The 63,970-nt window shown below is 40.1% G+C and overlaps 1 protein-coding gene across 1 annotated transcript; it reads right to left on the reverse strand.

The window, feature by feature from the left end:
* Positions 21,322–23,088, reverse strand: LOC107646867. The gene is made up of 3 exons (XM_016351011.1): positions 22,284–23,088; positions 21,820–22,142; positions 21,322–21,720 (listed from the first exon to the last, which is right to left on the reverse strand). The coding sequence occupies exons 1-3, from the start codon at positions 23,086–23,088 to the stop codon at positions 21,322–21,324; spliced, it is 1,527 nt and encodes a 508-aa protein (XP_016206497.1).

The following is a 63,970-nucleotide window of genomic DNA, read 5'->3' on the forward strand; positions in this document are numbered from 1 at the left end:
TAGTATATTCTCTTCTTTTTATCCTATTTGATTTTCAGTTGCTTGGGGACAAGCAACAATTTAAGTTTGGTGTTGTGATGAGCGGATAATTTATACGCTTTTTGGCATTGTTTTTAGTATGTTTTCAGTATGATTTAGTTAGTTTTTTGTATATTTTTATTAGTTTTTAATTAAAAATCACATTTCTAGACTTTACTATGAGTTTGTGTGTTTTTCTGTGATTTCAGGTATTTTCTGGCTGAAATTTAGGGACCTGAGCAAAAATCAGATTCAGAGGTTGAAGAAGGACTGCAGATGCTGTTGGATTCTGACCTCCCTGCACTCAAAGTGGATTTTCTGGAGCTACAGAACTCCAAATGGCGCGCTTCCAATTTCGTTGGAAAGTAGACATCCAGGGCTTTCTAGAAATAGATAATATTTTATACTTTGAATAAGGATTGACGACATAAACTGGCGTTCAACGCCAGTTCCATGCTGCATTCTGGAGTCAAACGCCAGAAACAAGTTGCAAAGTGGAGTTCAATGCCAGAAACACGTTACAAACTGGCGTTCAACTCCAAGAATGACCTCTCCACGTGTAAACTTCAAGCTCAGCCCAAGCACACACTAAGTGGGCCCCGGAAGTGGATTTCTACATCATTTACTCAATTCTGTAAACCCTAGTAACTAGTTTAGTATAAATAGGACTTTTTACTAATGTATTAGACATCTTGGGACGTTTAGTTCTTAGATCATGGGGGCTGGCCATTCGGCCATGTCTGAACCTTTCACTTAAGGTGTGGAGCTCTGCTGTTCCTCAAAGATTAATGCAAAGTACTACTGCTTTTCTATTCAATTCAACTTATTCCGCTTCTAAGATATTCATTCGCCCTTCAATATGATGGATGTGATGATCGTGACAGTCATCATCATTCTCAACTTATAAACGCGTGCCTGACAACCACTTCCGTTCTACCTTAGATTGAATGGATATCTCTTGGATATCTAATACAGGGGACCGAGTCCGAGATATTAGTGTCTTTGTGGTATAAGTTAGAACCCATGGATGGCCATTCCTGAGATCCAAAAAGTCTAAACCTTGTCTATGGTATTCCGAGTAGGATCTGGGAAGGGATGGCTGTGACGAGCTTCAAACTCGCGAGTGCTGGGTGTAGTGACAGACGCAAAAGGAAGGTGAATCCTATTCCAGTATGATCGAGAACCTCCAGATTAGCCGTGCCGTGACAGAGCATTTGGACCTTTTTCACAGAGAGGATGGGATGTAGCCATTGACAACGATGATGTGATGCACGGAAAACTTGTCTCATAACAAATTTCCTTCGACAAGTATACCGAATTTGTCGTCAAGTAAAAACTCACAATAGAGTGAGGTCAAATCCCACAAGGATTGATTGATCAAGCAACTTTAATTAGAGGAATGTTCTAGCTGAGCGAATCAGAAATTGAGTTGTGAATTGCAGAAAGTTAAATGCGGGAAAGTAAATGACAGAAAGTAAATTGCAGAATCTTAAATGGGAATGGGGGAATTGCTCATAAATGTAAATGACAGAAATTAAAGAGAATGGGTAAGATCAGAAATGGGGAGTTCATTAGGCTTGGGAGATGTTGCATTCTCCGGATCAATCTCATTTACATCTCTTCCTCACTCAATGCACTCATTGATCTCCTTGGCAATCTTAAGTGATTGAATTACAATTTCTTGTAATTCAATCTCTCAAATCTTGATCAATAGCCAATTCCTTGGTCAATTGCTCATGAGAAGAGATGAAGTATGGTCACTGATTATACCACATGCATTTCCCAAATCAAGCATTGAGAGGATTATAGTCACATATCCATCCAAACCCATTTTGGTCCAGCATGAGAAAGCATTTCTAGCTTGATCTCTTCATTCCTCTTCCAAGGTTCAGAAGAGATCCAAGTATGAATAGTTTCTTTTCCAAGATAACTACCCAATTGGATGAAGATCGAAAGCTTTCAAGTTAAATCAAGAGAAAAGATAGAAGAAGAATAATGAAAACTAGTATTGATCCATCAAATTACAACAGAGCTCTCTAACCCAATGAAAGGCGTTTAGTTGTTCATAGCTCTGGAAAATGAAAACAAAGATGGGGAATACATAATGAAAACTAGAAGAGCAAAGAAAGTAAAATACAGGAAGTAGTTCTATGCTATTTTCCAACTCCCAGCAACCCCCCAAAATAATTCAAAGCTACTCCTATATATACTACTCTTCTCATCTTCTAGTTGGCTCTTCAAGTCTTGGGCCTTTGGATCTTGAGTTTGAAGCAGTTCTCTTCTTCATTTGGGCTTGGCTGTACTTGCAGAGAGAAAGTGTGAAGTGGGCAGAGATTTTAGCTCAGGACGTTAGGGTTGTGAACGTTTAGTGAAAATATGAGTTCGAGAACGTTAGTGACAATCAACTTTCTCACTAACGTTCCAAAGTAAAAGCCATGTTAACCTCAACGTTAGTGGCACAAACGTTGCCACCAACGTTGCCTCTAGGTCCTTCGCACACGTTATTGGGACTTAACTTTCCCAATAATGTTGAAAAGCCCCCATTGCTCCTACGTTAGAGCCCACGTTAACTTAGTTAACGTGGCTCTTTAACGTGGGCTTGCCATCCTTCGAGAACGTTAGTGACATTCAATATTGTCACTAACGTTCCAATGTGCCCCCATGTCTCACGTTAGAATCCACGTTAACTAGGTTAACGTGGCTTATAACGTGGCCATGCTTAGCCATCCCCAACGTTAGTGACAATGTTGAGTGTCACTAACGTTGGCTCATCATTCCTCATCCACGTTAGCTTCCACGTTAACTAAGTTAACGTGGGAATTAACGTGACTCATAGTGGCTTGTGTGGCTCCTTCTAACATTAGTGACAATGTTGAGTGTCACTAACGTTGGCCATCACCTTCTTTTCTCACGTTAACCTCCACGTTAACTAAGTTAACATGGAAGTTAACGTGGCTCCTTGGCGTTGTGTGGTTGCTTCCAACGTTAGTGACAATGTTTGGTGTCACTAACGTTGTCGACCACTCTTGCCTCTTCACGTTAGCTTCCACGTTAACCAAGTTAACGTGGCATTGTGCACTTAGGCCAACGTTAGTGACAATGTTGAATGTCACTAACGTTTGCTTCTTTTTCCCCTTTTAACGTTAGAGTCCACGTTAACTAACGTTTGCTTCTTTTTCCCCTTTTAACGTTAGAGGCCACGTTAACTAAGTTAACGTGGACTCTAACGTGGCCACTTGTGAGCATTGGCCAACGTTAGTGATAATGTTAAGTGTCACTAACGTTGGCTTTATGGTGGTTTCATGCATAGCAACTTAGGTTCATTCCTGGCTTTCAGACCTTTATCATATCCTAGAATACTCACTATGATTGCATCCATGAAACTTTTATTTATTGATCCTTTTGTTGTTATTTCAGGGCTTATTTGTGTTCTTAGACTAAGTGTTCTGTAAGGGGGCAACTCTTTAAGATAAGCTTTCAGCCAACACTCCCGAACCAGTTGGTTCAAGGTGCCAGGTGTTGAGACACCCCTAAGGACTTACTCCCTCAAGTCTCTCCCCCATACATACACACCACAGGCATATAGTTTATTCATTTTCTTTTCTTGAGGCCTTGGTGTCCAGCACCTCTTTGGGTTACTAAATGTTCTGTGGTGAGGGTTACTCTTGATAGTGGACTTTCAGCTGATAATCCCGAGTTAGTTAACCCAAGTTACCAAGTGATAAGGCACCCCTAAGAGCTTATTAGTCCAAGTAGATCCCTCACACAGGAACACCACAGACACATGCCTCAAGATTTAAAACCATTGGTGCCTAGCCTTATTGCTTAGTCTTTTTCTTTTATTCCTCAACTTTGATTGTTCTTTCCCTTTTTCTTATTATGATCTTCTTATTTATCTAGTCTTATGGGGTGTGTCTCAACTATATTATTCATGACAGATAGTTGTCTTCCCACCTTATGGTTGAACCAACTTAGCTAACTTATGATCACACCAAAAACTCATGAATGCACTTCCATATTATGAACTCCACTCTGGTCTTTTTTAAAAAACACACTCATTCTCTTTTTCATTTGATTTAAAGGGACAAACATACAATTAAGTAAGGAGATGGTGTAGTAACATAAAGACTAGCACAAAGAAACTTTCTTCAATACCAAAAACTTAAAAGACAGAATTGAAAAAGGTTTAAACATAACATGGAAGCAAGTTCTATTTCATACAAGATCTTCCTTATTTAAAACATATGGAACAAAGAAGGAACTCCACCACCTTTTACTCTTGTGGTCGTCCATGCTCTTTTCCTTGCTTGTCCTCCTTGTTTCCTCTTGCATTTCCTCGCATCCGTGCCAATCTTGCTTGCTTCCAAGCCTCAAGTGCCTTCCTCACTGACTCATGACTCTCTTCCACCCTTTGTCTTTCCTCTCATGCTAATTCATCCTTCATTTCTTCATACCGGGCTATTCCTGGATGCAATATTGGCAGCTGTCCTACTAAGTAGCCGAGCCTGGCTTGAGTGTTTATGTGATGTCCTGCCTCGCTCATGTAAACTCCTTCTGCGAATGCCCTTTGCTCGTCCAATAGTTCTGCCTGTTCTATTTGTCTTCGATGCATCTCATGTATGTGTCCCCCTTGATGTGCTTGGATGTTGATTAGCCTCTGGATGGATTCTTCTTGCTCATTTTGCCTTTGTTCCATCCTGTTGAATGTTTCTCCCCATTGTTGTCCTTGACTTAGTTGCTGTTCCATCATTTGCCTTTGCCACTCACCTTGCTGAGTCACCCATCTTAAGAGTGCTTCCTCTTGCTGCCCCATGATCTGTAGTTGAAGCTCTTTCTGTGCTCCTTGGCTTTCCAAATATTGTCTAGACAAGCCATCAATGCCTTCCTGCAATTGGTGCATGTCCAAGGTCTGTTGTGCTTGCCCCTCTAAGACTTGTCCTTCCACTACTTGAGGGGCTGTCCTCTTCCTTTGCTTTCGTTGAGGCAGGGGGGATGCTGTAGCATTCATCCTTCGTACAGTTATTGGGATGCCTTCCTTTATCCACATGGGGTCCTCATCTTCAAAAACTACCCCAGCTTTCTTGCATATTCGGTAAATAGTGCTGGGGTAACCTAACGTTCCTCTTGAGTCGCTTTTCTCTGCCATCTTTCTAATGCCTTCAGCTATGAGTTCATGAACCTTGATTTCTCCTCCCTTTCAGTATACAGTGCACCATCGTGGCTCTCTTGATATTCACCTCCGAGTTATTTCCAGCTGGGAGAATAGACCTTCTCACTAGCTCAAACCACCCCTTAGCTTCAGGAGTAAGATCTGTTCTCTTGATGAACTTTGGTTTCTTTCCCGCACCCCTTTCCCAGTCAGCTCCGGGTACACAAATGTCTCACAAAATGTGGTCATAATTGGGGTTGTCCAATCTTGAGTGATAACTTTCTTCTTCAAACTGTATAGACCGTAACTTCAGTGCCCTCATGACACTCATAGGACCAAAATCCACCATCTTTCCTCTCACAAAGCTTGTATATGACTCATCTTTCTTATCATATCGGACCGCATTTGCATAAAATTCTCTTATGAGATTTGCATTCACCTTAGTGACAAGGTCAGTGAGGAGCTCCCATCTTCTCTTTTCTACCTTCTCTGTGATTTCAGGGCACTCAGTTTTCTTCACTTGAAATCCCAGCTCGTAAATGATTTCTTTGTCAACCATCCACCCGTATTGCAATGCATGATGCAAGCTTCTAAATCTCTTTTCGTCATACGGGTGCTGCTCCATGGGTTCCTTTCCCTTCCTTCTTTTAGAACTCGAAGACGCCATGAATGATAGTTAATATGTGAAGGTGGTAAAGTTGTGGAGACTTTTGGTTGTTTAGGGTTTTATTGCAATGAAGAGAGTGAGGGGGGAAATGTTTGTAATGGAGTAGTTACTTGATGGACGGTTGGGGTTATGCATGGACAAAAGACAAGGATCATTACTTTATGATGGAGATTGCTCGGTCTTTTAGGGGTCCCATTTTTCCAATGTTGCATGGCAACATTTTCCAATGTATTCCCTTTTTAGAACAAGTGTGTAGCCCCTCCTTTTTTTGTGTCCGATCCTTCTTTGTTTAGTTGTCCAATCCATCCCTTTTAATGCTTCTTTTCTTTTCCTATAAAGATAAAATAAGAAAAGTAAGACATAATATCAAAAAGACAATTTAGCCTTTACAGCAATAATTAATAAAGAAAAGAAAAGATTAGATTGTTTATTCATGAACTCCAACTAAATAACTAACTGTGTATCCTTATATGCATTTTGGTGGCACCATGGGGTGACACCAAACTTAATTTGAAGCACTGTGATGAAAAGTTCTGTTCAAAGCTCCAAGACTAGCATGCTCTATGTTGCATTCATGCTTTCTTGGTACGCTTTGAACACCAAACTTGTTCTTCACTATATATACTGCAATATAAGAACGTCACCAAGTTTGGGTTGGAATTTATGAATATTGACTTATTTATTAGTAAAAGCTAATAAAACATGGGTTGTCTCCCATGAAGCACTTCTTTAGCGTCACTAGCTTGACGTTTCTCCTTCATCAGGGAGGTTGATAATGCTTCAAGTCCTCCCCTGTTGCCTTGGACTTATATCCATTGGTTGTATCAATGATCTCTACATGTTCCAAGGAGAGGACTCTGTTAATAGTGAAGACCTTAGGTAACTGAGATGGTACAGTGGGGAGATCAGGTGGGATATCTGGAAAGTAAGCTGAGATCACTTTATCTCCTGGAGAGAAATCTTCCGTAGGGATCTTCTTGTTCCTCCACCCCCTTGGTACCTTCTTCTTTGTCTCTTTTGATGCTTCCCTGCTCTTGGAAACTTCTTCTTCTAAGTGAATTTTGTTGTTGTCTTCACATGCCTCTGGTAGTTTAGGTTCCTCCAGCTTCTCCTTGAGCTGTGATGATTGCTGTTTGCCTTGTTCATCATTCAGTGGGGTTTTCGGATGCGTTGGTGGTGCCTCAGTGCTTGTTTCCTCTGCCAGCATCTCATTATGATCATTGCTTGGTTCTTTATTTTCTTGGTCAGCTTCTTGGGAGAGTTTGAAGACATTGAAGCTGAGTTGTTCATCATGGATCCTCAATATTAGCTCCCCTCGCTCCACATCTATGAGTGCTCTGGCTGTAGCTAGGAATGGTCTTCCCAATATGATTGGGTGAGTGTGACTCTCTTCCATGTCCAAGATGACAAAATCTGTTGGGAGGTAATATTTCCCAACCTTTAACAACACATTTTCCACCACCCCTATTGCTTGTTTTTGAGTTTTGTCAGCCAGCCTGATGACCACATCTGTGGGCAATATCTCATTGATCTGCAGTCTCTTCACCAGGGCTAAGGGTATTAAGTTGATGCTTGCTCCCAAATCGCAGAGTGCTCTATCAAACATTATTTCTCCTATGGCACAGGGGACATGAAAACTCCCTGGATCTTTTCTTTTCGTAGGCAACTATGGTTGAATAAGGGCACTGCACCCCTTGTTCATCACTATAGTCTGGCCTCCCTTGAGTGAGCTTTTCCTAGGAAGCAGCTCCTTCATATACTTGATATATGCAGGCATTTGTTGGATAGTTTTGATGAATGCTATGTTCACATGCAAAGATGCAAACAAGTCAAGAAATCTTGAGTATATTTTCTTCTCCACAGCACCATTGAGTAGTTGGGGAAAAGGTGCATAGAGTCTCAACAGCTCCTGTTTTGAGATTTCTGGTTCTTAGTAATCTTTTTCCACCTCCTCTACTAATGTATCTTCAGGTTGTTCTGACAGCTTACTTGGCTTGTCCTCAATCTCCTTATCACTTATAGTGACCATCTTGCAATCTTCCCATCTTACATTCTTTGTTTCACCTCTCGGATTCTTCTCTGTGTCACTTGGGAATCCATCTGTGGGTTTGGGAATTTGCTCAGAGAGATATCCTACTTGAGATTCCAACCTCTTGATTGTGTCTCCCTGGTTCTTGAAACTGGCTCGCACTTCCTCCTTGAACACCTTGTTGTCTTGGATATCCTTGCATATGCCTTCAAGTAGATTTTCAATCCTTGAGATTCTTTCATCAAGTGATGATAAGTCAGGCTGAGGAGGGTTGTTCTGGCCTTGATATGAATGTGGAGAGGTGTTGTTATTGGGATGTTGATATGGTCTAGATGTGAAATTGTTTGGATTTGGGCGTCTTTGATCCAGGCTTTGGTCTTGTTGATTTCTCCACCCAAAGTTTGGGTGATTCCTCCATCCTGGGTTGTAATTCTTGGAGTAAGGATCATGGTTCTGCCTAGGTGAATTCCCAATGTAGTTGGCTTGCTCCTGACTACCCTCTGCTTCTTCATTCACTCCTTCTTGGGTTGTTGATGAAGTGAAGATTGCTGCCACTTGGTTCCTCTCCATCTTCTTGGTGAGGTCAGCCAGCTGTTGGGTAATGAGCTTGTTTTGGGCCAACAGAGCATCTACATTATTTAGCTCCATTACTCCTCTTGTGTTTACTCTTTCGGAAGAGCCACTTGGCTGCCTTATCCCTGAGTGATAATGGAAATAAAAGCAGTCTATAGGTGTCAGGATGAACACCATTAGACTTCACTGTGTCACATATTCTCAGGAAGGTGGTTAAATGTTGATTTGGGTCCTCTTGGACACTTCCATCGAACGAACAGTTATTCTGCACAAGGGTGATGAGCTGTGGCTTCAGTTCAAAATTGTTGGCATGGATGGTTGGCTTTTGAATGCTAATTCCACAGTTTCCTGGGTTTGGATTGATATAAGAGCCTAAAACTCTTCTATCCTCCCCAGTATGATTTGCTCGACCTCTTCCGCCATGGTTGTGAGCCTCTTCTTCATGATGGTTTTTCATGTTTTCTTCCATGTTTGGTTCAAAGTATTCCTCAAAGTGTTCCTCCTCTTCTTCAGCACCAACTACACGTTTCTCTCTTGCCTCCCTCCTTAGTCTAAGGAAGGTTCTCTCAGGTTCAGAATCAAAGGAAGTTGAAGCCCCGCTTCATCTCCCTAACATACAACCAACAAGTACAAGCAAAGAGAATAGGTGCAGAAAGTATATCTTTCAAAATTTCTGTTAGTGTGAGTGATGCGATATATCAAACAGTTAGTAGGTTAGTGAGATGAAATGTAAATAACAGAAAAAAATATAGGGGGAAAGGAAGAAATTAACTAAAACAGGAAGTAAATAACTCAAACAAAAATTTAAATCAAACAAAAATAAAATGCTCAATCTAGTTATCCTCCAATCTAATCATTGTTGATGCACAATCAATCCCCGGCAACGGCGCCATAAACTTGATGCACGGAAAACTTGTCTCATAACAAATTTCCTTTGGCAAGTGTACCGAATTTGTCGTCAAGTAAAAACTCACAATAGAGTGAAGTCGAATCCCACAAGGATTGATTGATCAAGCAACTTTAATTAGAGGAATGTTCTAGTTGAGCGAATCAGAAATTGAGTTGTGAATTGCAGAAAGTTAAATGCGGGAAAGTAAATGACAGAAAGTAAATTACAGAATCTTAAATGGGAATGGGGGAATTGCTCATAAATGTAAATGACAGAAATTAAAGAGAATGGGTAAGATCAGAAATGGGGAGTTCATTGGGCTTAGGAGATGTTGCATTCTCCGGATCAATCTCATTTACATCTCTTCCTCACTCAATGCACTCATTGATCTCCTTGGCAATCTTAAGTGATTGAATTACAATTTCTTGTAATTCAATCTCCCAAATCTTGATCAATAGCCAATTCCTTGGTCAATTGCTCATGAGAAGAGATGAAGTATGGTCACTGATTATACCATATGCATTTCCCAAATCAAGCATTGAGAGGATTATAGTCACATATCCATTCAAACACAATTTGGTCCAGCATGAGAAAGCATTTCTAGCTTGATCTCTTCATTCCTCTTCCATGGTTCAGAAGAGATCCAAGTATGAATAGTTTCTTTTCCAAGATAACTACCCAATTGGATAAAGATCGAAAGCTTTCAAGTTAAATCAAGAGAAAAGATAGAAGAAGAATAATGAAAACTAGTATTGATCCATCAAATTACAACAGAGCTCCCTAACCCAATGAAAGGGGTTTAGTTGTTCATAGCTCTGGAAAATGAAAACAAAGATGGGGAATACATAATGAAAACTAGAAGAGCAAAGAAAGTAAAATACAGGAAGTAGTTCTATGCTATTTTCCAACTCTATTCAACATTGTCACTAACGTTCCAATTTGCCTCCATGTCTCACGTTAGAATCCACGTTAACTAGGTTAACGTGACTTATAACGTGGCCATGCTTAGTCATCCCCAACGTTAGTGACAATGTTAAGTGTCACTAACGTTGGCTCATCTTTTACTCATCCACGTTAGCTTCCACGTTAACTAAGTTAACGTGGGAGTTAACGTGACTCATAGTGGCTTGTGTGGCTCCTTCCAACATTAGTGACAATGTTGAGTGTCACTAACGTTGGCCATCACCTTTTTCTCTCACGTTACCCTCCACGTTAACTAAGTTAACGTGGAAGTTAACGTGGCTCCTTGGGGTTGTGTGGTTGCTTCCAACGTTAGTGACAATGTTTGGTGTCACTAACGTTGTCGACCACTCTTGCCTCTTCACGTTAGCTTCCACGTTAACCAAGTTAACGTGGGAGTTAACGTGGCATTGTGCACTTAGGCCAACGTTAGTGACAATGTTGAATGTCACTAACGTTTGCTTCTTTTCCCCCTTTTAACGTTAGAGGCCACGTTAACTAAGTTAACGTGGACTCTAACGTGGCCACTTGTGAGCATTGGCCAACGTTAGTGATAATGTTAAGTGTCACTAACATTGGCTCAAATTCCCTTCTTCACATTAGAGTTCACCTTAACTTAGTTAACATGACTCTTAACGTGGGTAATGATGGCTTCGAGAGCGTCATTGGCAGTCACTTTTCTCATTAACTTTGCAAGTTACCTCCCATTCCTTGCTTCCTTTGGTCTTGAAATCAGGCAATAGAGTGCATCAAAGTTCTAGTCCAAGTCATGGGTAATGCAGAATACAATTTGTCACTAAACTCATGCAAAATCCTCATGAAATCATGTAAAATGCACAATGTATGCTTGAATCAAGCTGTAAGTGAATATCTATCCAAAACTAGCTTATTTCCTAAGAAAATGCATGAAACTATCCTAAAAATAGTAAAGAAAAGGTCAGTGAAACTGGCCAAGATGCCCTGGCATCACGATGCTGATGCCAGGGCTTCTTGGCCAGTTTCACTGACCTTTTCTTTACTGTTTTTAGCTTTGAATTGTTAAAAGAGTTCTGGAAGTTGGAAAAAGGGAACTACTCTCTGTATTTTACCTTCTCTGCTATTTCTAGTTTTATGATGTATTCTCCATCTCTGTTTTCATTTTCTAGAGCTATGAACAACTAAACCCCTTTCATTGGGTTAGGGAGCTCTGTTGTAATTTGATGGTAATTCTGACACAAATACTTTCTGCACCTATCTTTTCTTGCTTGCACTTGATGGTTGTATGACAGGGAGAAGAAGCGGGAGTTCAACTTCCTTCGATTCTGAACCTGAGAGGACCTTCCTTAGATTAAGGAGAGAGGCAAGAGGAAAGAAAGTGGTTGGTGCTGAGGAAGAAGAGGAATTCTTTACAAGAGGAGTAATGGAGCTAAACAATGTAGATGCTCTGTTGGCCCAAAACAAGCTCATTACCCAGTAGCTGGCTGACCTCACCAAGAAGATGGAGATGAATCAAGTAGCAGCAATCTCCACTTCATCAACAACCCAAGAAGGAGTGAATGAAGAAGCAGAGGGTAGTCAGGAGGAAGCCAACTACATTGGGAATTCACTAAGGAAAAACTATGATCCATACTCCAAGACCTATAACCCTGGATGGAGAAACCACCCAAACTTTGGGTGGGGAAGTGAGCAAGATCAAAACCTAGACCAGAGACGTTACAACCCCCACAACAACACTTATCCACACGCCTATCAAAACCAAAATAGCACATCTTCTCTGAATCACCCATCAATTGATGACAAGCTCTCTAAAATCGAAACCTTAATTAAAGGAGTATGCAAAGACATTCGAAACAGTAAAGCATTCAGAGAGAAAGTTCAGTCAAACATGCAGAATCAAAATGCTGCCATCAAGAAACTGGAGACACAAATCAGCTATCTATTTAAGCAGCTTCCTAACCACAACCTTTGCTATGATGTTAATTCAAGCAAAAGGGAGGAGTGTCAAGCTATCACACTTAGGAGTGGGAAGGAACTGAAGGAACTGCCCCAAAAACCACAAGAAGAAGGCTCAAAGGAAAAGGGAGAAGAGCAAGATGGAGTTCAACCTCCCACGCCATGTCCGCAGAAAGAAAAAGGGATGCCACAACTGAACATCTCAAGAGCTCCATATCCCCAGCTATTGAAGAAAAAGGAAGATGACAACCAGTTCTTGAGATTTTTGGAAATCTTCAAGAAACTACAAATCAACATACCCTTTGCTGAAGCCATAGAACAAATGCCACTCTATGACAAGTTTTTGAAGGAGCTAATGACTAAGAAGAGAAGCTGGAAGAACAATGAGACTGTGATACTAACCGAAGAGTGTAGTGCTATCATTCAGCATAAACTACCCCAGAAACTGAAGGATCCTGGGAGTTTTCAGATCCCTTGTATTATAGGAGAAATCACAGTAGAGAAGGCTCTTTGTGACTTAGGGGCCAGCATTAATTTGATGTCAGTAGCTATGATGAGAAATATGAAAATTGAGGAGGCTAAACCAACAAAAATGGCCCTACAACTGGCAGATCGATCGTTCAAATTCCCTCACGGGATAGTAGAGGATTTGCTGGTAAAAGTGGGAGATTTCATATTTTCAGCAGATTTTGTGGTGCTGGACATGCAGGAAGACGCCAAGACCTCCATCATCTTGGGAAGGCCATTCTTGGCCACTGTTGGAGCTGTCATTGATGTTCAGAAGGGTGACCTCACCCTGAGATTACACAATGAAAAGATGACATTCAATGTGTTCAAGGCCATGAGTTACCCACCAGAACAATTGGGGGAATGCATGAGGTTAGATGCACTTGAGGATGAAGTGCAGGAGAATTTTGAAGAAGAAGAACCTGAAGAGGACGAGAGGTTGGTGGAGGAAGAATCTGAATCAAGTGAAGAGGTGGCCACAGCAGAAATACATATACCAGATGCACCAAAGGAAGGGAACGACAAGTCAGAAGCACCCAAACTTGAACTCAAAGCATTGCCACCCACTCTCAAATATGCATATCTAGGAGAAAATGAAAACTACCCAGTGATCATAAATTCATCCCTCAGTCAAGATCAAGAGGACGAGCTACTCAAGGTTCTGCGGGAGCATAAGGATGCCATTGGATGGACCCTTGCTGACTTGAAGGGAATCAGTTCAGCCATATGCATGCATAAAATACTGTTGGAAGATGATGCCAAGTCATCCATTCAATCCCAAAGAAGGCTGAACCCAATCATGAAGGAAGTGGTACAGAAAGAGGTTATGAAGCTTTGGCAAGGAGGGGTCATATACCCAATTTCGGATAGCCCTAGGGTTAGCCCCATACATGTTGTGCCCAAGAAGGAAGGAATCACTGTGGTTACCAATGAGAAGAACGAACTCATACCTACAAGGACCGTCACAGGATGGCGGATGTGCATAGACTACAGAAAACTCAATGAGGCTACACGAAAGGACCATTTTCCCCTTCCATTCATGGATCAGATGTTGGAAAGACTTGCAGGGCACGCATATTATTGTTTCCTCGACGGTTATTCAGGATATAACCAAATAGTGGTTGATCCCAGAGACCAAGAGAAAACCTCATTTACTTGTCCGTATGGAGTGTTTGCCTATAGGCGCATGCCATTTGGGCTATGTAATGCACCTACAACTTTCCAACGCTGCATGCTGTCTATCTTTTCGGATATGATAGAAAAATTCATTGAAGTTTTTATGGATGATTTCTCGGTATTCGGAGATTCCTTTCCTAGTTGCCTACATCACCTCGCCTTGGTATTGAAAAAATGCCAAGAGACCAATTTGGTCTTGAATTGGGAAAAATACCACTTCATGGTGACAGGAGGAATAGTTCTTGGTCACAAGGTCTCTCCTTGTATCTGATACACCATTCATCTTTGATGAAACATGCATGCTAGCATTTGCACATTTGAAAATGAGGTTATCCTCTACTCCTATCATTTCCCCATCTGATTGGAACCTACAATTTGAATTGATGTGTGATGCATCTGATTTTGCAGTTGGGGCAGTGTTAGGACAAAGGAAAGATAACTTAGTTTGTGTGATATACTATGCTAGCAAAGTCCTTAATGAAACTCAAAGAAATTATACCACTACTGAAAAGGAGTTGCTAGCAATAGTTTTTGCATTTGACAAATTTAGATCATACCTCATTGGTGCTAAAGTGATTGTCTTTACAGATCACACAGCACTTAAATATTTGTTTGCCAAGCAAGAATCAAAGCCAATACTAATAAGGTGGATCTTACTATTGCATGAATTTGATATTGAAATCAGAGACAAGAAAGGAGTGGAGAACAAGGTGGCAGATCACCTATCCAGAATCCCTCATGATCAAGGTGGAGGAAATGATACAAATGTAAACGAGCTCTTCCCTGATGAGCAGTTGATGACAGTTCACAAAGCACCATGGTTTGCAGATATTGCAAATTTCAAGGCAACTGGGGCATTACCCCCAGGGATCAATAAACATCAAAAAAGGAAGCTCATGAATGATACAAAATACTTTGTCTGGGATGAGCCATATCTCTTCAAGAAATGTTCAGATGGAATTCTTAGAAGATGTGTTTCGGAAGAAGAAGGAAGAGAAGTCCTGTGGAATTGCCACGGTTCATGTCTTCCTCAGGAAGAATATCTTTAGCCGGTTTGGAGTCCCAAGAGCCCTCATCAGTGATGGAGGGAGCCACTTTTGTAACAAACCATTAGAATCTCTCCTCCTACAATATGGGGTAAAACACAAAGTAGCCACACCTTACCATCCTCAAACAAGAGGGCAAACTGAGATATCCAACAGAGAGCTGAAGAGGATCCTGGAAAAGACTGTGGGTGCATCTAGAAAGGATTGGTTGAAGAAGCTGGATGATACTCTTTGGGCATACAGAACAGCATTCAAAACTCCACTTGGAATGTCTCCATATCAACTGGTCTATGGGAAGGCTTGTCATTTACCACTGGAGCTGGAACACAAAGCTCTCTGGGCTATCAAGATACTAAATTTTGACAGCATTGCTGCTGGTGCAAAAAGAATCTTACAGCTGCAAGAGATGGATGAATTCAGGTCACAAGCCTATGAAAACACTAAGATGTATAAAGAAAAGGCAAAGAGAAAACATGACATGCATCTTGCGCCCAGGAGTTTCGAAAAGGGGCAGCGAGTACTCCTTTACAATTCTAAATTAAGGATGTTCCCAGGAAAACTCAAGTCAAGGTGGTCCGGACCTTTCATGGTTATGAAAGTATCACCATATGGCCACATCGAAATCACGGATGAAGGTTCAGAGAGGACTTTTACAGTGAATGGACAAAGACTCAAGCATTATCTGGGCAACATGGGGGAAAACCCCAGAGTAAAGTACCATCTCAAGTAATTAAGGACTCGTCGAGCTAGCGACGATAAAAGAGCGCTCTGTTGGGAGGCAACCCAACCTCAGGTAATTTCACTTTCATCTTTATTTCAATAAAAGTCACAAGTCGTTTCCCCTCTATTGTAAGGAGCTAAGTTTGGTGTTCCACACTAGAACAATCCAAGAGTGATGGTGTAATTCTAAGTTTGGTGTTCCACCAAAGGACATTGGTTAGAATTACACTCCACTCTAAAAGAATATTGCTAGCTCCATCCAATCAAGAGAAACAACTTAGATGTAGTTAGACTATAGGTGATCATTGCTTTGTTGACAACAAGATATGGGGTTCTCTACATGAGTTTGTTGTATGATCATAAGTTAGCTAAGTTAGTTCAACCATAAGGTGGGATGACAACTATCTGGCCTGAATACTTTGCTTTGAATATACTCATGAGACTAAGCATATGACAAGATCCTAATAAGAGAAAGAGAAAAGAATAATGAAAGTGGAAAGAAACAAAAGAAAAAGAGTAAGCAATAAGGCTAGGCATCAACATTGTCACTAACGTTGGCCTAAGGAGAAACATACCACGTTAACTCCCACGTTAACTTGATTAACGTGGGAGCTAACGATAGAACATTCTTCTAATTAAAGTTGCTTGATCAATCAATCCCTGTGGGATTCGACCTCACTTTATTGTGAGTTTTTACTTGACGACAAATTCGGTACACTTGCCGAAGGGAGATTTGTTGCGAGACAAGTTTTTCGTGCATCAGATGCCTTACAGAAAGCTTGCCATGGAAAGGAGTAGGAATGATTGGATGATGACAGCAGGAAAGCAGAGGTTCAGAGGAACAAAAGCATCTCTATACGCTTATCTGAAATTCTCACCAATGATTTACATAAGTATTTCTATCTTTATTTTTTGTTTATTTATTATTATTATTCGAAAACTCCAAAACCATTTGATATCCGCCTGACTGAGATTTACAAGATGACCATAGCTTGCTTCATACCAATAATCTCCGTGCAATCGACCCTTACTCACGTAAGGTTTTATTACTTGGACGACCCAGTGCACTTGCTGGTTAGTTGTATCGAAGTTGTGAATGAAAAAATGATTTATTAAAGACGTGCGTACTGAGTTTTTGGCGCCGTTGCCTGAGATCACAATTTCGTGCACCAGTGCTCCGGTGTATTTATAGTAGTGTGGGCTGACCTTTCTGATAAGATAAGTTAGTTATCTTATCTTATCTTATCTAATTTTGAGTGAAGTCAGCTTATCTTTAAGGGAACCGCCTTTATCTCTATGGGCTTGGGTTGCCTTTGGATTTGGGTCGTGTTCCTCTATTTGGGCCCATTATTGGGCTCTCCTGTCGATTTGGTCGACCTCTTTGAAAAGAGGTCGGGTAGCCTAACCTGAAGAGGTCGGTCGCTTTATCGCCAATCATCCCAGGTCGGATAGCTCGACCCAGGGTATGAACACCTACCTTTACCCTAGCCCCATTACAACCTATGAATAAATCCTTATGATGAATGTATGCATGCATTGAATAATTGTTGATTGTTAGATGAAAAACAAATCTTGGAAAGCATGATTAGAGGGGAATTGAGTGAATTGACGCTATACACTTGAGCGACTAGAGCGGATACACTCCGGTGAGGGTTTGATGCTCAATTCCTTGTTCCCGGCTTTCATGAGCTTTTCTTCTTGCAAGTCTACTTGTACTTTATTTTGATATTTGAATTGGTAGGATTCATGAGTCATCATACTACTTAGCCCTACATGTGCATATGTGTTCTTGGAGATTGATTTGCTTTTGACCAAGTAGGTAGAAGCATTTTGCATTTAGTTGCATGCATGTAGATAGGTTTATATAGTTTCCTTGCATTGAATAAATGTTCATACCCCTTTTCTTGTCCTTCTTTATTCTTAGCATGAGGACATGCTTGGTTTAAGTATGGGGAGATTTGATAAACCCCGATTTTGTGGTTTATCTTGTGCTTAATTTAGGGGATTTTATCACATTTTCTCACATTTATTCAATAAAATAGCATGGTTTTGCAATTCTCCCTTGATTTGTGCTTAAATGTGAAAACATGCTTTTTAGGCCTTAAAATAGCTAAATTCAATTCACTTTAATTCCATTCGATGCCTTGATGTGTTTGTTGAGTGATTTCAGGTTCATAAGGCAAGCATTGGGTGGAAGAAGTGAGGAGAAAAGCATGCAAAGTGGGAGAACTCATGAAGAAATGAAGGAACCGTAAAGCTGTCAAGCCTGACCTCTTCGCACTCAATCGACCATAACTTGAGCTAAAGAGGTCCAAATGAGCCGGTTCTAGTTGCGTTGGAAAGCTAACATCTGGGGCTTCGAAATGATATAAATTTTTTTATAGTTGCCTGACGTATAGGGGCAGGCACGTGCACTGTATGTGTGCGCCCGATGGAGCTGCGTGGGTCCACTTTAAGCAACTCGTTGAGGGCAATTTCTAGCTCATTTTGGGCCCAATCCAACTCATTTCTGATGCTATTGAACCCAAGGATTGAGGAGGGAATGAACCTAGTCATAGTTTAGTTTTTATCATGTTTTAGGATAGAATTCTAGAGAGAGAGGCTCTCTCCTCTCACTAGATTTAGGATAGAAATTAAGGTAAACTTAGGTTAATCACTCTCAAATTTCTCTTTCAATTCTTGTTTTGGTTTTAGTTCTCATTATATTTTAGTGTTCTATTATCTCAATCTTCTTAGTTTTTCTTGTTAATTTCTTGTTTTACTCTCTTTTATGTTGATGAACCATTGTTGAATCTTAATTTTCTTTAATGCAATTTTATGTTTCTATGTCCTTTTTATGTTCATCTTAATTGCTATTGTTGATTTCTTGCTTGTGGTAGTTATGGGTTTCATTAATTCTAGCATTTTGTTATGTTTACTTTTATTGCACTCTAGGTATTTGATGAAATGTTTTCTCTAAATTTTGAGTAGTTTTCTTTATTCTTGGCCTAGGCTAAGGGAATTGAGTGACCTTGAGTCATTGGGTCTCATTGAATTGGTGATTTGAGAACCCTTGATGATCAATTTGATATCCATTGATACTAACCCACTACTAATTCAATTAGTAGATAGGTTGGGACTTATGGGTTGATGTGATCAAACCTATTTGACGTACTTCAAGCCTAGGAGTAGATATTACGTACTTAAGGCTTTTGGAAGTAGACTTAATAGGTTGGCCTCTCATAATTGTCAATATTTGGTATGTAGACAAGGATGGTGATCTCAATTACCTATGTCTAGCCAAGAGTTCTTTCATTTATTTTATTAGTTCTTGTTGTTTACTTTCTTGCTTGATTTATTCTTCTTGTCATTTAAATTCTTGCCCATTTATTTTCTTGCCAATTAAAAGTCAAACCCCCTTGCATTTTCATAGCCAATAATTGATCACTTCATTGCAATTCCTTGTGAGACGACCCAGAGTTTAAAATACTTCGGTTAATTTTTATTTGGGGTTTGTACTTGTGATAACTCAAACTTAATTTGATTTGAGGATTGACTATTGGTTTGGACTATACTAACAACGGAATTATTTTGTGGAATTCCGAACCGGTATAAATCCTTGTATCATTGCATGAAAGCTATTGTTGTACGCAAACCCCACCAATGGCATGTAACGGTCCCAACTTCCCTGTTGATCCAATACACATGCCCTCAGCATATCTTCCAATGTCTGAATAGTCTTTTCCGACTGTCCATCTGTTTGTGGATGATACGCAGTACTGAGACATAGCTTCGTACCAAAAGCTCTTTGGAAAGCTCCCCAAAACCTTGATGTGAATCGGGGATCACGATCTGACACTATGCTCGACGGTATACCGTGCAACCTAATATCACCTTGATGTACAACCTTGCTAACTTCTCCATAGAACAGTTCACTCGAATAGGCAGAAAATGAGTGGATTTGGTTAAGCGATCCACGATTACCCAAATTGCATCAAATCCCGACCTAGTCCTCGGTAAACCGATCACAAAGTCCATCGCAACTCCTTCCCACTTCCACTGAGGAATCTCAAGTGGCTGTAGCATTCCCGATGGTTTCTGATGCTCTATCTTCACCTTTTGACAAGTTAAGTACTTTGAGACATATTTCGCCACATCTTTCTTCATACCAGGCCACCAGAACATAACCTTCAGGTCGTGGTACATCTTAGTACTCCCAGGGTGAATAGAAAACCCGCTCTTGTGTGCTTCTCTCAATATATCTTGCCGCAAAGTCCCAACATCCAGCACAATGATTCTACCCTTGAATCTCCACAATCCATCTTGATCCCATGACACTCTCCACTGCTTCCATTGTTTGATAGCTGGTAATACCTTAGGTAACACATCATCATTTTGATGAGCCTTTAGGAGTTCAGATTTAAAGTCACTTGAGATATGTAACTTATTCAAGCAGGCATTTTCGACAACTTCACTAATATCCAACTTAAGATCCATAAACTTACCCACTAACTCCTCCTCCTTGATTCTCATCCAAGTGATCGTTAAAGACTTCCGACTCAATGCGTCTACTACCACATTCACCTTTCCAGGATGATAACTCAGTTCAAAATCATAATCAGTTAACACCTCCATCCACCTCCTCTGACGCATATTAAGCTCTTTCTGATCAAAGATGTATTTGAGACTCTTATGATAAGAAAAGACGCTAAACCTCACTCTGTACAAGTGGTGTCTCCAAATCTTTAGTGCAAACACAATCGCCGCTAATTCCAAGTCATGAGTTAGGTAGTTTACCTCGTGCGGTCTTAGCTGACGTGATGCGTAAGCCACCACATTCCAGTGTTGCATCAACACGCAACCTAAACCCTTCAGAGAAGAAACACAGTATACTTCAAACGGTTCATGCGGTTCTGGTAAAATCAAAACCGGCGCTAAAGTTAACTTCTGCTTCGAGGTTTGAAAACTCTCTTCACACTCTGACGTCCATACAAAAGGCACTTCCTTCCTTGTCAACTTAGTCATCGGTAGTGCAATCCGGGAAAATCCTTCAATAAATCTCTGGTAATATCCGGCTAAGCCCAAGAAGCTTCTGACTTCCATCACCATAGTTGGTCTTTCCCATTCCATCACTGCTTCTACCTTAGAAGGATCCACAGCTATCCCTCCTTTGTTTACCACATGGCCTAAGAACTTTACCTCCTCCTTCCAAAACTCACACTTCGACAGCTTAGCATACAATCTTCGCTCCTTTAAGATTTGCAACACAATCCTCAAGTGTTCTTCATGCTCCTTCACCGTCTTAGAGTAAACCATGATGTCATCTACGAAAACCACCACGAATTTTTCCAGAAAAGGACTAAAGACCCTATTCATATAATCCATGAAAACAGCAGGAGCATTCGTTAACCCAAAGGACAATACCGCAAACTCGTAATGTCCATAGCATATCCTAAATGCAGTCTTAGGGATATCATCCTCTTTCACCCTTATTTGATGGTAACCGGATCTCAAATTGATCTTGGAAAACACTCTGGCTTCTCGCAGTTGATCCATCAAGTCATCTATCCATGGCAGAGGATACTTGTTCTTCACAGTTACTTTGTTTAACTGTTGGTAATCCACACACAGTCGCATTCCTCCATCCTTCAACTTTACCAATAAAACTGGCACTCCCTACAGTGATACTCTTGGTTGAATGAACCATTTATTCAAAAGCTCTTCCAACTGAGTCTTTAATTCTGCCAGCTCTGTCGGAGCCATGCTGTACGGCGCAATCGACACTGGTCCGGCTCCCGGCACCAATTCAATCGCGAACTCAATTTCCCTATGAGGTGAAAACTCAAGAATATCTTCCGAGAATACCTCAGGAAAGTCTCTTACCACCGGAATCTGATCCAAGTTCTGGGCATCACCCAACGCATTAGCAGCTAATAAGATATAACCCCGACACTCCTCTCTACTATAGTACACCATTACAGAGTTCAAGTAATAGCCCTCAGCTATCACTGCTCCCTTTTCTCCTTCTGGCATAAAATTAATTGACCGCTCAAAGCAATCCAACAACACTCGATTCTTCGACAACCAATCAAACCCCAAAATCATCTCCAACCCAACCATTGGTAAGCAAATCAAATCATGCACAAAGTCTCTACCCTCAAGCTTGAAACTTACTTGCCTACACCCTGACTTAGTTATAACCGTCTGATGCGGAGTATGTACATACAGATCAAAAGCTAACTCTGACATTTTCAAGCTTAGTTCCTCAACCTGAGCAAACAAAATGAATGAATACAGTGCTCCAGTATCATACAATGCAATTAATGTTTTATCACCAATTAAACATATACCTCTTATCAACGGATCCGCCTTGGAAGCATCCTTGGCGTTCACAGCAAAGACTCGACCATGATGCTGACCTTGACCCGCATTCGAATTCTTCCCACGAGTGCAATTCCTCGTAATATGACTAGGCAAGCCACAGTTGAAACATCCACCTAAACCAATCTTGCAAGAGTCATATGGGTGAAATCGTCCACAACGCACACAAGTCAAATTCGGAGAATCCTTACTCTGATGTTCTCTTCTTTTGCCATGCTGAAACTGATCCTGAGTGCTCTTTCTGAAGCCTCCTTAACCTTGAGGCGCATATCCTCCTGTCTTGAAGCTTTGACCCCTCAGATGGAAATACTTGCCATGTCTCCGACTAGAACTTCCTCCATGAGTGTCCTTGGATGCAGCTATAGTCTTGGCATACTCCTCCACCACCCTTGCTTTGTTCACCAAATCAGAAAAAGTACGGATCTCCATAAGAGCCAAAGCAGTCATAATGTTGTCCTTCAGCCCCCTTTGATATTTAATACACTTACAACTCTCATAAGTCTCCGGGGCACCCTGACATACCCTATAAAACCTACAGAGTTCCTCAAACTTGCTTGTGTAGTCTGCCACAAAAAGGAAACCTTGCTTCAGCTGCATAAGTTCCATTTTCTTTGTTTCCCTTGTAGACTCAGAGAAATATTTTTTGTAGAAGGCCGTCTGAAATACATCCCAAGGGACATCAGCGTTCTGGAGCTGTAGCAAGCGACACTCTGCTTGCCACCACTGCTGGGCCTCTCTCGCCAGCTGATAAGCAGCAAATTCAACATACTGATTATTCGGAACGTGCTGCACCTGTAAAGCACACTCCATGGCCTGGAACCAGTTGTCTGCTTCTGTTAGAGTAGTTGAGCCTCGGAAAATTGGCGGATGAACCTTGAGGAACGTCGCCAAGGTCATCGGAACACCTCCCGCATTATCGCCGTTTCCCTCAGCATTATCATGAGCATTCCCTTCACCATTCCCATTTCCGTTTCTGGCAAGTTGGCCCAATCTCCGCACAGCTTGTAGAGTCACAGCAGCATTAGCCTCCATAGTGTTTGCCAGATTAGCCACAGCCGCCATGAATTCGGCATGGTTGTCAGCCGGTTGCGCATTTCTACTTTCTCGTGAACGTGCTCAACCTCGTCCACGAGTGGCCATTAGGGTTCCTGTCTACACCAAACAATCGATATCAGGGTAATCAGTCTCAATATCAAAAGCCTAGTGCTTCAATTATCCAAAACAGGCACTCACAAACAAGCATGCTATGCAATATTGGTGCACGAAATTGTGATCACACTTTTCACAACTCTGCACAACTAACCAGCAAGTGCACTGGGTCCTTGACGAACGGTTTTTTTGCTAGTAAAGAATTTCACAAATATAGTCTCGTTGAAAGTATAGTTTTTAGACCAACAAAGAATCATTTCGTGCAAAGATTTTGGTTGTCACAAGTAACAAACCCCTAATAAAATTGATAACCGAAGTATTTAAACCTCGGGTTGTCTCTCAAGAAATTGCAGGGAGGTGTTCTTATTATTGGTTATGAGTTGTGTAAATTGGGGTTTTGGATTAAGAGATCAGAAAAGTGAATTGCGAAGGAAACTGACTAATAATTATAAAAGGCTCTTGGCAAGGAATGAAAATTGGAAGTTCTATCCTTATTATCGCCCTCAATAGTGATGAGAATTGTTGGTTGCAACCACTTAGTTAACCCTCTAATTACGAAGAAAAGTCAAGTGTATGAATAAGTTTGATTCCTCAAGTACTAGTCAACTCCCAAGGGAAGACTAGCTTTAGTGAAATCCAAACCAATTAGCAACCTTCAATTGTCAATCAACTAAGGAGTTTGATAACTCAAGTGTCACCAATTACTCAACCAAAGCCAAGAGAAGAAAATCTATTTGAATAAAAATGCCTTGACCATGAGAAGATTAATTGGAAGTTACATCCTTGTTGGAATCTCTCAAGAGTAATGGTAAAAGATTGTTGTTATTACTTAGTTAACCCTTACCGAATAAGGGAAAGTTAAGTACATGAACCAACGTCTGTCACGAGTCCTAGTCCGCTCCCTTGGGAAGGTCTAGTGTTATTGATCAGAAGGCCAGTCTATAACTTTTAATTACCACCAGGCTCTTGAGTATTCCAACTCAAGGGTCTCCTATTAATCAACTCCCAAGTCAAGTTGGGAGTCTACTCTACTAACATGAATGCCATTACACCATATAAAGGGAGTAAAAAGGGAACATGGTAATTAAAATTCAATTGGAAACAATTAAACATATAATAGATTTAAATGGAAAAGTAATCTTTGCATTAACAATCCATGAAAATAATCCAATTATAACCCTGAAAAAAGTAAATAGGGATTAAAAGAGTAAGGAAACAGAAAACAAACTAGAATGATAAAGTCTTCAATGGAGGTAGTATCTCTGTAATATCCAACTCAAAAGCATAAAACTAGGAATCCTAGATCCTAAAGAGAGGAGAGAAAATTTCAATCTAAAAACCTACATCTAAAACCTAAAATTATGTGATTAAAAAGTGTCTGATGATTCCTCCACTCTGTAGCCTCTAATCTGTGTTTTTTGGGCCGAAAACTAGGTAAAAAATAACCCAAAAATCGCTGGTTGCGAATCTTAATACGCTGGTTTTCCGTCAAAGCGACACGTGCGCGTGATATGACACGTGCACATCACCTAGATGTACGGCCACTATGGCAAATTATATATCATTTCAAAGTCCCAGATGTTAGCTCTCCAACGCAACTAGAACTACCTCATTTGGACCTCTGTAGCTCAAGTTATGATCGTTTGAGTGCGAAGAGGTCAGAGCTGACAGCTTTGCAGTTTCTTCAATTTCTTGTATTCCTTCCACTTTTGCATGCTTCCTTTCCATCCTCCAAGCCATTCCTGCACTGTAATCCCTGAAATCACTTAATGCACATATCACGGCATCGAATGTTAATAAGAGAGGATTAATATTAGAAAATATAAGGCCAAAGAAGCATGTTTTCAATCATAGCACAAAATCAGGAAGAAAAACGTAAAACAAGCGAATTGTATGAATAAGTGTGAGAATAATGGATAAAATCCACTAGATTAAGCATAGGATAAGCCCTAAAAATGGGGTTTATCAGTTGTTCTGAGGGTTACCTGAAACTGTAGGTCGATCTCGGACGAGATCTTCTATACTGGTCGGAGATGACGTGTACAGCTGGTGAGAGGCAGCCAGAGCTGTTGTATCCGACTTGTGGACTGGTTATGCTGCTGATCCTTCGTCACTGGAGGGTGGGGGTACCTGCAAGGGACTCCGATGCTTAAGTTAGCAAGGGTATTAAGCAGGTTTTTTGTAGAATCAGAGTATGAGTTATACCTGGGTGCTCTAGTGTATTTATAATGGTTTTGGGCTGACCTTCTTAGGTAAGATATGTTAGTTATCTTATCTTATCTTATTTTATCTTTGGATGAGGTCAGCTTATCTTTAAGGGAACTGCCTTTATCTCTATAGGCTTGGACTGCCTTTGGATATGGGTCGTGTTCCTCTATTTGGGCCCTTTATTGGGCTTTCCTGTCAATTTGGCCGATCTCTTTGAGAAGAGGTCGGATAGTCGGACCTGAAGAGGTCGGTCACCTTGTCTCTAATCATCCCGGGTCAGACAGCTCGACCTAGGGTATGAACAGTGCCCCTGCTCGAGCTCGGTCTTTTCTTTTTGAGATCGAGTCTTAGTCTTAGGACTTCGATCCTTCTTGGGTGAAGCCGAACTCGAGCATTTGTCGACTTCTTTCTTTGTAGAATCCTCTTTTTTGAATGCGGAATGTTTTCTTCTGAAAGCGCGCGCTTTTGTATTAGTGCTCTGTTCTTGGGAACGTGCGAGGATTTAATACCCCCATTAATTGGTTTTAATTGCCCCGTTTCTCTTAGCCTCTTTATTTTGAATCTCACATTTCAGAAAAATGGTTTCTCTTCTCCGTAACCTCCCTGTTCTTTCTCTCTTTCTATTTTTTCCTGGGGTTCGTAGCTTTTGCCTCTTTCCTTGCAACATTTCTTGGTCATTCTTTCCTTCTGACTGTGGAAGGGCGATTCTAGATTCTGCTCCTTTCTTCAACTTTCTCTCGAGGCTTTCTTTTTCCAGGTTGGTTTCTTCTTACTTTCTTGTTCTCACCATTTTTCTGGTAAAACTTTGATTCTGAATGTATGTTGGAAAGCTTGAAATCTTTTTGCGCCATCGTGCTTGCTTGTCGCTGTGCTGCATGTATTTCTGGTTTTTATGAACCTGTTTACTTTACCCAAAAGGTTGATGATTTTCGCTATGTTGATGATTTTACTGATGAACTTTTGTAGAAAGTGACGATTTTTTCTAGTGGCTTGTTTTTATTTTCTCCGTGAATTTTGTTTGTTTGGGGTGTTAATTTTATGAAAAAGGTGGCGTCTTTGATGACTTCTTCTTGATACAAACATTGCTTGGTAGTCCCGTCTGCGACTGTGAATTTTGAGAGGTAGTTATTTTGATGACTTCGTTTGATTTGTAGCTCGTGGCTTTCTTCTCAGAGTGTTATTTTCCTGTTAGGACACGTAGAGATATAGACTTATAGATTTCCCTGAGTCCTTGTTCCATTACTTGCCTCCAAAAGGTGCCCCTGGATCTTTAGTGCGGGTCCTGGGGTTTTCTTTTGTTGCTTGTATTGCTCTGTGTCATGCTTGTCCGAGCTGTTTTGATATGATTTGTTTTTGACTTTTTCTGAGACGTTTGGGTTAGTAATCTATTTTCTTCTTTTCTTGCTGTAGGACTAGTTGACCTCATGTCTTCTCGCAAGAACATTGTTGAGACATCTTCCCGAGTCCCTGAGAGCATGGCTGATTGGGTGGATTCGATGGTTCTTTTGTGTGTTTCTTTGGTTGATTCCGAATTTTGTCAGCAACTTAGGCAATTTCATAGGGTTTGTAGTAGCGGTAGTGAGGAAAACAATTATGAGCTTGTACCCCCCACTCCTAAAGAGAGAGTTTGTTTCTCTACTCGAGTTGCTGGAGACCGTCCTTTTTTCTATGCATACGATTTCTTTTTTGGCCAGATGAATATCACCCTTCCTTTTACTCCTTCTGAGACCAACCTGTTGTGGTCTTGTAATGTAGCTCCATCCCAACTTCACCCCAATTCTTGGGGTTTTATAAAAATCTTTCAATTGCTGTGTCGTGAATTTGACGTCCCTGCTTCGCAATCCCTTTTTGTTTATTTGTTTGTCTTGACAAAACCTGGGGTAGTGAAGAAAAAGGCTGCATGGGTTTCTTTCCGAGCTTCGCAAGGGAAGAAAGTTTTTTCTACGTGTGACGAGTCGTTTCGTGATTTTAAGAACTATTTCTTCAAGGTCCGAGCTGTTGAAGGAGCTCGTCCCTTTTTTCTTGATGAGAATGATGAGCCTTTAGAGTGGCAAAAGAGCATTGTTGTGTCGAGGTATTCCTGGGAGATGTTGGACGAGGTCGAGCAGGCCTTTGTGACTGTGTTGGAGGAGAATTGGGGGGAGCCTCCCTATCTTGATACCAAGAAATTCTTAGGGGACCCCTCACTCCTCCGGGCTGAGTTGGGTAGTGTTTAATTTTGGCTTTCCTTGTCTTGTCGAGTTTATTTCTTTACGAGCTCTTTTTTTCATATTTGTAACTTGGTTTCCTACTGCGATGTTTTGTTTGGCAGAGATGATTAAGAATAATGAATCTATGAAGGCCTTCAAAAGGGCGAGGAAAACTACTGCAGCCCAAAACGTCTCGGCTAAGGCGGCCGGGGAGGGATCGTCCCAGGTTCAGTCGAAGCCGGCCGTACCAAGCTCACCGGAGGCGAGGAAGGTAATCCCTACTCCCCGGGTCCATTTGGCTGATCTTCTTCAAGTTTCTATTGCCACTTCTGGTGCTCCTCCCAATAAAAAACAAAAAACAATTGAGCCTTTTAACCTCGATGCCCCTGACTTTGACGCGGTTGAGTTTGTAGATCAGCAGATCGGCCCTTACGGTGCCTTCCTTATGGATGATGTATCACTCCTTCACCATTTAGACTTTATAACTCGGAGTAGCATTAAGATAGCGCATATGGGAGCTGCCCTGTACTGAACTACCCAGAACCTTCCTCTACATGCTACCAAGGCCTTTATGGAGGAAGCTAAGCGAGAGTTCGACCGGATGAAGGGTCTGAAGGAGGAGCTTGAAGTGAAGGTGACCAAACTGGAGAAGGAGCTGGAGAGCGAGAAGGCTAGCTCCCTTGCCTTGTCGGCTTCTGTGAGGTTGGTTGAGGACACGGCATTGAGGCATAAAGATAGCTACGTCACGACCTACCGGGAAGTGATGCGTCTTAGGGAGGAATTAGAGTCGGCCCGGGTTGATTATTCCGAGCTCCAGGGTCATCTTGTAGGCAGCGTGAATGCTGCTTATGAGAACCTGAAGGAACAGGTTCGGGTTCTCGCCCCGGAGGTCGACCTTGCTCTATTTAGTTTGGATAATATTGTGAAAGATGGCAAGATTGTCCCTGATGACCCTGATGATGAGGATGTTGAGCCTCCCTCAGTGCCTGCTGCCAAGACCTCTGTGTTACGGACTTCTTCAGTTCCTTCAGCTGGTGCCGGTCATCCCGAGTTAGAACCTGATTGTCGAATCTTGAACCGGGATGATGGGACTGTGGATGCAGTGCCTCTCCAGACTCGCCCTCCTTCGCCCTGTACTGAGGCTGCCGAGAAGCCCTCGGATGTTAGTTGAATTTTCTTAACTATTTGTGTAGATAGCCCGGCTTGTGGGCTCTTTAAAACTCTTTTTGTAAATGATGTTTGCTGACTGTCGACACTCATTTAGTTGCTTGTTTAGCAACTTTATTTCGAAAAACAAAAGTAGTTTTCAAGCTTTTGGGGCTGATTTTGGTGGCCTCTGAGGCTTGTTATAACTTTATGTTTCTATATTATGTCTGTTTGTACTCGACTTGGCACCTTTCTATGTTTTAGGAATGTTGGAGCCTTGTTTGCTCGACCTATTTGGATTGCTTTAGTATTTGTGGCTTTGATTCCTTTGAGGCTTCTGAAAGTTATTTCTAGTAATCCTGTTTTGTTTGGAGCTTTTATGAGGTCTCTGCCAGGTATTACTTTTTTATAACTTTAGCATTTTATGTGGGCTGACATCGTTATGTCGGGTCCTTTCTTAAGTTATTTTTGTAACCCTCTTTCTTGGACCTTGTTTAGGTCTCTTTCAGGGATTACTTTTATAACTTTATGTTTTGGGCCGACTTTGTCATGTCGGGCCCTTCCGAGTTATTTTTGTAATCCTCTTTCTTGGACCTTGTTCAGGTCTTTTTCAGGGATTACTTTTATAACTTTATATTTTGGGCCGACATTGTCATGTCGAGCCCTTCCGAGTTATTTTTGTAATCCTCTTTCTTGGACCTTGTGCAAGTCTCTTTCAGGGATTACTTTTTATAACTTTATATTTTGGGCCGACTTTGTCATGTCGGGCCCTTCCGAGTTATTTTTGTAATCCTCTTTCTTGGACCTTGTGCAGGTCTCTTTTAGGGATTACTTTTTATAACTTTATATTTTGGGCCGACTTCGTCATGTCGTGCCCTTCTAAGTTATAGTAATCCTCTTTTATAGGGTTAGCCAGACCTCTTTCCAGGGTTTACTTATAACTTTGGTCGACTGGTCCGACTTCTTAACGTCGGCCAGTCTTTAAGTTATTATTTAGCAATCCATCTTATCAAGACCTCGTCAGGTCCTTTCTCCGGATCACTTTCGATAACTTCTTGTATTATTCTGTTTTCATCTTTGCCGATTTGTAGAAGTTGGGTTCAATCCTTGTTTGGTCGACCTTTGGATGAATTTGGTTTTCATCTCAGTTGGTCTTTATCGTGATCATGCAGTGAATTTGTTTTTCACTTTCGGCCGATCTGTTGCTTTATAATCGGACGATGAATTTTTCAGATTAATGCGTCTTGAAAACTTGTAGAACATCTAATATATTTTATTTAAAAGAAAATGCAAATATGTACATGCGGAGTTTTTATCCTTTTAAGTCGGATAATTTGTGGATCTCAGCTTGGTGCCTCATTAAAAAACCTTTTCAGGAAAAAGAGTGCATCTTATGTTGAGATCCTTTACCATCCCTAGCTATAGTACCTTCTTAGGTTGCAGGCGTGCCATGACCTAGGAAGCTCTCGTGCATCGAGTTCGGACAATCTGTAGTCGCCCTTCCCAAGTACTTCTATGACTCGGTAGGGTCCTTTCCAGTTTGCTGCCAGCTTTCGTTCTCCAGGTCGAGTTGTTCCTATATCATTTTGGATTAAGGTGAGATCATTCTCGGTGAAACCTCGCGGCACTACCTTTTGATTATATCTGGAGCCCATTCGACGTTTTAGTACTTCTTCCCTGATCCGAGCTCTCTCTTGGACTTCAGGAAGTAGATCGAGCTCTTCCCTTTGGAGTTGGAGGTTAGCTTCTTCATTATAGTGGATCACTCTAGGCGACCCTTCTTCGATCTCTACTGGGATCATTGCCTCCATTCCGTATGCTAACCAGAAGGGTGATTCCTTTGTGGTAGAATGTGGCGTTGTTCGATATGCCCATAGGACTTGTGGGAGCTCTTCAGCCCAGGCTCCCTTTGCGTCCTGTAATCTTCGTTTTAGCCCAGCCAATACCACTTTGTTGGCAGCTTCAGCTTGGCCATTGGCTTGAGGATGCTCTACGGAAGTGAATTGGTGTTTTATATTCAAGTCAGCCACTAACTTTTTGAAGCCTGCATCTGTGAATTGGGTGCCATTATCTGTGGTGATGGAGTATGGGACCCCGAATCTTGTGACAATATTTCTATATAGGAATTTTCTACTTCTTTGAGCAGTGGCATTAGCTACGATGAGGAATTTAACTTGTCCCGATCCCTGAGGGAAGGATCCGAGAAGGTCGAGTCCCGATTTTGCAAATGGCCATGGTGAGGTCACGCTGATGAGTTCCTCTGGCGGGGCGATGTGAAAGTTGGCATGTTTCTGGCATGGTAGACATGTCTTTACAAACTCTATAGCTTCCTTTTGTAGAGTTGGCCAATAAAATCCCGCCCTAAGTACTTTTTTGGTGAGAGCTTGTGCTCCGAGATGATTGCCACAAATGCCACTGTGTACTTCTTCTAAAACTTCCTTTGTGTTGGAAGTCAGCACACATTTTAACAAAGGTATTGAAATCCCTCTCTTGTATAGAGTATTGTTTATGATGGTGTAATGTTGTGCCTCTCGTTTTAACCTCTTTGCCTCCTTTTCACCTGTAGGGAGTGCTTCTGTTTTGAGGTAGTTAATTATGGGGGCCATCCATCCTTGATCTTGACTTGTTATGGCTAGGACTTTTCTTCTTCCGAGATTGACGGACTCTGCAGTATTTCTTGGATGAGGCTTCTATTATTGCCCCCTGGTTTGGTGCTGGCTAGCTTTGAGAGTGCGTCAGCTCAGGCATTCTGTTCGCGGGGTATGTGGTGGATCTCATATTCCCTGAGTTGTCCGAGCTGTTCCCTGGTTTTACCCAGGTACTTTTTCATAGTGGGATCCTTGGCTTGGTAGCTCCCTGTTATTTGTGAAGTGACCATCTGTGAGTCGCTGAAGATAATGAGTCTTTGAGCTCCGACCTCTTTAGCCAGCTTCAAACCAGCTAGTAGTGCCTCATATTCCGCCTGGTTGATTGAGGCAGGGAACCCGAATTTAAGGGAAAGTTCGATTTGGGTTCCTTGGTTGCTTTCAATTATCACACCTGCACCACTTCCAGTTTTATTCGAGGAACCGTCCACATAGAGATTCCATTCTGTGGGGGATTTCGGGGTGTCTGTAAATTCTGCAATGAAGTCGGCCATGTATTGTGATTTGATGGCTGTCCAAGCTTCGTATTGAAGGTCGAACTCGGACAACTCGACTGCCCATTGCAAGATTCTACCTGCTAGATCTGTTTTCTGCAATATCCCTTTTATAGGCTGGTTGGTCCGAACCTTAATGGTGTGAGCTTGGAAGTACGGGCAAAGTCGTCGAGATGTTAGTATGAGAGCATAGGCAAATTTTTTGATTTTTTTGTAGTTCAGCTCGGACCCTTGTAGTGCTTTACTGATGAAGTATACAGGTTGTTGCCCCTTGTCGTCCTCTCGAACTAGTGCTGAGGCTACTGCTCGACTTCCTACTGCGAGGTACAATATGAGTGGCTCTCTCTCTCGTGGTCGAGTTAGGATAGGTGGTTGTCCCAGGAATCTTTTGAAATCTTGGAAAGCCTGCTCACACTCTGTTGTCCATTCAAACATCTTTCCCTTCCTTAGAGTGGTGTAGAAGGGGAGAGACCTTATTGCTGATCCTGCTAGAAATCTGGACAAGGCTGCCAACCTCCCGTTGAGTTGTTGTACCTCTTTGACACAAGTTGGGCTTTTCATGTCGAGTATGCCCTGGCATTTATCCGGATTTGCCTCGATTCCTCTTTGTGTGAGCATAAAACCCAAGAATCTGCCAGCTTCTACTGCAAAGGTGCATTTTTGTAGGATTGATCGCATGCCATGCTTTCTTATAGTGTCGAACACTTGGACCAGGTCGGACAATAATGTCTCTTCACTTTGTGTCTTTATTAACATGTCGTCCACATAGACTTCCATGATTTTTCCGATATGATCTGAAAATACTTTATTCATTATCCTTTGATAAGTAGCTCTCGCGTTTTTAAGACCAAAAGGCATTACGATGTAGCAGTAGTTTGTATTTGGTGTTATGAACGAGGTTTTTTCTTGGTCCGGTGGAACATTGGGATTTGATTGTATCCTGAATATGTGTCCATAAACGAGAGGTATTTATATCCAGAGGAGGCATCTACCAGAGCGTCGATACTTGGGAGTGGATAGGGATCTTTTGGGCAGGCTTTGTTGAGATCAGTGTAGTCGGTGCACATTCGCCACTTCCCATTTGACTTTTTCACCAAGACGACGTTAGCTAGCCATAGTGGGTACTTGACTTCTCTTATGAATCCTGCCTCCAGTAGGGCTTGTACCTGCTCTTCCACAGCTTGGGATCATTCTGGCCCGAGTTTTCTTTGTCTCTGCTGTACTGGCCGAGATCCTGGGTAGACCGCCAACTTGAGGCAGATTAGTTTGGGGTCTATATCTGGCATGTCTGCAGCTTTCCATGCAGAGAGATCGATGTTATCTCGTAAGAACTGTACAAGTGATTCTTTCACGTCTCCTCTTAGAATCGTACCAATATTGGTTGTTTTGCCCGGGATGTCTCTGATCTGGACTTTCTCTACTTCACCTTCAGGTTATGGACGGAGTTCTTCTCGCCTCTGAACTCCACTGGTATGCAAAATTGTGATCGTTCATTCCTTGGTAACAGCGTCAAAAACTTAATACGCACGTTCATAATTTTAGTTCTTTGTCACAACTTCGCACAACTAACCAGCAAGTGCACTGGGTCGTCCAAGTAATAAACCTTACGTGAGTAAGGGTCGATCCCACGGAGATTGTCGGCTTGAAGCAAGCTATGGTCATCTTGCAAATCTCAGTCAGGCGGATTCAAATGGTTATGGTGAATTGATAATTAAAATATAATTAAAATATAAAATAGGATAGAAATACTTATGTAATTCATTGGTGAGAATTTCAGATAAGCGTATAGAGATGCTTTTGTTCCTCCTGAACCCCTGTTTTTCTGCTGTCTTCATCCAATCATTCCTACTCCTTTCCATGGTAAGCTTTATGTAGGGCATCACCGTTGTCAATGGCTACTTCCCATCCTCTCAGTGAAAATGGTCCAAGATGCGCTGTCACCGCACGGCTAATCATCTGTCAGTTCTCGGTCATACTGGAATAGGATTCAGTAATCTTTTTGCGTCTGTCACTACGCCCAGCACTCGCGAGTTTGAAGCTCGTCACAGCCATCCCTTCCCAGATCCTACTCGGAATACCACAGACAAGGTTTAGACTTTCCGGATCTCAAGAATAGCCGCCAATAATTCTAGCCTATACCACGAAGACTCTGATCGTAGATCAGAAGGCTAAGAGATACACATTCAAGCTTGTTTGCATGTAGAACGGAAGTGGTTGTCAGGCACGCGTTCATAGGTGAGAATAGTGATGAGGGTCATATAATCATCACATTCATCATGTTCTTGTGTGTGAATGAATATCTTAGAGAAGAAATAGGCTTGAGTTGAATAGAAAAACAATAGTACTTTGCATTAATTCATGAGGAACAGTAGAGCTCCACACCTTAATCTGTGGTGTGTAGAAACTCTACCGTTGAAAATACATAAGAATAAGGTCCAGGCATGGCTGAATAGCTAGCATCCATGATCTAAGAACTAAACGTCCAGAGATGAACAAAGGATAATCCAAAGATTTAAAAACAATAGTAAAAAGTTCTATTTATACTAAACTAGTTACTAGGGTTTACAGAGATAAGTAAATGATATAGAAATCCACTTCCGGGCCTACTTGGTGTGTGCTTGGGCTGAGCATTGAAGCTTTCACGTGTAGAGGTCTTCCTTGGAGTTAAACGTCAGTTTCTAACCTGTTTCTGGCATTTAACTCTGCTTTGTAACCTGTTTTTGGCATTTAACTCCAGAATAGGGTAGAGAGCTGGCGTTGAACGCCAGTTTGCATCATCTAAACTCGAAAAAAGTATGGACTATTATATATTACTGGAAAGCCCTGGATGTCTACTTTCTAACGAAATTGAGAGCGTGCCATTTGGATTTCTGTAGCTCCAGAAAATTCATTTTGAGTGTAGGGAGGTCAGAATCCAACAGCATCTGCAGTCCTTCTTCAACCTCTGAATCTGATTTTTGCTCAGTCCCTCAATTTCAGCCAGAAAATACCTGAAATCACAGAAAAATACACAAACTCATAGTAAAGTCCAGAAATGTGAATTTTATTTAAAAAATAATAAAAATATACTAAAAACTAACTAAATCATACTGAAAACTATGTAAAAACAATGCCAAAAAGCGTATAAATTATCCGCTCATCACAACACCAAACTTAAATTGTTGCTTGTCCCCAAGCAACTGAAAATCAAATAGGATAAAAAGAAGATAATATACTATAAATTCAAAAATATCAATGAAACTTAGATCCAATCAGATGAGCAGGACTAGTAGCTTTTTGCCTTTGAATAGTTTTGGCATCTCACTTTATCCCTTGAAGTTCAGAATGATTGGCTTCTATAGGAACTCAGAATTCAGATAGTGTTATTGATTCTCCTAGTTCAGTATGTTGATTCTTGAACTCAGCTACTTTATGAGTCTTAGCCGTGGCCCTAAGCACTTTGTTTTCCAGTATTACCACCGGATACATAAATGCCACAGACACAAAACTGGGTGAACCTTTTCAGATTGTGACTCAGCTTTGCTAGAGTCCCCAATTAGAGGTGTCCATGGTTCTTAAGCACACTCTTCTTTTTGCTTTGGACCTCGACTTTAACTGCTCAGTCTCAAGTTTTCACTTGACACCTTGACGCCATAAGCACATGGTTAGGGATAGCTTGGTTTAGCCGCTTAGGCCAGGATTTTATTCCTTTAGGCCCTCCTATCCATTGATGCTCAAAGCCTTGGATCCTTTTTACCCTTGCCTTGTTGTTTTAAGGGTTATTAGCTTTTTTGCTCTTGCCTTTTGGTTTAAAGAGCTTTTGGCTTTTTCTGCTTGCTTTTTCTTTTTCTTTTGTTTTTCGCCATTTTTTTTCTTTTTTTTCGCAAGCTTTTGTATTCACTGCTTTTTCTTGCTTCAAGAATCAATTTTATGATTTTTTAGATTATCAGATAACATGTCTCCTTTTTCATCATTCTTTCAAAAGCCAACATATTTAACATTCATAAACAACAAATTCAAAAGACATATGCACTATTCAAGCATTCATTCAGAGAACAGAAAGTATTGTCACCACATCAAAATAATTAAACTAATTTCAAGGATGAATTCGAAACCATGTACTTCTTGTTCTTTTGTAATTAAAGCATTTTTCATTTAAGAGAGGTGATGGATTCATAGGACATTCATAGCTTTAAGACATAGACACTTAGACACTATTGATCATGTAATAAGACACAAACATAAATAAAGATAAAGCATAGTAAATGAAAAACAGAGAAATAAGAACAAGGAGATTAAGGAACGGGTCCACCTTAGTGAGGGTGGCGTCTTCCTCTTCTTGAAGAACCAATGGTGCTCTTGAGCTCCTCTATGTCTCTTCCTTGTCTTTGTTGCTCCTCCCTCATAGCTCTTTGATCTTCTCTATTCTCATGGAGGATGATGGAGTGCTCTTGGTGCTCCATCTTTAATTATCCCATGTTGGAACTTAATTCTCCTAGGGAGGTGTTGATTTGTTCCCAATAGTTCTGTGGAGGAAAGTGCATCCCCTGAGGTATCTCAGGGATTTCATGGTGAGGAATTTCCTCATGCTCTTGTTGAGGTCCATGATCTCTTATTTTACAGTCAAATGCTCTACTACTGAGCTATGGACCCTTGAGATGAATCTCTCCATCTCCCATGACTCGGAGGTGGAAGCTTTTGTCTTTCCTTTCCTCTTTCTAGAGGTTTCTCCGGCCTTAGGTGCCATAAATGGTTATGAAAAAAAAGAAATTCTTTTACCACACCAAACTTAAAAGGTTTACTCGTCCTCGAGCAAAAGAAGGAAGAAGGTAGTAGAAGAAGAAGAAAATAGTGGAGATCGAGGGAGGTGAGTGGTTCGGCCATGTGTGGGTGGGTTTGGGAGGGGAGAGTGGTGAAGAGGTGATGGGGAAGAGAGAATGAGCTAATTGGGGAAGGGTATTTGTGGAAGAGTGTTATGGAAAGGTGTGAAGAGGAGAAAAGAAGAGGTAGGGTGGGTGGGGATCCTGTGGGGTCCACAGATCCAGTGGGGTCAAGGACTTAACATCCCTGCTCCAATTAGGCATGTAAAACGCCCTTAGTATGCATGTCTGGCGTTAAACGCTAGCTTGCTGCTTGTTTCTGGCGTTAAACGCCCAAATGTAGCCTGTTTCTGGTGTTTAACGCCACTTCCATGCTCTATTCTGGCGTTAAACGCCAGTCTGGTGCTTGTTTCTGGCATTTAACGCCAGCTTGATGCTTCTTTCTGGTGTTAAACGCCAGTTTGATGCTTCTTACTGGCGTTTAAACGCCAGTAAGTTCTTCTTCCAGGGTGAGCTGTTTTTAAAGCTGTTTTTTATTTTTCAGTAGTTTTTGTGACTCCACATGATCATCAACCTAAAAAAACATAAAATAACAATAAAATAAAATAGATATAATTAAATAACATTGGGTTGCCTCCCAACAAGCGCTTCTTTAATGTCAATAGCTTGACAGTGAGCTCTCATAGAGCCTCACAGATGTTCAGAGCATTGTTGGAACCTCCCAACACCAAACTTAGAGTTTGACTGTGGGGGCTTTGGTTGACTCTGTAGTGAGAGAATCTTTTCATGCTTTCTCTACATGGTTACAGAAGGAGATCCTTGAGTTTTAAACACAAGGTTGTCCTCATTCAGTTGAAGGACTAACTCTCCTCTGTCCACATCAATCACAGCTTTTGCTGGGGCTAGGAAGGGTCTTCCAAGGATGATGGATTCATCCTCATCCTTCCCAGTGTCTAGGATTATGAAATCAGTAGAGATGTAAAGGCCTTCAACCTTTACTAGCACGTCCTCTATTAGTCCATAAGCCTTTTTTTTTTTGAGTTGTCTGCCATCTCTTATGAGATTCTGGCAGCCTGTACCTCAAAGATTCCTAGTTTCTCCATTACAGAGAGTGGCATTAAGTTTATGCCTGACCCCAGATCACACAGAGCCTTCTCAAAGGTCATGGTGCCTATGTTACAGGGAATTAGGAATTTACTATGATCCTGTTTCTTTTGAGGTAGAGTTTGCTGAACCAAGGCATTTAGTTCCTTGATGAGCAATGGAGGTTCATCCTCCCAAGTCTCATTACCAAATAATTTGGCATTCAGTTTCATGATTGCTCCTAAATATTGAGCAACTTGCTCTTCAGCAATCTCTTCATCTTCTTCAGGAGATGAATAGTCATCAAAGCTCATGAATGGTAAAAGGAGGTTCAATGGAATCTCTATGGTCTCTAGATGAGCATCAGATTCCTTTGGTTTCTCAAAGGGAAACTCCTTATTGGTTAGTGAACGTCCCAGGAGGTCTTCCTCACTAGGATTCACGACCTCCTCCTCCTCTTTGGGTTCGGCCACACCAAGCAAGGTAATGGCCTTGCACTCTCTTTTTGGATTCTCTTCTGTGTTGCTTGGGAGAGTACTAGGAGGGGTTTCAGTGACTCTTTTACTCAGCTGGCCCACTTGTGCCTCCAAATTTCTAATGGAGGACCTTGTTTCATTCATGAAACTTAGAGTGGCCTTAGATAGATCAGAGACTATATTTGCTAAGCTAGATGGATTCTGCTCAAAATTCTCTGTCTGTTGCTGAGTGGATGATGGAAAAGGTTTGCTATTGCTAAACATATTTCTTCCACCATTATTAAAGCCTTGTTGAAGGTTTTGTTGATCCTTCCATGAGAAATTTAGATGATTTCTCCATGAGGGATTATAGGTATTTCCATAGGGTTTCCCCATGTAATTCACCTCTGCTATTGTAGGGTTCTCAGGATCATAAGCTTCTTCTTCAGAAGATGCCTCTTGAGTACTGTTGGATGCAGCTTGCAATCCATTCAAACTCTGAGAAATCATATTGACTTGCTGAGTCAATATTTTGTTCTGAGCCAATATGGCATTCAGAGTATCAATTTCAAGAACTCCCTTCCTCTGAGGCGTCCCATTACTCACAGGATTCCTTTCAGAAGTGTGCATGAACTGGTTATTTGCAACCATGTCAATGAGTTCTTGAGCTTCTGCAGGCATTTTCTTTAGGTGAATGGATCCACCTGCAGAATGGTCCAATGACATCTTAAATAATTCAGACAGACCATCATAGAATATATCCAGGATGGTCCATTTTGAAAGCATGTCAGAAGGACACTTTTTGGTCAGTTGCTTATATCTCTCCTAAGCTTCATAGAGGGATTCACCTTCTTTCTGTTTGAAGGTTTGAACATCCACTCTAAGCCTGCTAAGCTTTTGAGGAGGAAAGAACTTAGCTAAGAAAGCCGTGACCAGCTTGTCCCAAGAGTTTAGGCTATCCTTAGGTTGAGAGTCCAACCATATTCTAGCTCTGTCTCTTACAGCAAACGGTAAAAGCATAAGCCTGTAGACCTCAGAGTCAACCCCATTGGTCTTACAGTATCACAGATCTACAAGAATTCAGTTAAGAACTGAAAAGGATCTTCTGATGGAAGTCCGTGAAACTTGCAGTTCTGTTGCATCAGAGAAACTAATTGAGGCTTTAGCTCAAAATTGTTTGCTCCAATGGCAGAGATTGAGATGCTTCTTCCATGTAAATTGGAATTTGGTGCAGTAAAGTCACCAAGCATCTTCATTGCATTGTTATTACTTTCGGCCATGTCTCCTTCTTTTTCGAAAATTTCTGTCAGATTTTCTCCAGAGAGTTGTGCTTTTGCTTCCCTTAGCTTCCTCTTCAGAGTCCTTTCAGGTTCAGGATCAGGTTCAACAAGAATATTCTTATCCTTGTTCCTGCGCATATGAAAAAGACGAGAACACAAAAGAAAATATGGAATCCTCTATGTCACAGTATAGAGAATCCTTATGTAAGTATAAGAAGAGAAGAATAGAAGAAGAGGAATTCGAACACCAAGAGGAAGAGAGGGTTCGAATTTTGAGATGAAGAGAAGTGTTAGTAGATACATAAATAATTAGAAGTAGATGTGGGAGGGAAGAATTCGAAAATTAAATAAAATCAAAAATAAAAAATATTTTTGTTTTTAATTTAAAGTTAATATTCAAAAATTAAAAAAAAAGAAAAATTAAATTAAATTAAATTAAAATTTAAAACATTTAGTTAATTAAAAAGGAATTTTGAAAAAGAGGAAGGTGATTTTCGAAAATTAGAGAGAGAGAATTAGTTAGGTAGTTTTGAAAAAGATAAGAATTAAACAAAAAGATAAGATTAATTGAAAAAGATTTGAAAATCAATTTTGAAAAGATAAGAGGTTAAAAGAGATTTTGAAATTGATTTTGAAAAAGATGTGATTGAAACTTATTTTAAAAAAGATTTGAAAAAGAAATTTAAAAAGATTTGATTTTGAAAATTAAAGTTGATTACTTGAGTAACAAGAAAAAAAAAGATATGATTTAAAAATTTAAAGATTGAACCTTTCTTACTAGGCAAGTAACAACTTAAAATTTTTGAATCAATCACATTAATTGTTAGCATAAATTTTGGAAATATGAAATAAAAATAAGAAAAAAATTTTGAAAATAAATTTTGAAAATTTCGAAATTATGAAAGAAAAATTGAAAAAGATTTGATTTTTGAAAAAGATTTGAAAAAGATAGAATTTTTAAATTGAAAATTTGACTTGACTCATAAAAAACAACTAAATTTTAAAAAGTTTTGAAAAAGTCAACTGAAATTTTCAAAAATTTATGAGAAAATAAGGGAAAGATATTTTTTTATTTTTGAATTTTTAATGAAGAAAGAGAAAAACAACCAAAAGACTCAAACACATGAAAATTATGAATCAAAACACATAATGCATGCAAGAACACTTTGAATGTCAAGATGAACATCAAGAACACCTTGAATGTCAAGATAAACACCAAGAACTTATTTTTGAAAATTTTTAAGAAAAGAAAAACATGCAAGACACCAAACTTAGAAATTTTCAAACTTTAGACACTAACAAATTGAAAATGCATATGTGGTACGCAGAAATCGTGACGGTTCCATTCCTTGGTAACGGCGCTAAAAACTCAATACGCACGTTCATGATCTTAGTTCTTTGTCACAACTTCGCACAACTAACCAACAAGTGCACTGGGTCGTCCAAGTAATAAACCTTACGTGAGTAAGGGTCGATCCCACGGAGATTGTCGGCTTGAAGCAAGCTATGGTCACCTTATAAATTTCAGTCAGGCAGATTCATATGGTTATGGATATTTGATAATTAAAATATAATTAAAACTTAAATTAAAGATAGAGATACTTATGTAATTCATTAGCGAGAGTTTCAGATAAGCGTATGAAGATGCGTTCATTCCTCCTGAACCTCTGCTTTCCTATTGTCTTCATCCAATCATTCATACTCCATTCTATGGCAAGCTGTATGTTAGGCATCACCATTGTCAATGGCTACATCCTGTCCTCTCAGTGAAAATGGTCCAATGCGCTCTCACTGCATGGCTAATTATCTGTCGGTTCTTGATCATACTGGAATAGGATCCATTAATCCTTTTGCGTCTGTCACTACGCTCAGCACTCGTGAGTTTGAAGCTCGTCACAGCCATCCCTTCCTAGATCCTACTCGGAATACCACAGACAAGATTTAGACTTTCCGGATCTCAAGAATGGCCGTCCATGGATTCTAACTTATACCACGAAGATTCTGATTAAGGAATCCCAGAGATACTCATTCAATCTAAGGTAGAACAGAAGTGGTTGTCAGGCACGCGTTCATAGGTTGGGAATGGTGATGACTGTCACGATCATCACATTCATATTGAAGTGCGAATGAATATCTTAGAATAAGAATAAGCTTGAATTGAATAGAAAAATGATAGTACTTTGTATTAATTCATGAGGAACAGCAGAGCTCCACACCTTAATCTATGGTGTGTAGAAACTCTATCGTTGAAAATACATAAGTGATAATGGAGTTCATTGGTCTCAGCCCCAGAGGGCAACCGGAGTCACCAAGACTTAAAAATGATCCAAAGATGTAAATACAATAGTAAAAAGTCCTATTTATGCTAAACTAGTTACTAGGGTTTACAAAGATAAGTAAATGATGCAGAAATCCACTTCTGGGGCCCACTTGGTGCGTGCTTGGGCTGAGCATTGAGCTTTACACGTGTAGAGGCTTCTCTTGGTGTTGAACGCTAGCTTGTAATCTGTTTATGGCGTTCAACTCCACTTTGCAACCTGTTTCTGGCGTTTAACTCCAGAAGGCAGCATGGAACTGGCGTTGAACGCCAATTTGCATCGTCTAAACTCAGGCAAAGTATGGACTATTATATATTGCTGGAAAGCCCGGGATGTCTACTTTCCAACGCAATTGAGAGGGCACCATTTGGAGTTCTGTAGCTCCAGAAAATCTACTTTGAGTGCAGGGAGGTCAGAATCCAACAGCATCTGCAGTCCTTCTTCAACCTCTGAATCTGATTTTTGCTCAAGTCTCTCATTTCAGCCAGAAATTACCTGAAATTACAGAAAAACACACAAACTCATAGTAAAGTCCAAAAATGTGAATTTTATTTAAAAACTAATAAAAATATACTAAAAACTAACTAAATCATACTAAAAACTATGTAAAAATAATGCCAAAAAGCGTATAAATTATCTGCTAATCAATAATTCTCAGATTTAATTGTAAAAAGTAAAAGAACATGAAATAAATACTTGTTATGCAGTAATGAAGAACAGGTTGAGGCTTTGGAGATGCTTTGTCTTCTGTACCTCTGCTTTCCTACTATCTTCTTCTTCATGCACGCAAGACTCCTTCCATGGCAAGCTTTATGTTCGGCATCATCGTTGTCAATGGCTACATCCCGTCCTCTCAGTGAAAATGTTCCAAATGCGCTGTCACCGCACAACTAATCATCTGTCGGTTCTCGATCATGTCGGAATAGGATCCATTAATCCTTTTGCGTCTGTCACTATGCCCAACACTCGCGAGTTTGAAGCTCGTCACAGTCATCCCTTCCCAGATCCTACTCAGAATACCACAGACATTATTTAGACGTTCCGGATCTCAGGAATGACCGCCAATGATTCTAGCTTATACCACGAAGACTCTGATTTGAATCATGAGGCTAAGATATATGCATTCAATCTAAGGTAGAACGGAGGTGGTTGTCAGGCACGTGTTCATAGGTGAGAACGATGATGAGTGTCACGGATCATCACATTCATCAAGTTGAAGTGCAAATGAATATCTTAGAATGGAAGCAAGCGTAATAGAATGGAAAACAGTAGTAATTGCATTAATTCATGAAGAACAGCAGAGCTCCTCACCCCCAACAATGGGGTTTAGAGACTTATGCCGTAGAGGATACAATATGAAATGTGTATAATGTCATGAGGTACAATATGAATCACTGAAAGTAGTATTTATAGTAAACTAGTGACCTTGGGTTACAGAAAATGAGTAAGCTAGGGTGTTTATTGTAAAATTCCACTTCCGGGGCCCATTTGGTGTGTGCTTGGGCTGATCATTGAGGCTTTCATGTGTAGAGACATTTCTTGGAGTTAAACGCCAGCTTTTATGCCAGTTTGGGCGTTTAACTCCAGCTTTTGTGCCAGTTCTGGAGTTAAACGCCAGAATTCTTGAGCTGACTTGGAACGCCTGTTTGGGCCATCAAATCTCGGGCAAAGTATGGACTATTATACTTTGCTGGAAAGCCCAGGATGTCGACTTTCCAACGCAATTGAGAGCGTGCCAATTGAGCTTCTGTAGCTCCAGAAAATCCACTTCGAGTGCAGGGAGGTCAGAATCCAACAGCATCTACAGTCCTTTTTCAGCCTCTGAATCAGATTTTTGCTCAGGTCCCTCAATTTCAGCTAGAAAATACCTGAAATCACAGAAAAACACACAAACTCATAGTAAAGCCCAGAAAAGTGATTTTTATTTAAAAACTAATAAGAGCATAATAAAAACTAACTAAAATGTACTAAAAACATACTAAAAATAATGCCAAAAAGTGTATAAATTATCCGCTCATCAGCATCTATAGGAACTCAGAGTTCAGATAGTGTTATTGATTCTCCAAGTTCAGTATGTTGATTCTTGAACACAGCTACTTTATGAATCTTGGCCGTGGCCTTAAGCACTTTGTTTTCCAGTATTACCACCGGATACATAAATGCCACAGACACATAACTGGGTGAACCTTTTCAGATTATGACTCAGCTTTGCTAAAGTCTCTAATTAGAGGTGTCCAGGGTTCTTAAGCACACTCTTTTTTTGCTTTGGACCTTGACTTTAACCGCTCAGTCTCAAGTTTTCACTTGACACCTTCACGCCAAAAGCACATGGTTAGGGACAGCTTGGTTCAGTCGCTTAGGCCAGGATTTTATTCCTTTAGGCCCTCCTATCCACTGATGCTCAAAGCCTTGGATCCTTTTTATTTACCCTTGCCTTTTGGTTTTAAGGGCTATTGGCTTTTTGCTCTTGCCTTTTGGTTTAAAGAGCTTTTGGCTTTTTCTGCTTGCTTTTTTCTTTTTCTTACTTTTTTTTTTTTGCTTTTTTTTTCTGCAAGCTTTTGTATTCACTGCTTTTTCTTGCTTCAAGAATCATTTTTATGATTTTTCAGATTATCAAATAACATGTCTCCTTTTCATCATTCTTTCAAGAGCCAACATATTTAACATTCATAAACAACAACTTCAAAAGACATATGCACTGTTCAAGAATTCATTCAGAAAACAAAAAGTATTGTCACCACATCAAAATAATTAAACTAATTTCAAGGATGAATTCGAAACCCTGTACTTCTTGTTCTTTTGTTTTCAGAACATTTTTCATTTAAGAGAGGTGATGGAGTCATAGGACATTCATAGCTTTAAGACATAGACACTTAAACACTAGTGATCATATAGTAAAGACACAAACATAATTAAACATGAAGCATGGAATCCGAAAATAGAAAATAAATAGACAAGGAGATTAAGGAATGAGTCCACCTTAGTGAGGATGGTCTCTTCCTCTTCTTGAAGAACCAATGGTGCTCTTGAGCTCCTCTATGTCTCTTCCTTGTCTTTGTTGCTCCTCCCTCATAGCTCTTTGATCTTCTCTAATCTCATGGAGAATGATGGAGTGCTCTTGGTGTTCCACCCTTAGTTGTCCCATGTTGGAGCTTAATTCTCCTAGGGAAGTGTTGATTTGCTCCCAATAGTTTTGTGGAGGAAAGTGCATCCCCTGAGGCATCTCAGGGATTTCATGGTGAGGAATTTCCTCATGCTCATGTTGAGGTCCATGATCTCTTATTTGCTCCATCCTTTTCGTAGTGATGGGCTTGTCCTCTTCAATGAGGATGTCTCCCTCTATGTCAATTTCTGCCGAGTTGCAGAGGTGGCATATGAGGTGAGGAAAGGCTAACCTTGCCCAAGTGGAGGACTTGTCAGCCACCTTGTAAAGTTCTTGAGGTATAATCTCATGAACTTCCACCTCCTCTCTAATCATGATACTATGGATCATGATGGCCCGGTCTATAGTAACTTCAGACCGGTTACTAGTAGGAATGATTGAGCGTTGAATGAACTCTAACCATCCCCTAGCCATTGGTTTGAGGTCATGCCTTCTTAATTGAACCGGCTTGTCTCTTGAGTCAATTTTCCATTGAGCTCTTTCTACACATATGTCCATGAGGACTTGGTCCAACCTTTGATCAAAGTTGACCCTTCTAGTGTAGGGGCGTGCATTTTCTTCTATCATTGGCAAGTTGAACGCCAGCCTTACATTTTCCGGACTGAAATCTAAGTATTTCCCCCGAACCATGGTGAGCCAATGCTTTGGATTCGGGTTCACACTTTGATCATGGTTCCTAGTGATCCATGCGTTTGCATAGAACCCTTGAACTATTAAGATCCCGACTTGTTGAATGGGGTTGGTGAGAACTTCCCAACCTCTTCTTTGGATCTCAAGTCGGATCTCCGGATACTCATTCTTTTTGAGCTTGAAAGAAACCTCAGAGATCACTTTTTTTCTTGGCCACTACTTCATAGAAGTGGTCTTGATGGACCTTTGAGATGAATCTCTCCATCTCTCATGACTCAGAGGTGGAAGCAATTTCTTTTCCTTTCCTCTTTCTAGAGATTTCTCTGGCCTTAGGTGCCATAAATGGTTATGGAAAAACAAAAAGCTATGCTTTTACCACACCAAACTTAAAATGTTTGCTCGTCCCCGAGCAAAAGAAGAAAGAAAGTAGTAGAAGAAGAAGAAAATGGAGGAGATGGGGGAAGAAGATGTATTCGGCCAAGGAGAAGAAGAGAGGGTTGTGTTGTGTGAAAATGAAGAAGGAGTGAGGGGTTTATATAGGAGTGAGGGGGGGTGTAGGGTTGGGTTTGGGAGGGAAAATAGTTTGAATTTTGAAGGTAGGTGGGGTTTATGGGGAAGAGAGGATGGAGATGAGTGGTGAAGAGGTGATGGAAAAGAGTGATTGAGGTGATTGGTGAAGGGTATTTGGGGAAGAGAGTTATGAAAAGGTGTGAAGAGGAGAGAAGAAGATGTGGGGATCTTGTGGGGTCCACAGATCAAGTGGGGTCAAGGACTTAACATTCCTTCTCCAATTAGGCATGTAAAACGCCCTTGCTGTGCAATCCTGGTGATTAACGCCAGACTGCTACCTGTTTCTGGCATTAAACGCCCAAATGTAGCTTGTTTCTGGCATTTAACGCCAGGCAGATGCTTGTTTCTGGCGTTAAACGCCAGCTTGGTGCCTGTTTTTGGCGTTAAATGCCAGACAGATGCTTATTTCTGGCGTTTAAACGCCAGACTGCTCTCCTCCAGGGTGTGCTATTTTCAATGCTGTTTTTCATTCTGTTTTTTATTTTTTCAGTAGTTTTTATGACTTCACATGATCATCAACCTAATAAAACACGAAATAACAAAAAGAAAATAAAATAGATATGATTAAATAACATTGGGTTGCCTCCCAACAAGCGCTTCTTTAATGTCAATAGCTTGATAGTGAGCTCTCATGGAGCCTCACAGATAATCGAGCAAGGTTGGAACCTCCCAACACCAAATTTACAGTTTGAATGTGGTGGTTCAACACCAAACTTAGTGTTTGGTTGTGGCCTCCTAACACCAAACTTAGAGTTTGACTGTGGGGGCTTTGGTTGACTCTACAGTGAGAGAAGCTTTTCATGCTTCCTCTCCATGGTTACAGAAGGAGATCCATGAGTTTTAAACACAAGGTTGTCCTCATTCAGTTGAAGGACCAACTCTCCTCTGTCCACATCAATCACAGCTCTTGCTGTGGCTAGGAAGGGTCTTCCAAGGATGATGGATTCATCCTCTTCCTTCCCAATGTCTAGGATTATGAAATCAACAGGGATGTAAAGGCCTTCAACCTTTACTAACACGTCCCCTACTTGTCCATAAGCCTATTTTTTTGAGTTGTCTGCCATCTCTAATGCGATTCTAGCAGCTTGCACCTCAAAGATCCCTAGTTTCTCCATTACAGAGAGTGGCATTAAGTTTATTCCTGACCCCAGGTAACATAGAGCCTTCTCAAAGGTCATGGTGCCTATGGTACAGGGTATTAAGAATTTTCCTGGATCTTGTTTCTTTTGAGGTAATTTCTGCCTATCCAATGCATTTAGTTCATTGGTGAGCAAAGAAGATTCATCTTCCCAAGTCTCATTACCAAATAATTTGGCATTCAGCTTCATGATTGCACCAAAGGTATTTAGCAACTTGCTCTTCAGTAATGTCTTCATCCTCTTCAGAGGAAGAATACTCATCAGAGCTCATAAAGGGGCAGAAGGAGGTTCAATGGAATCTCTATGGTCTCTAGATGAGCCTTAGATTCCTTTGGTTCCTCAAAGGGATACTCCTTATTGGTCACTGAACGTCCTAGGAGGTCTTCCTCACTAGGATTCACGTTCTTCTCCTCCCTTGTAGGTTCGGCCATGATGGTCAAATCAATGGCCTTGCACTCTCTCTTTGGATTCTCTTCTGTATTGCTTGGGAGAGTACTAGGAGGAGTTTCAGTGACTCTTTTACTCAGCTGGCCCACTTGTGCCTCCAAATTTCTAATGGAGGACCTTGTTTCATTCATGAAACTTACAGTGGCCTTAGATAGATCAGAGACTATATTTGCTAAGCTAGATGGATTCTGCTCAGAATTCTCTGTCTGTTGCTGAGTGGATGATGAAAAAGGTTTGCTATTGCTAAACCTGTTTCTTCCACCATTATTAAAGCCTTGCTGAGGATTTTGTTGATCCTTCCATAAGAAATTTGGATGATTTTTCCATGAGGGATTATAGGTGTTTCTATAGGGTTCACCCATGTAATTCACCTCTGCTATTGCAGGGTTCTCAGGATCATAAGCTTCTTCTTCAGAAGAGGCCTCTTTAGTACTGTTGGATGATTCCTTCAATCCATTCAGACTCTGAGAGATCATATTGACTTGCTGAGTCAATATTTTATTCTGAGCCAATATGGCATTTAGAGTATCAATTTCAAGAACTCCCTTCCTCTGAGGCGTCCCATTACTCACAGGATTCATTTTAGAAGTGCACATGAACTGGTTATTTGCAACCATGTCAATGAGTTCTTGAGCTTCTGCAGGCATTTTCTTTAGGTGAATGGATCCACCTGCAAAATGGTCCAATGACATCTTTGATAGTTCAGACAGACCATCATAGAATATATCCAGGATGGTCCATTCTGAAAGCATGTCAGAAGGACACTTTTTGGTCAGTTCCTTGTATCTCTCCCAAGCTTCATAGAGGGATTCACATTCTTTTTGTCTGAAGGTTTGAACATCCACTCTAAGCTTGCTAAGCTTTTGAGGAGGAAAGAACTTAGCTAAGAAAGCCGTGACCAGCTTATCCCAAGAGTTCAGGCTATCTTTAGGTTGAGAGTCTAACCATACTCTAGCTCTGTCTCTTACAGCAAACGGGAAAAGCATAAGCCTGTAGACATCGGGATCAACCCCATTGGTCTTAACAGTATCACAGATCTGCAAGAATTCAGTTAAGAACTGAAAAGGATCTTCTAATGGAAGTCCATAAACTTGCAGTTCTGTTGCATCAGAGAAACTAATTGAGGTTTTAGCTCAAAATTGTTTGCTCCAATTATTATTATTATTTTCCTTGCATTATTATTATTTTCGGCCATGTCTCCTTCTTTTTCGAAAATTTCTGTCAGATTTTCTCCATAGAGTTGTGCTTTAGCTTCCCTTAGCTTCCTCTTCAGAGTTCTTTCAGGTTCCGGATCAGCTTCAACAAGAATGTTCTTATCCTTGTTCCTGCTCATATGAAAAAGAAGAAAACAGAAAATATGGAATCCTCTATGTCACAGTATAGAGATTCCTTATGTAAGTATAAGAAGAGAATAATGGAGGAAGAAAAAGATAAGAATCCAAATACAAGGGAGAGGAGTAGGTTCGAATTCTTAGATGAAGAGAAGTGTTAGTAAATAAATAAATAATTAGAAGGAGGTGAGAGAGAAGAATTTTCAAAAATTAAATAAATTAAAATTAAAATATTTTTGTTTTTAATTTGAAATTAAAATAAAAAATAAAAATTAAAGTTCAAAAATTAAGAAAGGAAAATTGAATCAAATTAAATTAAATTTAAAACAATTACCTAATTTAAAAAGAAATTTTGAAAAAGAGGGGAGGGATTTTTGAAAATTAGAGATAGAATTAGTTAGGTAGTTTTAAAAAAGATAAGATTGAAATAGTAAACTTTTTAAAATCAAACAAAAAGTCAAGTAGTTAATTGAAAAAGATTTGAAAATCAATTTTTGAAAAGATAAGAAGTTAGAAAAGAAGTTAGAAAGAGATTTTGAAATTGATTTTGAAAAAGATGTGATTGAAATTTAAAAAGATATGATTGAAACTTATTTTTGATTACTTGACTAACAAGAAACTAAAAGATTGGACCTTTCTTAATAGGTAAGTAACAAACTTAAAAATTTTTGAATCAATCACATTAATTGTTAGTATTAATTTCAAAAATATGAAATAAAAATAAGAAAAAGATTTTGAAAATAATTTTGAAAGTTTCGAAATTCATAAAAGAAAAATGAAAAAGATTTTATTTTTGAAAAAGATTTGAAAAAGATAGAATTTTTAAATTGAAAATTTGATTTGACTCATAAGAAACAACTAAATTTTAAAAATTTTTGAAAAAATCAACTCAAATTTTCAAATTTGATGAGAAGAAAAAAGGGAAAGATATTTTTTTGATTTTTGAATTTTAATGATGAGAGAGAAAAACATCAAAAAGACTCAATGCATGAAAATTTTGGATCAAAACAAATGATGCATGCAAGAACACTATGAATGTCAAGATGAACACCAAGAACACTTTGAATATCAAGATGAACACCAAGAACTTATTTTTGAAAATTTTGAAGAAAAGAAAAACATGCAAGACACCAAACTTAGAAATTTTCAAACTTTAGACGATAACAAATTGAAAATGCATATGGAAAACAAGAAAAGACACAAAACAAGAAATTTTAAAGATCAAACAAGAAGACTTACCAAAGACAACTTGAAGATCATGAAGAATACAATGCATGGATTTTAGAAAAATGCAAGAAAGGGATAAACATGAAATCGACACCAAACTTAAAAACTGACACAAGATTCAAGTAAGAAACATCAAATTAATTTTTTTGGTTTTTTTTGCGAAAATTATTTTGCGAAAAACGAAAAAGAAGTAAAAAATTTTTTTTTTTCGAAAATAAGAAATAAAAAGCTTAAAATTAAAATAAAATTACCTAATCTGAGCAACAAGATGAACCGTCAGTTGTCCAAACTCGAACAATCCCCAGCAACGGCGCCAAAAACTTAGTGCGCAGAAATCGTGACGGTTCCATTCCTTGGTAACAGCGCAAAAAACTCAATACGCACGTTCATGATCTTAGTTCTTTGTTACAACTTCGCACAACTAACCAGCAAGTGCACTGAGTCGTCCAAGTAATAAACCTTACGTGAGTAAGGGTCGATTCCACGGACATTGTCGGCTTGAAGCAAGCTATGGTCACCTTGTAAATCTCAGTAAGGCAGATTCATATGGTTATGGATATTTGATAATTAAAATATAATTAAACGTAAATTAAAGATAGAGATACTTATGTAATTCATTGGCGAGAGTTTCAGATAAGCGTATGAAGATGCGTTCATTCCTCCTAAACCTCTGCTTTCCTATTGTCTTCATCCAATAATTCATACTCCTTTCTATGGTAAGCTGTATGTTAGGCATCACCGTTGTCAATGGCTACATCCTGTCCTCTCAGTGAAAATGGTCCAATGTGCTGTCATTGCATGCCTAATCATCTGTCGGTTCTCGATCATACTGGAATAGGATCCATTGATCCTTTTGCATCTGTCACTACGCCCAGCACTCACGAGTTTGAAGCTCGTCGCAACCATCCCTTCCCAGATCCTACTCGGAATACCACAGACAAGGTTTAGACTTTCCGGATCTCAAGAATGGCTGTCCATGGATTCTAACTTATACCACAAAGATTCTGATTAAGGAATCCCAGAGATACTCGTTCAATCTAAGGTAGAACGGAAGTGGTTGTCAGGCACGCGTTCATAGGTTGGGAATGATGACGACTGTTATGATCATCACATTCATATTGAAGTGCGAATGAATATCTTAGAATCAGAATAAGCTTGAATTGAATAGAAAAACGATAGTACTTTGTATTAATTCATGAGGAACAGCAGAGCTCCACACCTTAATCAATGGTGTGTAGAAACTCTACCGTTGAAAATACATAAGTGATAATGGAGTTCATTGGTCTCGGACCTAGAGGGGAACCGGAGTTACCAAGTGATGCCAGGGCATCTTGGCCAGTTTCACTGACCTTTTCTTTACTGTTTTTAGGTTAGTTTCATGCATTTCTTTAGGAAATAAGCTAGTTTTGGGTAGATATTCACTTATGCCTTGATTCAAGCATACATTGTGCATTTTACATAATTTCATGAGGATTTTGCATAAGTTTAGTGACAATTATTATGTTGCATTACTCATGACTTGGACTAGAGCTTTGATGCACTTTATTGCTTGATTTCAGGACCAAAAGGAAGCAAGAAAAAGGGAGGTAACTTGCAAGGTTAATGAGAAAAGTGATTGCCAATAACACTCTCAAAAAGCCATCAATGCCCACGTTAGAGAGTCACGTTAACTAAGTTAACGTGAACTCTAACGTGGAGAAGAGAAGTTGAGCCAACATTAGTGACACTCAACATTGTCACTAACGTTGGCCTATGATACAAAGTACCACGTTTACTCCCACGTTAACTTGGTTAACGTGGGAACTAACGTAAGGGATGAAGAGTTGTCGACAACGTTAGTGACACTCAACATTGTCACTAACGTTGAAGCAACCACACAACCCCTAAGAGTCACGTTAACTTGGTTAACGTGGAAGCTAACGATGAGGAATGAAGGATGAGCCAACGTTAGTGACACTCAACATTGTCACTAACGTTGGGATGGCTAAGGATGGCCACGTTAGAAGCCACGTTAACCTAGTTAACGTGGACTCTAACGTGAGACCTAGGGGCACATATGAACGTTAGTGACAATGTTGAATGTCACTAACATTCTCGAAGGATGGCAAAGGTCACGTTAGAAGCCACGTTAACCTAGTTAACGTGGGCTTTAACGTGAAGCAAGAAGGGGCACACTGGAATGTTAGTGATAATGTTGAGTGTCACTAACGTTCTCGAAGGTTCACAAGGCAACGTTAAAAGCCACGTTAACCTAGTTAACGTGAGTTTTAACATGAGGCAAAGGGGTGCATTGGAACGTTAGTGACAATGTTAAGTGTCACTAATGTTCTCGAACTTATATTCTCAATAAATATTAACACCCCTAACGTCCTGAACTAAAGTCTCCGCCCACTTCGCACTTTCTCTCTGCAAGTAAAGCCAAGCCCAAATAAAGAAAGGAACTGCTTCAAACTCAAGATCCAAAGGCCCAAGACTTGAAGAATCACACTAGAAGCTGAGAAGAGTAGTATATATAGGAGTAGCTTTGAATTGAGAACAAGTTCTGGAGGCTGGGAAAAAGAGAACTACTCTCTGTATTTTACTTTCTTTGCAATTTCTAGTTTTATGATGTATTCTCCATCTTTGTTTTCATTTTCAAGAGCTATGAACAACTAAACCCCTTTCATTGGGTTAGGGAGCTCTGTTGTAATTTGATGGATCAATACTAATTTTCATTATTCTTCTTCTATCTTTCCTCTTGATTTTACTTGAAAGCTTTCGATCTTCATCCAATTGAGTAGTTATCTTGGAAGAGAAGCTATTCAAACTTGGATCTCTTTTGAACCTTGAAAGAGGAATGAAGAGATCAAGCTAGAAATGCTTTCTCATGCTGGACCAAATTGGGTTTGGATGGGTATGTGACTATAACCCTCTCAATACTTGATTTGGGAAATGCATGTGGTATAATCAGTGACCATACTTAATCTCTTCTCATGAGCAATTGACCAAGGAATTGGCTATTGATCAAGATTTGAGAGATTGAATTGCAAGAAATTGTAATTCAATCACTTAAGATTGCCAAGGAGATCAATGAGTGCATTGATTGAGAAAAAGATGAAAATGAACTTGATCCGGAGAATTGCAACATCTCCTAAGCCCAATGAACTCCCCATCTCTGATCTTACCCATTCTCTTTAATTTCTGCCATTTACTTTTATGAGCAAATCCCCCATTCCCATTTACAATTCTGCATTTTATTTTCAGTCATTTACTTCCAGTCCTTTAATTCTAGCATTTACTTTTCTGTTATTTACATTCCCGCCATTTTATTTTCTGTAACTCTCAACCCAAATTCTGGATTCGCTCAACTAGAACATTCTTCTAATTAAAGTTGCTTGATCAATCAATCCCTGTGGGATTCGACCTCACTCTATTGTGAGTTTTTACTTGACGACAACTTCGGTACACTTGCCGAAGGGAGATTTGTTGAGAGACAAGTTTTCCGTGCATCACCAAGACTTAAAAATGATCCGAAGATGTAAATACAATAGTAAAAAGTCCTATTTATGCTAAACTAGTTACTAGGGTTTACAAAGATAAGTAAATGATGCAGAAATCCACTTCTGGGGCCCACTTGGTGTGTGCTTGGGCTGAGCATTGAGCTTTACACGTGTAGAGGCTTCTCTTGGAGTTGAACGCCAGCTTGTAATCTGTTTTTGGCATTTAAATCCACTTTGCAACCTGTTTCTGGCGTTTAACTCCTGAATGCAGCATGGAACTGGCGTTAAACGCCAATTTGCATCGTCTAAACTCGGAAAACGTATGGACTATTATATATTGCTGGAAAGCCCTGGATGTCTACTTTCCAACACAATTGAGAGCGCACCATTTGAAGTTCTGTAACTCCAGAAAATCCACCTTGAGTACAGGGAGGTCAGAATCCAACAGCATCTGCAGTCCTTCTTCAACCTCTGAATCTGATTTTTGCTCAAGTCCCTCAATTTCAGCCAGAAATTACCTGAAATCACAGAAAAACATACAAACTCATAGTAAAGTCCAGAAATGTGAATTTTATTTAAAAACTAATAAAAATATACCAAAAACTAACTAAATCATACTAAAAACTATGTAAAAACAATGCCAAAAGCGTATAAATTATCCGCTCATCAATATGAAAAACATGAAAAGACACAAAACATAAAAATGTAAAGATCAAATAAAGCAAATCATCAAGAAAAACTTGAAGATCATGAAGAACACATGCATGAATTTTCGAAAATTTTTAAGAAAAGTTAAAAAGATGCAACTGACACCAAACTTAAAAATTGACACTAGACTCAAACAAGAAACATAAAATTTATGGTTTTTATGATTTTATAAGAATTTTTTGGTTTTTTTCGAAAATTATTTTGGGAAAAATGAAAAAGAAAAAAAAAATTTGTATTATTTTCGAAAATAAGAAATAAAAAGCTTAAAAATAAAATAAAATTACCTAATCTGAGCAACAAGATGAACCGTCAGTTGTCCAAACTCGAACAATCCCCGACAACGGTGCCAAAAACTTGGTATGCAAAGTCGTGATCGTTCATTCCATGGTAACGGCGTCAAAAACATAATACGCACGTTCATAATTTTAGTTCTTTCTCACAACTTCGCACAACTAACCAGCAAGTGCACTGGGTCGTCCAAGTAATAAACCTTACGTGAGTAAGGGTCGATCCCATGGAGATTGTCGGCTTGAAGCAAGCTATGGTCATCTTGCAAATCTCAGTCAGGCGAATTCAAATGGTTATGGTGAATTGATAATTAAAATAAAATTAAAATATAAAATAGGATAGAAATACTTATGTAATTCATTGGTGAGAATTTCAAATAAGCGTATAGAGATGCTTTTGTTCCTCCTGAACCCCTGCTTTCTTGCTGTCTTCATCCAATCATTCCTACTCCTTTCCATGGCAAGCTTTATGTAGGGCATCACCGTTATCAATGGCTACTTCCCGTCTCTCAGTGAAAATGGTCCAAGATGCGCTGTCACCGCACGGCTAATCATCTGTCTGTTCTCGGTCATACTGGAATAGGATTCAGTAATCCTTTTGCGTCTGTCACTATGCCCAGCACTCGCGATTTTGAAGCTCGTCACAGTCATCCCTTCCCGGATCCTACTCGGAATACCATAGACAAGGTTTAGACTTTCCGGATCTCAAGAATGGCTGCCAATAATTCTAGCCTATACCATGAAGACTCTGATCGTAGATCAGAAGGCTAAGAGATACACATTCAAGCTTGTTTGCATGTAGAACGGAAGTGGTTGTCAGGCACGCGTTCATAGGTGAGAATAGTGATGAGCGTCACATAATCATCACATTCATCGTGTTCTTATCTGCGAATGAATATCTTAGAGAAGAAATAGGCTTGAGTTGAATAGAAAAACAATAGTACTTTGCATTAATTCATGAGGAACAGCAGAGCTCCACACCTTAATCTATGGTGTGTAGAAACTCTACCATTGAAAATACATAAGAATAAGGTCCAGGCATGGCCAAATGGCCAGCCTCTATGGTCTAAGAACTAAACGTCCAGAGATGAACAAAGGATAATCCAAAGATGTAAAAACAATAGTACTAGGGTTTACAGAGATAAGTAAATGATGTAGAAATCCACTTCCGAGCCCACTTGGTGTGTGCTTGGTCTGAGCATTGAATCTTTCACGTGTAGAGGTCTTCCTTGGAGTTAAACGCCAGTTTGTAAACTGTTTCTGGCGTTTAACTCTGCTTTGCAACCTGTTTCTGGCGTGTAACTCCAGAATAGGGCAGAGAGCTGGCATTGAACGCCAGTTTGCATCGTCTAAACTCAGGCAAAGTATGGACTATTATATATTTCTGGAAATCCCTGGATGTCTACTTTCCAACGCAATTAAGATCGCTCCTTTTGGACTTTTGTAGCTCCAGAAAATCCACTTTGAGTGCAGGGAGGTCAAAATCCAACAACATCTGCAATCCTTCTTCAACCTCTGAATCTGATTTTTGCTCAAGTCCCTCAATTTCAGCCAGAAAATACCTAAAATCATAGAAAAACACACAAACTCATAGTAAAGTCCAGAAATGTGAATTTTATTTAAAAACCAATAAAAATATACTAAAAACTAACTAAATCATACTGAAAACTATGTAAAAACAATGCCAAAAAGCGTATAAATTATCCGCTCATCATCCACCAAGTTCAATTGTGTGGAATTCTTCTCCTCTGCCTCTGAGGTTTAAACTTTCATTGTAACAGCAGCGCGCCATCTTTTGATCTGCTTTTATCGTAGCTATCCCTTCTGCAGTTGGGAATTTCATGCATAGATGTGGAGTTGAGACTATTGCGCCGAGTTGATTTAATGTTGTCCGACCTATTAAGGCATTATAGGCTGAGCTCACGTCGACCATGATGTAGTCTATCTTGAGTGTTTTGGATTGGTTTCCTTTTTCGAAGGTTGTGTGTAGTGAGATGTATCCCAGTGGTTGCACTGGGGTGTCTCCCAGTCCTAACAAGCTGTTTGGATATGCTCTAAGCTCTTTTTCTTCTAAGCCGAGCTTGTCGAAGGCAGTTTTGAATAAGATGTCAGCGGAGCTCCCTTGGTCTATCAGTGTGCAGTGAAGATTTGCATTTGCCAGTATAATGGTGATGACCGTGGGATCGTCGTGTCCCGAGATGACACCTGATGCATCTTCTTTTGTAAACGTAATTACCGGGATGTCGGGTGCTTCCTCCTTTCCCTCAACATGTTATACTTCTTTGAGATATCTTTTGCGAGATGATTTGGAGATTCCTCCTCCTGCAAACCCTCCGTGTATCATATGGACATGTCTTTCTGGTGTACGAGGTGATTACTCAGTTCGTCCAACATCCTCGTCCCTTCTCCTTTTTCTTTGCTCATCATCCCGGGTGGCCAGATACCGATCTAGTTTTCCCTCTCTTACTAATTTTTCTATGACATTTTTTAAGTCAAAACATTCGTTCGTGGAATGCCCACGGACTCAATAGTATTCACAATATTCGGTCCGACTTCCTCCTCCTTTTTTGCCTTTGAGTGGTCGAGCTGGGGGTATTTTTTATGTGTGGCAGACTTCTTTGTAGACATCCACAAGGGACACTCGAAGAGGGGTATAATTATGATATTTTTTAATTTTTTCTCCATGTCGATCTTCCTTCTTTTTGGACTCTTTATCTTTATCCTTGGGTGGGGGGGATAGGTGAATCCGGATTTTGAGGTCTCTCCTAGTCGAGAAATTTCTTCCATGTTGATGTATTTCTCTACTCGTTCTTGCACTTCATTCAGAGATGTGGGGTATTTCTTTGATATAGATTGGCTAAAAGGTCCTTCTCGTAGGCCATTGATGAGGCCCATGATGGCGGCCTCTGTTGGTAGGCTTTGTATGTCTAGACATGTTTTATTGAATCTTTCCATGTAGTTGCGAAGACTTTTCCGATCTCCTTGCTTGATTTCTAATAGACTGGTTATCTTTTTGGATAGAGAATCTGGCCAGGATCTTTTTGGATAAGTCGTCAAAGCTTGAGATGGACCTCAGAGGTAAATTGTCGAACCATCTAATTGCTGTCTTTGTAAGAGTTGTTGGAAATGCTTTACAGCGAACTGCATCTAAGGCGTCGATGAGGTACATTCTACTTCTGAAATTGCTGAGGTGATGGTTGGGATCTGTAGTGCCATCGTACAAAGCCATATCCAGAAATTTGAAGTCCTTAGGGATTTTGGTCTTCATGATCTCCCTAGTGAATGGATCTTGATCCTTGCGAGAGTTGTCCTCAGGAGTGGACCGAGTAGCTTTGGTTTTGAGATCGCCTTCGAGTTTTAGAAGTTTATCTTCTAACTCTCGGCGTCGCCTTACCTCCTTTTGTACATCCTTCCCAACTTCTCGTTGATGCTGGCTTTCTTTTTCAAGTTGCTTTAAACGGTCTTGAAGTGCTTCTAATACTCCCGGATTTGATGAGTTTTTATCCCTGTTAGATTTCGGGGTATCTTTTAGTGTAGTGTCCGCGTTTTTGTGCGGTGTTCTATCTTCTAGATCTGAATCATGGTCGTTGTCATGGTCGTCAGCCATGGTGATGGGATGACTTCCAGACAGCGCCAATGTTCCGAGGGTTACCTAAAACTGTAGGTCGATCTTGGACGAGATCTTCTATACTGGTCGGAGATGACATGTCTGGCTGGTGAGTGGCAGCCGGAGCTGTTGTATCCAACTTGGGGACTGGTTATGCTACTGATCCTTCATCACCGGAGGGTGCGGGTACATGCAAGGGACTCCGATGCTTAAGTTAGCAAGGGTAGTAAGCAGCTTTTTTGTAGAATCAGAGTATGAGTTATACCTGCGTGCTCCAGTGTATTTATAATGGTTGTGGACTGACCTTCTTAAGTAAGATAAGTTAGTTATCTTATCTTATCTTATCTTATCTTATCTTTGGGTGAGGTCAGCTTATCTTTAAGGAAACCGCCTTTATCTCTATAGGCTTGGACTGCCTTTGGATATGGGTCGTGTTCCTCTATTTTGGCCCTTTATTGTCCTTTCCTGTCAATTTGGCCGATCTCTTTGAGAAGAGGTCGGATAGTCGGACCTGAAGAGATCGGATAGTTGGACCTGAAGAGGTCAGTCGCCTTGTCACTAATCATCCCGGGTCAGACAGCTCGACCTAGGGTATGAACATCAGTCGTCCAAGTAATACTTTACGTGAGTAAGGGTTGATCCCACGGAGATTGTTGGCTTGAAGCAAGCTATGGTTATCCTGTAAATCTTGGTCAGGTGGATTCAAATGGTTATGAGATTTTGATAATTAAAAGATAAATAAAACATAAAATAAAATAAATATACTTATGTAATTCATTGGTGGAAATTTCAGATAAGCGTTTGGAGATGCTTTGTTGCTTCTGAACCTCTGCTTTCCTATTGTCTTCATCCAATCATGCGTGCTCCCTTCCATGGCAAGCTGTATGATCCTCTCGGATGAAAAATACCAGGTACGGTTTCTGCACGGCTAATCAACTGTCGGATTTCTCGTCTCGGATGAAAAATACCAGGTACAGCTACCGCACGGCTAATCATCTGTCGGTTCTCACTAGCGTCGGAATAGGATCTCTCTATCCTTTTGCACACTGTCACTGCGCCCAACATTCGCGAGTTTGAAGCTCGTCACAGTCATCGCTTCCCAGATCCTACTCAGAATACCACAGACAAGGTTTAGACTTTTTGGATCTCAGGAATGCAGCCAATTGGTTCTAGCTTCTACCATGAAGGTTCTAATCTCACGGACTCGGTCCGTGGATTAGAGACCCATGAGAATATACTCCAGCTGTCGTCCAATGACTACGTTGAACATCATGTAGACCGCTTGTGGTTGTCAGGCACGCGGATCTTGGCTAAGCGAGTAACGAAGATAGTGGGTGATTGTCACGGGTCACCCCTTCATTCTGACTTAACTGAATTAAGTACGAGAGTATATCTTGGAGAAGAAGTAAGCGTGAATTGAAAGAGACACAATAGTACTTGCATTAATTCATGAAGAACAGCAGAGCTCCGCACCTTAATCTATGAGGTGTAGAAACTCCACCGTAGAAAATACATAAGAGAAAAAGGTCTAGGCATAGCCGTGTGGCCAGCCTCAAAGGTCAAAAGATCGATTCCAAAGTGTCTGTGAATATAATAGTAAAAAGTGCTATTTATACTAAACTAGTTACTAGGGATTACAGAAAATAAGTAACTAAGTGCAGATAGTGCAGAAATCCACTTTTGGGGCCTACTTGGTATGTGCTTGGGCTGAGCATTGAGCTTTACACGTGCATAGGCCATTTCTAGAGTTAAACGCCAGCTTGGATGCAAGTTTGGGTGTTTAACTCCAGTTCTGGTGCCAGTTCTGGCGTTTTACGCCAGAAAAGGGTCTTTGGCTGGCGTTTGAACGCCAGTTTGGGCCATCAAATCTCGGGCAAAGCATAGACCATTATATATTTCTGGAAAGTACAAGATGAGAGCACCAATTGGGTTTCTGTAGCTCTAGAAAATCCACTTCGAGTGCAGGAGGGTCAGAATCCAACAGCATCTGCAGTCCTTTCTCAGCCTCTGAATCAGACTTTAGCTCAGGTCCCTCAATTTCAGCCAGAAAATACCTGAAATTATAGAAAAACACACAAGCTCATAGTAAAGTCTAGAAATGTGATTTTTGCATAAAACTAATAAAAATATAATAAAAAGTAACTAAAACATACTAAAAACTATGTAAAAATAATGCCAAAAAGGGTATAAAATATCCGCTCATCACAACACCAAACTTAAATTGTTGCTTGTCCCCAAGCAACTAAAACCAAAATAGGATAAAAAGAAGAGAATATACAATAAATTTCAAAAATATCAATGAAGATTAGTTTCAATTAGATGAGCGGGACTAGTAGCTTTTTGCTTCTGAATAGTTTTGGCATCTCACTTTATCCTTTGAAGTTCCGAATGATTGGCATCCATAGGAACTCAGAATTCAGATAGTGTCATTGATTCTCCTAGTTCAGTATGTTGATTCTTGAACACAGCTACTTTATGAGTCTTGGCCGTGACCCTAAGCATTTTGTTTTCCAGTATTACCACCGGATACATAAATGCCACAAACACATAATTGGGTGAACCTTTTCAGATTGTGACTTAGCTTTGCTAGAGTCCCCAGTTAGAGGTGCCCAGAGTTCTTAAGCACACTCTTTTTGCTTTGGACCATGACTTTAACCGCTCAGTCTGAAGCTTTTCACTTGACACCTTCACGCCACAAGCACATGGTTAGGGACAGCTTGATTTAGCCGCTTAGGCCAGGATTTTATCTCCTATCCATTAATGCTCAAAGCCTTGGATCCATTTTACCGTTTCCTTTTAGTTTAAAGGGTTATTGGATTTTTGCTCTTGCCTTTTGGTTTAAAGAGCTATTGGCTTTTTCTGCTTGCTTTTTCTTGCTTCAAGAATCAATTTTATGATTTTTCAGATTATCAATAACATTTCTCTTTTTCCATTATTCTTTCAAGAGCCAACAATTTTAACATTCATAAACTTCACTATAAAAAATATGCACTGTTCAAGCATTCATTCAAAAAACAAAAAGTATTGCCACCACATCAAAATAATTAAACTATTTTCAAGATAGAATTCGAAATTCATGTACTTCTTTTTCTTTTTCAGAAAACATTTTTCATTTAAGAAAGGTGAAAGATTCATGGAACATTCATAGCTTTAAGACATAGACAGTAGACACTAATGATCATGTAATAAAGACAAAAACATAGACAAAACATAAAGCATAAAAACCGAAAAACAGAAAAATAAGAACATGGAGATTAAAGAATGGGTCCACCTTAGTGATGGTGGCTTCTTCTTCCTCTTGAAGAACCAATGGAGTTCTTGAGCTCCTCTATGTCTCTTCCTTACTTTTGTTGCTCCTCTCTCATGGTCTTTTGGTCCTCTCTGATTTCATAGAGGATGATGGAGTACTCTTAGTGAGGTCCATGAGTGGGCTCTCTTGTTTCCTCCATCTTCTTTCTAGTGATGGGCATTTGAGATGAATTTCTCCATCTCCCATGACTCGGAGTTGGAAGCAACTGCCTTCCCTTTCCTCTTCCTAGAGGTTTCTCCGGCCTTAGGTGCCATTAATGGTTATGGAAAAATAAAAAGCAGAGATTTTTTCCACACCAAACTTAAAAGGTTTGCTCGTCCTCGAGAAAAATAAGATAGAAGAGAGTAGAAGAAGAATGATGCAATTAATTTTGAAAACTTATTACTGTATATAAGAAAAATTAAAAAGAGTTGAAAAGAATTTGAAAAGATATGTAAGTTTTGAAAACGTTTTGGAAGGAGTTGAAAAAAAATTGAAAAAGAATTAAAAAGAATTGGAAAGATTATTAATTTTTGAAAATAGAAATTGAAAGATGAATGTTTAAATATGTTTGATGCAACAAATTATGAATTAAAACATGAAAAATTGAAAAAATTCGAATCGGAAACAAAATTACCTGCCTTGTGTCTTCTTGGCGTTAAACGCCCAGAATGCTATCCATTTTGGCATTTAACGCCCACTAGACTGCCTCTTTGGGCATTTTAATGCCCAACCAGATACCCTGGCAGGTGTTAAACACCAGGAATCCTTCTTTACTGGACGTTTTTCTGAACGCCCAGAATGCTGTCCGGCAACGGCACCAAAAACTTGGTGCATGAAATTGTGATCACACCTTTCACAACTCGCACAACTAACCAGCAAGTGCACTGGGTCGTCCAAGTAATACCTTACGTGAGTAAGGGTCGATCCCACAGAGATTGTCAGCTTGAAGTAAGCTATGGTCATCCTGTAAATCTTAGTCAGGCGGATTCAAATGGTTTTGAGGTTTTGATAATTGAAAGATAAATAAAACATAAAATAAAATAAAGATACTTATGTAATTCATTGGTGGAATTTCAGATAAGCGTTTGGAGATGCTTTGTTGCTTCTAAACCTCTGCTTTCCTATTGTCTTCCTCCAATCATGCGTGCTCCCTTCCATGGCAAGCTGTATGATCCTCTCGGATGAAAAATACCAGGTACAGTTTCTGCACGGCTAATCAACTGTCAGATTTCTCATCTCGGATGAAAAATACCAGGTACAGCTACCGCACAGCTAATCATCTATCGGTTCTCACTAGTGTCGGAATAGGATCTCTCTATCCTTTTGCACACTGTCACTGCGCCCAACATTCGCGAGTTTGAAGCTCATCACAGTCATCCTTCCCAGATCCTACTCGGAATACCACAGACAAGGTTTAGACTTTCCGGATCTTAGGAATGCTACCTACATGGGCGTTAAATGCCCATTCTGCTATCCTTACTGGCGTTTAAATGCCAGTAAGCCTGCCCTCCAAGGTGTGCTGTTTTTGATGCTATTTTTGATTTTGCTTTAATTCTGCAACTGTTTTTATAACTCCACATGATCATCAACCTAAAGAAAACATAAAATAACAATAGAAAATAAAATGAAAAAGTAATTAACATAGGTAAATAAGATTGGGTTGCCTCCCAATAAATACTTTTTTAATATCAATAGCTTGACAGTGAGCTCTTATAGAGCTTCACAGACACTCAGAGCATGATGGTGGCCTCCCAACATTAAATTTAGAAGTTGAGTGTGGGGACTCTATTTGACTATGTATTGAGAGAAGCTTTTCATGCTTCCTCTCCATGGTTATAGAGGAATATCCTTGAGCCTTAAACACAAGGTAGTCTTCATTCAGTTGCAGGATTAACTCTCCTCTGTCCACATCAATCACAGCTCTTGCTGTGGCTAGGAAGGGCCTTCCATGGATGATGCATTCATCCTCATCCTTCCCAGTGTCTAGGATTATGAAGTCAGCAGGGACGTAAAGGCCTTCAACCTTCACTAAGACATCCTCAACAAGTCCATAAGCCTGTTTCATTGATTTTTCTGCCATCTCTAGTGATATTCTTGCAGCTTGTACCTTAAAGATCCTCAGTTTCTCCATTATAGAGAGTGATATGAGGTTAATACTTGAACCAAGGTCACACAGAGCCTTCTCAAAGGTCATGGTGCCTATGGTGCAAGGAATTAAGAACCTTCCAGAATTCGGTTTCTTCTGAGGTAATTTCTGCTGAACCAAGGTATTCAGTTCATTGATGAGCAATGGAGGTT

The sequence above is a fragment of the Arachis ipaensis genome, chromosome B06 (assembly GCF_000816755.2).
Source record: "Arachis ipaensis cultivar K30076 chromosome B06, Araip1.1, whole genome shotgun sequence".
Lineage (NCBI taxonomy): Eukaryota > Viridiplantae > Streptophyta > Magnoliopsida > Fabales > Fabaceae > Arachis > Arachis ipaensis.

What these genes read in the sequence shown, in the direction of transcription:
- LOC107646867 (XM_016351011.1), bottom strand. Translation starts at nt 23,088, where the DNA reads ATGGCGGCTGTGGCTAATCTGGCAAACACTATGGAGGCTAATGCTGCT. An exon ending in AGGAGGATATGCGCCTCAAG is followed by an intron (nt 22,143 to 22,283) that starts GTTAAGGAGGCT and finishes AGATTGGTTTAG; the next exon opens with GTGGATGTTTCAACTGTGGC. An exon ending in CTAAGTCAGGGTGTAGGCAA is followed by an intron (nt 21,721 to 21,819) that starts GTAAGTTTCAAG and finishes TGGTTGTCGAAG; the next exon opens with AATCGAGTGTTGTTGGATTG.